General features: G+C 54.4%; 1 protein-coding gene and 1 long non-coding RNA gene across 2 annotated transcripts; both read left to right on the forward strand.

Moving 5' to 3' along the window:
• Window positions 1-20,195: 20,195 nt before the first annotated feature.
• LOC134512555 (neuronal acetylcholine receptor subunit alpha-10-like) lies at window positions 20,196-48,072 on the forward strand. The gene is made up of 6 exons (XM_063327992.1): window positions 20,196-20,207; window positions 44,138-44,289; window positions 44,653-44,911; window positions 45,424-45,519; window positions 47,254-47,431; window positions 47,588-48,072. Exons 1-6 carry the CDS (start codon window positions 20,196-20,198, stop codon window positions 48,070-48,072), a joined length of 1,182 nt encoding a protein of 393 aa, XP_063184062.1.
• A 10,442-nt stretch (window positions 48,073-58,514) lies between these two features.
• On the forward strand, window positions 58,515-59,530 carry LOC134514982 (uncharacterized). The gene is made up of 2 exons (XR_010070844.1): window positions 58,515-58,547; window positions 58,681-59,530. It is a non-coding gene; the product is annotated as an uncharacterized LOC134514982 (long non-coding RNA).
• Window positions 59,531-60,948: the final 1,418 nt, after the last annotated feature.

Below are 60,948 nucleotides of genomic sequence, written 5' to 3' on the forward strand. Positions count from 1 at the left end.
GACTGCTGCCTGTGCCACCACGATGGCCTGCTGAGGAACGTGGGCTACGTCGCCGGCTGCTTCCGGCATCACCAAGCCTCCCAGAGCCGGACCGGCGAGTGGAAGAAGGTGGCCAAGGTGATGGACCGCTTCTTCATGTGGGTCTTCTTCCTCATGGTCTTCCTCATGAGTGTGCTGGTCCTGGGCAATGCTGCCTGATGGCCCCGTGGACTCACTGCCCAGAGAAACAGTGGTGGCCACGGGTGCCCCATGAGGGTGGCTCATCATGAGCCCCCCTTGGCCCTTCATGGACCTGCAGGGTGGGTCCTCCACCAGCGCCAGGGAAGAGGAGCCTGAGAGCGGGAACCTGACTCGGCCGGGGCTGCCCCAGCTGCAGGGTTGAGGGGTCACGGCCCCCCGAGCAGTTGTCTCGGTGGTGACATATAGATATAGAATCACAAAATGGTTTGGGTGGGAAGGAACCTTAAAGATCATCTCATTCCACCCCCCTGCCCTGGGCAGGGACACCTCCCACCAGCCCAGCTTGCTCCAAGCCCCGTCCAACCTGGCCTTGAACCCCTCCAGGGATGGGGCAGCCACAGCTTCTCTGGGCAACCTGGGCCAGGGGCTCACCGCCCTCACAGCCAAGAATTTCTGCCCAAGATCTCAGCCCAGTCTCCCCTCTTGCAGTGGAAACCCCTTCCCCCTCGTCCCATGGCTCCCCTCCCTCATCCAGAGTCCCTCCCCAGCTCTGAGGCTGGACAGGCAGGGGTGGCATGGCATGTGGGAGAACAGGGGCAGGTACCTAGAGAACTTCTCGCCTCCAATGCTCTGGGACTTCACCCCTGAACAATTACAGGACCCTGAGAGAGGAGTAGAATATCTGCAGGGGAAATACCGGGGCTCTTCTAGAGAGGCACAACTCACCGCACTGTGCGGGGCCCTGGCCACTATCTACCAGGCACTGCTCAGTGTTATGCAGCACCCTCAGGGGAAAGAGATGGAGACCAGACCGACAGCACCAGTATAGGTTAGGGGCGGACATGCTGGGAAGCAGCTCTGAGGAGAAGGACCTGGGGAAGATTCTCCCCCTCTACTCTGCACTGGGGAGGCCACAACTGGAGTATTGTGTCCAGTTTTGGGCTCCCCAGTTCAAGAGGGACAGGGAACTAGCGAAGCGAGTCCAGCGAAGGGCAACCAAGATGATTATGGGACTGGAGCATCTCCCTTATGAGGGAAGGCTGAAAGAGCTGGCACTCTTTAGCCTGGAGAAGAGAAGGTTGAGGGGGGACCTGATTAATGTTTACAAGTACCTAAAGGGTGGGTTTAAGGAGGACGGAGCCAGGCTCTTTTCAATGGTTCCCAGTGACAGGACAAGGGGCAATGGGCACAAGCTAGAACATAGGAAGTTCCGTTCAAATACACGGAAAAACTTCTTTACGGTGAGGGTGAGAGAGCACTGGAACAGGCTGCCCAGGGAGGTTGTGGAGTCCCCTTCTCTGGCGATTTTCAAGACCCGCCTGGATGCAGCCCTGAGGGATGTGCTTTAGGCAATCCTGCTCTAGCAGGGGAGTTGGACTAGATGATCTCTAGAGGTCCCTTCCAACTCTGAAGATTCCGTGATTCCGTGACAGACACTGCGGCTACTGCAAGCCCTGTGGCAGACACTGCGGCTACTGCAAGCCCTGTGGCAGACACTGCCGCTGAACCAGGGAACCAACCCGTGCCAGTATCAGTTGCCCCCATACAGAAGAAGTACACGAAGAAATCAGTTCGCTTAGTAAGAGATGATGATGAACCAGGGCCATCATGAGAAGAGGAGGAAGGGGCAGAACCAGAGATAATTACCCGATCCCTATCCTTGAGTGAGCCGTGGGATATGCGAGAAGATTTTAGCCCACTTTCAGGCGAGCACATTGTCACCTGGCTGCTTCGGTGTTGGGATAACGGGGCCAGTAGCCTGGAATTAGAGGGTAGGGAAGCCAGGCAGCTGGGATCCCTCTCTAGGGAAGGCGGCATTGACAAGGCAATTGGAAAGAAGACCCAAGCCCTCAGCCTCTGGCAACGACTCCTGTCAGGCGTGAGGGAGAGGTACCCCTTCAGTGAAGATGTTGTATGTCAACCAAGCAGGAGGACTACCATGGAAAGAGGTATCCAGTACCTGAGAGAATTAGCCGTGCGGGAGATGATTTATTATGACTCGGACAATGCAGACTTACCCACAGACCCTGATGAGGTGCAATGCACAAGGCCCATGTGGCGGAAGTTTGTACGAAGCGCACCGTCGTCATATGCCAACTCACTGGCAGTAACGGAATGGAAAGGCGAAGAGGGACCAACGGTGGATGAGGTGGCTGGCCGGCTCCGGCGATATGAAGAAAGTCTCTCTTCCCGCCTTGTCCCAGCTGTGGAGAAACTGTCCCGAAAGGTCCAGCAACTTGAAGAGAATATGTCCTACTCCCCACCTGTACGGGCCAGCATCTCAGGTACACACCACGAGGCACCCTGTGGTTCTTCTACCTGCGTAGACCACGGGGAGGACATGAGGAAGTGGGATGGACAACCTACTTGGATCCTGCGGACACGGGTACAGGAGTTGCAAGGAAGGACAACCACAAAAGGGGATCCCTCCAGGAAAAGTGCCGCCCCACTTTCCAGCGGGCAGTTCCCCAGACAGAGCAGAAGGCCTGATCTTGCTTCTGATCCTCTTGAAGGAACTTCCAAGTCATTTCTGCAAGAAGTGAGTGAGTAACGGATACTATGACTGGTATTAGAGGGGCCCTGCCTCCGGCCAGGTGGAAGAAAGGGACAACCGGGTTTATTGGACGGTGTGGGCTCGATGGCCTGGCACATCAGACCCTCAGGAGTATAAGGCTCTAGCAGACACAGGTGCACAGTGCGCTCTAATACCGTCAAGCTATAGAGGGTCAGAACCCATTTGTATTTCTGGGGTCACAGGGGGATCCCAAGAGTTGACTGTACTGGAGGCGGAAGTAAGCCTAACTGGGAATCATAGAATCAGAGACTCTTCATGGCTGGAAAGGACCTTTGAGATCATCGAGTCCAACCATACACACACACAAACCCCCCCTACAATCTCTGTCACTAGAGCATGCCCTGAAGTGCCAAATCTAGGCGTTTCTTAAACACCTCTAGGGATGGTGACTCAACCACCTCCCCGGGCAGGTCATTCCAGTGCCTGACCACTCTTTCAGTGAAGTAATTCTTCCTACAATCTAATCTAAACCTCCCCTGCCGCAGCTTCAGACCCTTTCCTCTGGTCCTGTCATTATTCACCTGGGAGAAGAGGCCAACACCCACCTCTCTCCAACCTCCTTTCAGGGACTTGTGGAGGGCAATGAGGTCTCCCCTCAGCCTCCTCTTCTCCAAACTAAACATGCCCAGCTCCCTCAGCCTCTCCTCATAGGACTTGGTCTCCAGACCCCTCACCAGCCTGGTAGCTCTCCTCTGGACACGCTCCAGCACTTCAAGGTCCCTCTTGTACAGAGGGGCCCAGAACTGAACACAGCACTCGAGGTGAGGCCTCACCAGTGCCGAGTACAGAGGCACGGTCACTTCCCTACTCCTGCTGGCCACGCTATTCCTCATACAAGCCAGAATGCTGTTGGCCTTCTTGGCCACCTGGGCACACTGCTGGCTCATGTTAAGCTGGCCGGCCACCAGCACCCCCAGGTCCTTTTCTGTGGGGCAGCTTTCCAGCCACTCTTCCCCAAGCCCCTAGCGTTGCTTGGGGTTGTTGTGACCGAAATGCAGGACCCGGCCCTTGGCCTTATTAAACCTCATCCAATTGGCCTTGGCCCATCCCTCCAGCCTGTCCAGGGCCCTCTGTAGAGCCTTCCTTCCCTCAAGCAGATCAACACTCCCACCTAGTTTGGTGTCATCTGCAAACCTACCGAGGGTGCACTCAATCCCCTCATCCAGATCATTGATAAAAGATTTTAAACAAAACTGGCCCCAAAACTGAGCCCTGAGGGACACCACTGGTGACCGGCCACCAAGAGGATTTCACCCCACTAATCGCAACTCTCTGGGCACGGCCATCCAGTCAGTTTTTAACCCAGCAAAGAGTACACTTGTCTATGCCACGATTCGCCAGCTTCTCCAGGACAATGCTGTGGGGGACGGTGTCAAAGGCCTTACCAAAGTCCAGAGAGACAACGTCCACAGCCTTCCCCGCATCCAGCAGGCGGCTCACATGGTCACAGAAAGAGATCAGGTTGGTTAAGCAGGACCTCCCTTTCCTAAACCCATGCTGGCTGGCCCTGATTCTGTGGCTGCCCTGCACTTGCCGTGAGAGCTCACTCAAGATGATCCTCTCCATGATCTTCTCTGGTACCGACGTCAGGCTCACAGGCCTGTAGTTTCCCAGATCCTCCTTCCGACCCTTCTTGTAGATGGGAAAGAAACACATTCCAAAGGCTGCAGATGGGTTATGCTGACATGCCTCCTGTGGAAGGCGTTAAGCACCTGCTGGTAATCATGGATCCACCCTCAGGAGGAGTAGAAGCTTTTCCTACCAGGAAAGCTGATCCCCCAGGAATGGTCAAAGCACTTTTGTGGGAAATCATTCCCAGATACTGACCGAAATGAAACCAGACGGTCAGACAAGGGTCTCATTTTTTAGCAGGAATACTGAATAATATCTATAAAAGTTCAGCCTGGAGAAGAGAAGGCTCCGCGGAGACCTTGGAGCCCCTTCCAGTCCGTCAGGGGGCTGAAGGAAAGCTGGGGAGGGACTCTGGATGAGGGAGGGGAGCCATGGGACGAGGGGGAAGGGGTTTCCACTGCAAGAGGGGAGATTGAGCTGAGATCTCAGGCAGAAATTCTTGGCTGTGAGGGCGGTGAGCCCCTGGCCCAGGTTGCCCAGAGAAGCTGTGGCTGCCCCATCCCTGGAGGGGTTCAAGGCCAGGTTAGACAGGGCTTGGAGCAAGCTGGGCTGGTGGGAGGTGTCCCTGCCCAGGGCAGGGGGTGGCACTGGGTGGCCTTTAAGGTCGGTTCCTACCCAAACCATTCCCTGAAGGGGTGGGGCCCTTCTTCTTCTCCTTTTCTCCTCCTTCTCCCTCCCTTCTTGTTATGGTTTGAGAAACCCACCACAATTTATTGTCCTTTAGACAATTACTCTCTCACCCGATGACCCCTCCCCACCCGGGAAGGGGAATTGGGGAAAAACAAGGAAACAAGAGGGTTGCAATAGAAATCGATTTAATAGGATAAAACTAAAGAATTAACATTAATAATGCTAAAGAAGCAGTGTCAATCCCGATATAAATATAAAATACCCAAGGACTACACCCAGCCCATTCCATCAGCAGGAAGCCGTGCACTCCCAGCAGGGGACAGCCAATGGGGGACACTGCGAGCGCTGCAGCTTCACGAGGAAGGGAAGGGCTCAGGGCTCCGAGACTGTGGCAAGGAGTTCTCTGGACCACCGCCATCACGGGAGAGTCGAACTACACAGCAGACTTTATAATTTATATTGAACGTGATGTTCATGCTATGACATAGTCCTGTTGGCAGCTTGGGGCAAGTGCCCTCCTTCTCTTGCTCTGCCTCATCCCCTGCTGAGTGTCACCAAGGGGGGCTCTGACTGCCCCACGATGTCACAAAGGGGGATGTGCCCCCCTGCCACACTACAAAAGAGGGACGTGGTCCCCACTGGAGCCGTCAGCGGATGCTGGGCACCGCAGTCTGGCATTGTCTGGGCAGACTGCAGCCTCTGCCTCTGACACCCCAGCAGTCTTGCGGGTCCCGTCACTGGGGACCCAGGAGGACACTGGGGAGCCGCATCGCGGTTCTGTGCTGGTGACTCGGAGCACCGCAGCCACACCGGAGTCGGTGCCATGGGGCGCTCTGATGCCGTGTCTCCCCTAGGCCCTCTCCTCCTGATTGTGATGGGGCTCAGCGTGTTCTCATCTGTGCTGCAGAGCAAGCGGCTTCAGGTAGGTGACTGTTGCACCACACTGTGCTGCAGCGTGGGGTGGCGAGGGATGGCGTGGGGTGGTGTGGGGTGCCGTGGGGGGCTGTGGTGTGGGACTGGGAGGTGATCCCGTCTCACCCAGCTCCTAGGGACCTTGCAGAAGTGGTGGAAGAAGAACAAGAAGAAGCGTCGGAAAAGGAAGACAAGAGCCCGGCCAGAGAAGCAGAGCGGTGAGTGGCCCCAGCATCGAGCACCCTGCAAACGGCCGACACCCCACGGCAGCCCTGAGCCGGGGCTGTGCCGGGGGCTGCCGGCCGCTCACTCTGTCTCCTCCCTCTGCAGCTTCTCAGCCAGTGGATAGAGGAGTTAGGAAATCCCGGCCCAAGCAGGAGAAGCGGTGAGTGTGGGGGAGACCCCAGATGCTGCCCCAGACCCTCACCCCGTGCCCTGCCCCTGCCTGCGCTGGGCAGCCCTGCCCACCGGCCAAGGAGGGGTGCTGCCCGCGGGTCCCGCTGGGCTCTGGGGTGCAGCGGGGTCTCTTTCTCCTCCTCTGCAGGGCGAGTGTGGAGGACTCAAGCAGGAAGCCCCTCTCCCCATGGGCCCCGCTGGCCACCATGGACTCTCTGACAGACAGAGGCTCCTCTTCCTTCAGCTCCCTCTACTCCTTCCCAGAGCCCTGGCCTGGTGGGATGGTGGACCTGGCAGCGCTCAACCGCTCAAGACCCCGCTGTACCCCCAGGGCTGTCAAGGGGAGAGTGGAGGAGCCAGGGCCAGCCCTCTGCCAGGAGTCCCCAGTGGAACTGCCAACAAGGACTAAGCAAGAGCCGGTCCCCAGGGAAAGCAGGGACAGGGCGCAGAGCCCTGTGCACACGCAGCCTTCACCCTGCAGCCCCCCAGCCATGGCCACGGACCAAGGGGAGCTGATCATGGAGCTCCTCCACCCTTTTGAGTCCACCCAGGAGATGGCCAGGCAGTGCTGTGAGATGCTGAAGGTGCTGCAGGCCCGTTGGCAAGGGCGGGAGCCTGTGATTGGAACCTCCCCGGGGAGCCCTTCCATCCCCTGGGCAGGATGGTGGTGCAGGAGCAGCTGGGGGCCACAGTGAAGCCCCAGCACCTGGGGGTGGAGTGGCCGTGAGTGGATGCAAACACGGATAAGGCTGCGGATGGGGACATGGACAAGGAGAAGGACACGGGACCAGACACAAGTGTGAAGGAGAAGGAAAGGAGCAGCCCCGTGGAGCTCGGCAGGGGGAGCCTGACAGAAGTGAAGAGAAACAGCAAGATGGGGCCGGGCGAGAACAACTCCATGGGGCCAAGCACCAGCAGCCCCCCAGGCTCAGGCAGGAGCACCCCCATGGATGTGGAAGGGAGGATGGACAGGGCGCAGAGCCCCGTGAACATGCAGCAGCCCCCCAGCCAAGGCCACAGACAAGAGGGAGCTCTACTTGGAGCTCTTGGACACTGTCAAGACCTTGGAGGAGGAGGGGCATCACCACAGCGAGCCCGTGGACAGGGAGTGTGACCAGGCGTCCCCAGGGCTGTGCCCGCTAGGACGGTGCCTGTGTCACTGCTGCACCCGGCTCTGCCACCGCCTGAAGGACTGGTGGAGACACTGCTGCCGGCCGCGCCGTGTCTGCTTCAGCAATTTCCCCCAATGGCTGGGAAGTGTGGGTCCAGGAACACACATCCTCCGTGACACCAAAGGGCTCTGACATGGGCACCACTTAATTTACATCTGCTCTAGACGTTTGTGTTTTGCCAAAAGGGAGCAGAACCATGAGTGCAGGCTGACGCAGGCTACAGCTCTGCAAGCAAACAGGGTGCACGGACTCCTCTCCTCATGAGCAGATTGCCCTGCAAAAGGGTGGGGTTCAGAAAAATCAGAAAGGATAAGAAAGTTGTCAGTTACTAGAACAAGCCTAAAGCTTTTTCACAAAATTGAGGTTTTCCTGCCTGAAAAGCTCTTTTTGCTCACAGCTGACATCCCAGCACCAGTATTTTGGGCGTTTTAGCTTTTTATGAGGGCAACCTGACATCAGCCTGACAGTGAAGACTGGCATAACGGGCATCGCAACTGGACAAGGACAACAACCTCAACCAGGCTAGAGTGGAACACCGCAGTGGCTCGCTTATGAAAATGACCCTCTGGCCATAACACTGAAGTGGTCAGGAATTCCTCCTGCTGAGCGCTGCTATGCAGAAGGCCTGGAGGATCACTTTGCTTAGCTTTGTGATACCGCGGTGAGATGTCCCTCTGGGTTCCCGTACCTGCAGAACAGGCCAGGAGGCTGGGAGGAGGTTGGTGAGGGTGCGTCTCATTCTCCAGCCTGGGTCTCTGAAACTGTAGCTCCGCAGACTCTTATGCTGCTGACTGGCATCTCCGCTAGCAGGATCCTGGCTAGGTGATCGTGCTTTGTGACTCTTTCAAAGAAGAGGTTCACGCACAGTTTTGGGGCTCTCTTGGCCAAGTTGGCCCACAACATTCCCCTGACCACTTGCCCATGAGGGTCGTGGATATGACACTGGATTTTCAAGGTGCACAGGGAACGAGCGCTGTGCTCCCGCAGGGTGTGCAAGTCAGCCCACCACGTTTCCGTGACGGCGACTATGTCATAGCTGTCCTGCTGCACAATGGCTTCCAGCTCCTCCTCTTTCTTGCCCATGCTGCAGGCATGAGTGTGGAAGCACTTCAGCTGGCCTGCTGATCCTGACACCTTTTTGCTGGAAGAAGGCTTCACTCCTACCTGACCATTCCCAGGCGCAGCCGTAGCTTCTAACCCATCAACGACCCTTGCGTCTCTGCTGCCGGATTCATCCCTTTCCCCCTTCAAATCTACTTGAAAGCCCCTTTGATGAGCCCTGCCAACTCCTGTGCAAGGATCCTTTTCCCCTTTTGAGGCAGGTGTATCCCATCGGTCTCCAACAGGCCTGCTGTCCTGTCAAACCATGCTGTGATCAAAAACCCCAAAGTCCTGCCGCTGACACCAGGCTCGCAGCCAGGTATTGATCTGCGGGCTCTTCCTGTTGCTTTCCTCATCCTTCCCTGTGCCTGCAACGACAGAGGAGAGCACGACTTGCGCTCCTGAGCCCTTTCCTAGTCATCCCAAGGCCCAGAAGTCTCTCTTGATCTCCCTTGGGATTCTCGGTAACAGATCATCTCTGCCTGTCTGAAAAATGAGGAGCGGTTAATAATCGGAGGGGCTTACCAGGGAGAGAAGTTTTCTTCTGGTATCTTTAACCCGGGCCCCTTCCCTGAGCACACTTCCCTGAGAAGTGGGTCTGGTCTGCATATCGGGCCTTGCGCTCCCTTCAGGATGGAGTCGCCTACAACAGTGACCCGTCTTTTCTTCTTAACTGAAGACGTTTTGATGCGAGGTGTGGTTTGGCTTAACCTTGGCAACACCTCTGTGGACACTGCATTATCTTCCTCGTCAGCATTAGGTTCCCCTCGCAGAGCCTCGTACCTGGTTTTTCAGGGTACCTGGAAGGCCAGGGAGTTACTGGGGAGACACGCCTGCTTCGCCGGGCAGGAACATGTTCCCACAGCCCCCTGTCCTCTTCGTTACCTTCTTCAGCTAGGCAGAGGGAGGGCGGGGAATCTGCTGTGTCCCCCATCTTGTCAGCAGCCCCCCTGGGAGCTGCTGGCTCTGCTGGGCGGCCTGCGCTCTCCCGGCCTTTCCCCAGCTCCGGAAAAGCCCCTGTTTTGCCTTTTTTCGCCACCAACCCCCGCTCCCTTGCGGACGTACCTGCCCCGAAGCTGTCCCTCGGGAAGCGACCGGTGGGGGCCGTTACACCCCGTTTAAATTGAGCGCCGTTCCTGCTCGCCCCGGCCCGGCCCGTCAGCGCCCCCCCGCCAGCTGCCGGCCCTCGCGGCCGGCCTGCGCCCTCCCGGCCTTTCCCCGGCCCCGGGCAGCTCCGGAATAGCCCCTTTTTTGCCTTTTTTCGCCACCAACCCCCCGCTCCCTTGCGGACGTACCTGCCCCGAAGCTGTCCCTTGGCGAGTGAGAATTCGCGAGAAGACACAGACGGCCCTTCAGCACTAGTTCCTGATCACGTTGCAGGGATATGCGGGGGGAACACCGCCGCCTCCTGGGAGGGAACCCCCGAGCGCCGCCATCGGCCGCCGCTGTGGGCCGGGCCGGGCCGGGCCGGGCCGGGCCGGGCCGGGCCGGGGCCGGGGCCGGGGCCTGGGGCGGGGCTGCGCCCGGCTGTGGGGCGGCTGAGGGCCCGGCGCCGTGGCCTGTGCTCCAGAGCCCTCAGCAGCTCCCTTGCCCTTCTCTGGACACACAGAATGGGAAGTGGGAAAGGGAGGAAAGTCGTGGCGTGAGAGAAAGGCAGTTTAATGAGCAAAGCAAAAGCCGCGCGCACAAGCAAAGCCAAACAAGGAACCCGTTGGCTGCTTCCCATTGCAGGCGGGGGTTCAGCCGTCTCCAGGAAAGCCGGGCTCCGGCAGCGTGAGGGGGACTTGGGAAGACAAACGCCATCACTCTGAACATCAGCCCTTCCTTCTTCTTTCCCCGGCTTTATATACTGAGCGTGACGTCAAATGGCACGGAATGTCCCTTTGCTCAGTCGGGGTCAGCTGTCCTGGCTCTGTCCCCTCCCAACTCCCTGTGCCCCCCAGGCCACTGTCGGTCGGGCAGCGTGAGGAGCAGAAAAGGCCTTGAGAGCTCAGCAACAGCTAAAACCACCAGTGCGCTACCAACACTGTTTTCATCCCAAATCCAAAACACAGCGCTACACCACCTGCTCGCAAGGAAGTCATCCCCACCCCAGCCGAAAGCGTGACACCCCAGTGCCTTGGGAGGGAGCAACTGGGGCTGGGGGCAGACAGGGACATGGACGCAGATGCAGACGTGAACAAGGACAGGGACACGGACACAGGGGCAGGCAGGAGCAGCCTGGGGAAGAGCAGACACAAGAGGGAAGGCTTGCGGACAGAAAGGGAAGGGGGTGGAGGGTCAGCAAGGGATAGAAGGGGAGGTGCGGGCATCCCTGAGAAGACACACCTTTGAGTCGATCCCTTCCAGGCAAAATGCTTTCAGAGGCTCCACACATTTGCCTTCTGGGCCCACAGAAAAGTGTGGGAGCACAAGTCTGAGGCCTGTGCGCCCCAAAGGGAGAGAAGGAGATGTTCAGCAAAGGGACAGGAGGACTTGGGATTACCCCTTCACGGGTCTCACACCATCCCAAAACCTCCCATGAACTCAGCAGCGCCCCGAGCTGCTGCCACTGCTCACGGTGGTGATGACCAGCTCCAGCCTCCGTCCTCTTGGCACCCTCCCTGCAGGTATTGATGTGCGTGGAGGAGATCCCCCTGAGCCGCCTCTTCTCCAGGCTGAGCACTCCCAGCCCTGCCCAGACTGGGCACTTGAACTTCAGCAGCGGAGACCATTTCACTGTTTAGCTAGACCGAAGGCCAAAAAGTTAAAGGATGTGGCCTGTGCTTGTACCGTGATTCTTTTTCACTCATTGGGCTGGTTTTGGTTGTTTTGTTGGGGTTTTTTTAGGCGTTTAGTAACTGGGAACTTTCTTATCCTTTCCGATTTTTCTGAACCTCACCCTTTGCAGGGAAATGTGCTTATGAGGAGAGGAGTCCGTGCGGCCTGTTTGCTTGCAGAGCTGTAGCCTGCGTCAGCCTGCACTCGTGGTTCTGCTCCCTTTTGGCAATACACAAACATCTAGAGCGGATGTAAATTAACTGGTGCCCATGTCACAGTCCTTTGGTATCACGGAGGATGTGCCACCAAAGGTGTGCGACAGCCTTGACCCATGTCAATGACCATCAGGTCTTTGCACGCCTGAGGGAAGCACACGGCCTGATGGTTGCTGACAGCGCTCTTGAGGTTCTGTTGCGCTGCAGAGCTTCCAATGAACAGGCGGGATCTGCAAAGCTTTCTAGAAATTGTCTTTGGATCTACTCTCGTACCGGGGATAATTTCCAATATGTCAAATAAGATCATGGCATGAGCTGAGGGTGCAGCATCTTCTAACGGTAATAGAAGTTGTCTATCTCTTAGGGTGGGGTGCAATGCACAAGGGCCCCCCCATCTCCACGGGAGAGTGGGCATTACTGTAGCATCTACTGTTGTCGTTACCCAAAACTGATTCTCTGCTCCTGTCAAGGGACAAAACTGATCTGCTGACAGTCACAGGGATAGAGAAAATACTGACTTTTTTATTGTTTCAGAAGAGGGGCACCCCAGGGGGTTCCTGGCCCCACACTTCCCACCCATTGGGGGAAATTTCTGAAGCAGACACGGCGTGGCCGGCAGCAGCGTCTCCACCAGTCCTTCAGGCGGTGGCAGAGCCGGGTGCAGCAGTGACACAGGCACCGTCCTAGCGGGCACAGCCCTGGGGACGCCTGGTCACACTCCCTATTCACAGGCTTGCCATGCTGCTGCCTCTCCTCCTCCAAGGTCTTGACAGTGTCCAAGAGCTCCAAGAAGAGCTCCCTCTCGTCCGTGGCCTTGGCTAGGGGGCTGCTGGGCGGCGGAAGAACATTCATGGGGCTCTGCGCCCTGTCCCTCCTCCCTTCTGCATACATGGGGGTGCTCCTGCCTGAGCCTGGGGGGCTGCTGGTGCTTGGCCCCATGGAGTTGTTCTCGCCTGGCCCCACGTTGCTGTTTCTCTACACTTCTGACAGGCTCCCCCTGCCGAGCTCCACAGGGCTGCTCCTTTCCTTCTCCTTCACACTTCTGTCTGGTCCCGTGTCCTTCTCCTTCTCCATGTCCCCATCCTCAGCCTTATCCGTGTTTGCATCCACTCACGGCCACTCCACTCCCAGGTGCCGGGGCTTCACTGTGGCCCCCAGCTGCTCCTGCGCCGCCATCCTGCCCAGGGGATGGAAGGGCTCCCCGGGGAATTTCTGGTCACAGGCTCCCACTGCCCCTTGCCAACGGGCCTGCAGCACCTTCAGCATCTCACAGCACTGCCTGGCCATCTCCTGGGTGGACTCAAAAGGGTGGAGGAGCCCCATGATCAGCTCCCCTTGGTCCGTGGCCATGGCTTGGGGGCTGCAGGGTGAAGGCTGTGTGTGCACAGGGCTCTGCACCCTGTCCCTGCTTTCCCTGGGGACCGGCTCTTGCTTAGTCCTTGTAGGCATTTCCAGTGGGGACTCCTGGCAGAGGGCTGGCCCTGGCTCCTGCACCCTCCCCTTGACAGCCCTGGGGGGATGGCACGGTCCTGAGCGGTCGAGTGCTGCCAGCTCCGCCATTGCACCAGGCCAGGGCTCTGGGAAGGAGTAGAGGGAGCTGAAGGAAGAGCAGCCTCTGTCTGTCATTGGGTTCATGGTGGCCAGTGGGGCCCATGGGGAGAGGGGCTTCCTGCTTGAGTCCTCCACACTCGCCCTGCAGAGGAGGAGAAAGAGACCCCGCTGCACCCCGGAGCCCAGCGGGACCCGCGGGCAGCACCCCTCCTTGGCCGGTGGGCAGGGCTGCCCAGCGCAGGCAGGGGCAGGGCACGGGGTGAGGGTCTGGGGCAGCATCTGGGGTCTCGCCCACACTCACCGCTTCTCCTGCTTCGAATGGGATTTCTCCACTTCTCCATCCACTGCCCGAGAAGCTGCAGAGGGAGGAGACAGAGTGAGCGGCCGGCAGCCCCCGGCACAGCCCCGGCTCAGGGCTGCCATGGGGTGTCGGCCGTTTGCAGGGTGCTCGGTGCTGGGGCCACTCACCGCTCTGCTTCTCTGGCCGGGCTCCTGTCTTGCTTGTCTGACGCTTCTTCTTATTCTTCTTCCACCACTTCTGCAAGGTCCCCAGGAGCTGGGTGAGACGGGAGCACCTCCCAGTCCCACACCACAGCCCCCCACAGCACCCCACAGCACCCCATGCCATCCCTCGCCACCCCACGCCGCAGCACAGTGTGGTGCAACAGTCACCTACCTGAAGCCGCTTGCTCTGCAGCACAGATGAGAATACGCTGAGCCCCATCACGATCAGGATGAGAGGGCCCAGGGGAGACACGGCGTCGGAGCGCCCCATGGCACCGACTCCGGTGTGGCTGCGGTGCTCCCAGTCACCAGCACAGAACCGCGATGCGGCTCCCCAGTGTCCTCCTGGGTCCCCAGTGACGGGACCCGCAAGACTGCTGGGGGGTCAGAGGCCGAGGCTACAGTCTGCCCAGACAATGCCAGACTGCAGTGCCCAGCATCCGCTGACGGCTCCAGTGGGGACCGCGTCCCCCTTTTATAGTGTGGCAGGGGGGCACGTCCCCGCTTTGTGACATCATGGGGCAGTCAGAGCCGCCCTTTGTGACATCACAGGGCAGTCAGGGCCCCCCTTGGTGACATGCAGCAGGGGATGAGGAAGAGCAAGACAAGGAGGGCACTTGCCCCAGGCTGACAACAGGACTATTTCATAGCACGAACATCACATTCAGTACAAATTATAAAGTCTGCTGTGTAGTTCAACTCTCCCTTGATGGCGGCGGTGCAGAGAACTCCTTGCTGCGGTGCCGGAACCCTGAGCCCTTCCCTTCCTCGCAAAGCCACAGCGCTCACGGTGTCCCCCATTGGCTATCCCCTGCTGGGAGTGCACGGCTTCCTGCTGATGGAATGGGCTGGGTGTAGTCCTTGGGTATTTTATATCATTATCGGGATTGACACTGCTTCTTTAGCATTATTAGTGTAAATTCTTTAGTTTCATCCTAGTAAATCTATTTCTCTTTCAACCCTCCTGTTTTCTTGTTTTTCCCCCATTCCCCTTCCCGGGTGGGGAGGGGTCATCAGGTGAGAGAGTACTTGTCTAAAGGACAAGAAATTGTGGTGGGTTTCTCAAATCATAACAAGAAGGGAGGGAGAAGGAGAAGGAGAAAAGGAGAAGGAGAAGGGCCCCACCCCTTCCGGGCATGGTTTGGGTGGGAAGGGACCTTAAAGCCCACCCAGTGCCACCCCCTGCCCTGGGCAGGGACACCTCCCACCAGCCCAGCTTGCTCCAAGCCCCGGCCAACCTGGCCTTGAACCCCTCCAGGGATGGGGCAGCCACAGCTTCTCTGGGCAACCTGGGCCAGGGGCTCACCGCCCTCACAGCCAAGAATTTCTGCCCGAGATCTCAGCTCAGTCTCCCCTCTTGCAGTGGAAACCCCTTCCCCCTCGTCCCATGGCTCCCGTCCCTCATCCAGAGTCCCTCCCCAGCTTTCCTGGAGCCCCTTGAGGGACTGGAAGGGGCTCCAAGGTCTCCGTGGAGCTTTCTCTTCCCCAGGCTGAACTTTTCATGGACTCACAGAATTTCAGAGTTGGAAGGGACCTCTAGAGATCATCTATCCAACTCCCCTGCTAAAGCAGCATTGCCCACAGCACATTACTCAAGACTGCATCCAGGCACGTCTTGAAAGTCTCCAGAGAAGGAGACTCCACAACCTCCCTGGGCAGCCTCTTCCAGTGCGCTCTCACCCTCACCGTGAAGAAGTTTTTCCTCATGTTTGATCGGAACTTCCTATGTTCCACCTTGTGCCCGTTACCCCTCGTCCTCTTACTGGCAACCACTGAAAAGAGCCTGGCTCCATCCTCCTTCAGCCCACCCTTCAGATACTTGTAAACATTAAGAAGGTCCCCCCTCAGCCTTCTCTTCTCCGGGCTAAAGAGTCCCAGCTCTCTCAGCCTTTCCTCATAAGGGAGATGCTCTAATCCCTCAATCATCTTTGCTGCCCTACGCTCGACTCTCTCCAGAACTTCCCCGTCTCTCTTGATCCGGGGAGCCCAGAGCTGGACACAGTACTCCAGTTGTGGCCTCACCAGTGCAGAGCAGAGGGGGAGAATGACCTGCCTTGACCTGCTGGCCACGCTCTTCCCTGTGCAGCCCAGAATTCTGCTGGCCTTCTTGGCGACAAGGGCACATGGCTTGCTCATGGATAATTTACTGTCTACCAAGACCCCCAGATCCTTTTCTTCAGAGCTGCTTTCCAGCAGGTCCACCCCTAACCCATACTGCTGCCTGACACTCTTCCTCCCCAGCTGCAGGACCCTGCCCTTGTCCTTGTTGAACCTCATTAGGTTCTTCTCTGCCCAGCTCCCCAGCCTGTCTGGCTCACGCTGGATGGCAGCACGGCCCTCTGGGGTCTCAGCCACCCCCCCCAGTTTGGTATCAGCAGCGACCTTGCTGAGCATACACTCTCTCCCCTCGTCCAGGCTGTTGATGAATACTTTAAACAATACTGGTCCAAGTATTGACCCCTGCGGGACACCACTGGTTAGAGGCCTCCAACTCGACCCTGCTCCATTAATGACGACCCTCTGAGTCCTGTCACGCAGCCAGCTCTCCATCCACCTCACTGTCCCCTCGTCTAGTCCACACTTCCTCAGTCTCCTAAGGACGATGTTATGACAGACAGTGTCAAAAGCCTTGCTCAAGTCAAGGTAGACGACATCACAGAACTGCAGAATGGTTCGGGTTGGAAGGGACCTTAAAGATCATCCAGTTCCAACCCCCCTGCCCTGGGCAGGGACACCTCCCACTAGACCAGGCCGCCCAAAGCCTCACCCAGCCTGGCCTCGAACACCTCCAGGGATGGGCCACTGACAACTTCCCTGGGCAACCTGTGCCAGTGCCTCACCACCCTCACAGTCAAGAATTTCTTCCTGAGAGCCAATCTAAATCTACCCTCCTTCAGTTTGAGACTTTATCCCCTTCTACGGTACGTGGAAGTTCTGATTGGGCAGGACCAGCTCAATTATTAGATCCCCTGGTGTTAACTAGCCAGGTGGCCTTTGCTAACTGTGTATCCCATTGTTTTAAGGTCCCACAGCGGCACGGGGCACAGGGTACGTTTCCAGCCATCCAGTGCTTGCTTCCACCACTGTGAGCACATGGTCCTTACCTTGGTGGGTTTGTGGCAGTGTGGTATCGTCAATCTGCCAGGCCTCCCCATATTGATATTTCAGCCATCGGCCTCCATACCACAGAGGCTTTCACCACCTGACTCGCTTGATTGCAGGGTGTGGAATAAATACTAAATTGGCTAAAAATACAAAAGTACAGCATTGTTCACACATGAAGGAAAAGTAGAAAATCAAGAGGCTTCTGAGGGAGAAAACAGCCGCAGCTGGCATGAAGGATACAACACCTGTGGTTCCCTGATAAGCTACATGAGGTACGGGACGGGATGCAATTATTCCGCGGCTTTACCTTAGGATGTATAGCAGATACGGGAATGGGATGATACCAGGAAACAGGTAAGCTGCCAATTAGCTGCCCGCTCGATGCTCAGAGCCAACATTTTGTCAAATTTTGATGAAACGCTGTCCTTTGTGTGAACTTTGCTCGTTAGAATGTCATTATAATACCAAAACACACCTCCACCCCGAAGGCTACCCGCCTCCAAGGTGCGAACGCTCCTTCTTGAGCCTGCGCCCTGAGCTTCTTGTAAACTAGACCTTTAACTGTGAAGCGAGAAAAATTTACACCACTCATGGTAAAAGTATGTACGACTAAAGTCACTCAAACTCCACCTCGAAGATAACAAATAGTAGAAAAACAGCCCGAGAGAGGGGGGATACCCAGGGAAGACACCATCGCAAAGAATTCCATCACTGGCTTCTGGGAGCAGGCGACGGGCTGAGCCTCTCTTCCCCCCCATAGGGACACCTTTGGGTAAGACTTAGATTATACCGAGGGCTTCCTCGGGAAACTCAGAAATTTCTCTAGAGACTCTCTTTTCTACATGTATAGCCAGGCTGTATCGTTAGAACTTTGTCCCGCGTTTTGTAGATGTAACAATACTTTCATTTGCACGTGCTTTGCAGACAGTGTATTTATCACCGGCTGCCCTAAGAACCTATCTATCTGTTGCTTAAATAAACTGCACTTTTTGAAGTAGCTTGTCCTTTTGGTTTCTCACCGAACGCGACCAAAGACTCGAGAGTGGCCGTGCTAGTTCATGAGCACGACTAGACGGAAGGTGCAGTCCACTATTACTGTGCCCAAATCGTAACACTTTAATACACATTAAACGCCATTGGGCTGATAGTGCTGAATTGGGCATCCCTCAGGATTTAAACCCAGCCGCACCTGGCCTCCCACCTCGGTGAGGAGTGTTAGAACACAAGGGCGTTCCTTTTCTGCCAAAACCGCTTTGCCCCTTTTCACGCGACACCCCCGACCCGCCCCCTGGGCCCCAGCCTGGCGGCCTCTGCAAGGGTCCCGAGGGCTGGGCTGCCTTTGGGGGGTTGCGCTGGTCTGGGGGGGCTGGGCAGGGTTGAGCTGGACGCCAGCGGTCCCAGCTCATTTTGGGGAGGGCTGTGCTGCTTTGGGGGGGGTTGGAGAGAGCTGAGCCGGTTTCCAGTGATCCCAGCTCATCTGGGGGAGGACTGGCTCATGTTAAGCTGGCCGGCCACCAGCACCCCCAGGTCCTTTTCTGCGGGGCAGCTTTCCAGCCACTCTTCCCCAAGCCCCTGGCGTTGCTTGGGGTTGTTGTGACCGAAATGCAGGACCCGGCCCTTGGCCTTATTAAACCTCATCCAATTGGCCTTGGCCCATCCCTCCAGCCTGTCCAGGGCCCTCTGTAGAGCCTTCCTTCCCTCAAGCAGATCGACACTCCCAGCTAGTTTGGTGTCATCTGCAAACTTACTGAGGGTGCATTATTGTTACACATAAGAATAGATGATCTGATAAAGATAGTAAACGCAATAATAGACGTTGTCTCTCTCTTCGGGTGGGGTGTAATGCACAAGGGGCAAGGGCCCCCCCATCTCCACAGGAGAGTCGGCGTTACTGTAGCACATACTGCTGTCATTACACAAAACTGATTCTCTGCTCCCGTCAAGTGACAAAACTGATCTGCTGACACTCACAGGGATAGAGAAAATATTGACTTTTTTATTGGTTCAGAAGAGGGGCACCCCAGGGGGTTCCCGGCCCCACACCTCCCAGCCATTAGGGGAAATTTCTGAAGCAGATGCAGCGCGGCCGGCAGCCGGCTCTGGCCATGGGCTGTCTGGCCATGGCAGTCTGGCCATGGGCTCGCCGCGCTGCTGCCTCTCCCCCCACGACCTGACAATGCGCAAGAGGTCAAGTAGACCTCTTGCGTGGTCCTTGTTGGCAGTTCCAGTGGGGGGTCCTGGCACAGGGCTGGCCCTGGCTCCTCCACCCTCCCCTTGACAGCCCTGGGGGGATGGCGGGGTCCTGAGCGGTTGAGTGCTGCTAGTTTGGTGTCATCTGCAAACTCACTGAGGGTGCACTCAGTCCCCTCATCCAGATCATTGATAAAAGATTTTAAACAAAACTGGCCCCAAAACTGAGCCCTGAGGGACACCACTGGTGACCGGCCGCCAAGAGGATTTCACCCCACTAATCACAACTCTCTGGGCACGGCAATGTAGCCGGTTTTTTACCCAGCAAAGAGTACACTTGTCTATGCCGCGATTCGCCAGCTTCTCCAGGAGAACGCTCTGGGGGACGGTGTCAAAGGCCTTACCAAAGTCCAGAGAGACAACGTCCACAGCCTTCCCCGCATCCAGAAGGCGGCTCACATGGTCATGGTGATCTGACTGTGGGTGAGACAAGCCAATGAATCCATTTGTGTGATGTTAATTGCTATATAGCCCTGCCACTCTGTGTCATCATTATTAGAATTGCTAGATGCCATACCAATGGGACTCCAGTAAGAATCACCCAAAACAATGGCAGATGGACTTTGATGAACGTGAGTAAAGCGCAGCGGTGATGGGATCACACCTGACCTCAGCAACTGGCGCCCAGCAACTTCCTGAAGATTGACATCTTCAACCTGCGGAACCTGGGCAGGGTCCGCACCAGCTACACCAGCGGCGAGCTCTGGATACAGCATGCAGGAGTCCAGCACCACACACCATCTCCCCTGCCCTGAGAGACGGCTCTGACAGAGGGAGCCCAAAGCCATGGGTTAAATGAACTCAACCTCAACGGACATTGTCGAGGGATGGCCCAGAGACTAAGGGTCGGTCTCTTCTCTCAAGGAACAGGCGACAGGACAAGAGGAAACGGCCTCAAGTTGCACCAGGGGAGGTTTAGGGTGGATATTAGGAAAAATGTTTTCACCAACAGGGTTGTCATTGGAAGAGGCTGCCCAGGGCAGTGGTGGAGTCACCGTCCCGGGAGGGATTTACAAGCCGGGCAGACGTGGTGCTGAGGGACGTGGGTTAGCGGTGGTTTTTGTCAGTGTTGGGTTGATGGTTGCACTTGATGATCTGAAAGGTCCCTTCCAACCTCGACCGTTCTATGATAGCTGTATGTCTATAGATGTGTGTATATATCAAAGACAGGGAAAAGCGGTGGTAATTCATTGGAAAGTGTAAGATCTGGGCATGACGTTGAAGGTATAGAACTGTCCTGGTTCCGGTGGGGATAGGGTTAATTTTCCCTGGTATTCCATGCCATGTGAGCCACGCCCACCCTGAGCTGCCGGGGGAGGGGACAGGAAGTTGCTGCTTAAAAGCGGGCTGGGGCGTCCCGGGGCCGGCCGGTCGGGAGCGGCGGGGAGCGGCGGTTCCGTAATCGCGTTTGTATATTCCCCTACCCGTGTTGTTGTTGTTGTTGTTGTTTGCCTGTTCCCTCTGCTGTTCTGTTAAACTGCCTTTGTCCCAAACCAAGAGTCTTGCCTTTTCTTACGATCCTTCCTCTATTAGGAAGGCACGTGCGAGCGGCACGTGGTTCTTTGTTGCCATCTGAGGCTAAACCACGACAGTCCTTTTTGGCGCCCAACGTGGGGCACGAAGGGTTGAGATAACGACAGAATCCAACTAGAACGTGGAAAAAACGGTTTTGGTTTTTTTTTTCTTGTATGCATTTATTTTATTAGGTAAATAGTCACTGGTCATCATGTTGCTTGGTTTGTTCTCATGGCTGTGTTACATAAATTCCTATATGGCTTATGTACTCCCTGCGATGCTGTTTACCATGTCTGGAAGAGGGATGAGGATTATCATTCTGCTGTCCTGTGCGATATCTGTTTATGATATGATAACATCACTGTTCAGACGGCTGTTTTGGGGTGTTTATGTGGTTTTGTTGTCCTGTCCGTACATTGGACACTGTCTCTCAGAATTTGTTAATAGTTTCCCCAGCCCTTTTGCCTCCCTTTTCTCCTTCGGGTCAGGTATGACAGCTTTTGAGAATCTTGAATATCCTTGGGATACTCAAACCAGCGTGTTCCTAGTGTTATGTCTCCTGAATACGTTCCAGGTCTTGTTTAGGGTTAAGCAACTATTTAAGACTACCACCCGGAGATCTGCTCCGAGGCTGGATAGTCAGGGGTGGCATGGCATGTGGGAGAGCATGGGCAGGTACCTAGAGAACTACTCACCTCCAATGGTCTGGGACTTCACCCCTGAACAATTACAGGACCCTGATAAAGTGGTAGAATATTTGAAGGGAAAATGCTGTGGCTATTCTAGAGAGGCACAACTCACCGCGCTGTGCTGGGCCCTGGCCAGTATCTACCAGGCACTGCTCAGAATTATGCAGCACCCTCAAGGGGAAGAGATGGAAACCAGACTGGCGGCCCCTGCGGCGGCCCCTGCGGCTACTGCAGCCCCTGCGGCGGCCCCTGCGGCTACTGCAGCCCCTGCGGCGGCCCCTGCGGCTACTGCAGCCCCTGCGGCGGCCCCTGCGGCTACTGCAGCCCCTGCGGCGGCCCCTGCGGCTACTGCAGCCCCTGCGGCGGCCCCTGCGGCTACTGCAACCCCTGCGGCGGACACTGCGGCTACTGCAACCCCCGTGGTAGCCACTGCCACTGAACCAGGAAACCAACCCGTGCCGGTATCAGTTGCCCCCATACAGAAGAAGAAGTACACAAAGAAATCAGTTCGCTTAGTAAGAGATGATGATGAACCAGGGCCATCACGAGAGCAGGAGGAAGAGGCAGAACCAGAGATAATTACTCGATCCCTATCCTTGAGTGAGCTGCGGGATATGCGAAAAGATTTCAGCCGACTTTCAGGCGAGCACATTGTCACCTGGCTGCTCCGGTGCTGGGATAATGGGGCCAGTAGCCTGGAATTAGAGGGTAGGGAGGCCAGGCAGCTGGGATCCCTGTCTAGGGAAGGCGGCATTGACAAGGCGATTGGGAAAAAGACCCAAGCCCTCAGCCTCTGGAAACGACTCCTGTCAGGCGTGAGGGAGAGGTACCCCTTCAGTGAGGATGTTGTATGTCAGCCAAGCAAGTGGACTACCATGGAAAGAGGTATCCAGTACCTGAGAGAATTAGCCGTGCGGGAGATGATTTATTATGACTTGGACAATGCCGACTTACCCACAGACCCTGATGAGGTGCGATGCACAAGGCCCATGTGGCGGAAGTTTGTACGGAGCGCACCATCGTCATATGCCAACTCCCTGGCAGTAATGGAATGGAAAGGTGAAGAGGGACCAACAGTGGATGAGGTAGCTGGCCGGCTCCGGCGATATGAAGAAAGTCTCTCTTCCCCCCTTGTCTCAGCTGTGGAGAAATTGTCGCGGAAGGTCCAGCAACTTGAAGAGAATATGTTCTATTCCCCACCTGCACGGGCCAGCATCTCAGCTATTAGAAGCAGGCATTTCCCCACTCAAGAGAGAGAGTACAGAGGGTACACACCACGAGGCACCCTGTGGTTCTACCTGCAGGACCACGGAGAGGACATGAGGAAGTGGGATGGACGACCTACTTCGATCCTGCGGACACGGGTACAGGAGTTGCAAGGAAGGACAACCACAAAAGGGGATCCCTCCAGGAAAAGTGCCGCCCCAGTTTCCAGTGGGCCGTTCCCCAGACAAAGCAGAAGGCCTGATCTTGCTTCTGATCCTCTTGAAGGAACTTCCAAGTCATTTCTGCAAGAAGTGAGTAATGGATACTATGACGAGTATTAGGGGGGCCCTGCCTCCGGCCAGGTGGAGGAAAGGGACAACCGGGTTTATTGGACGGTGTGGATTCGATGGCCTGGCACATCAGACCCACAGGAGTATAAGGCTCTAGTGGACACGGGTGCGCAGTGTACTTTAATACCATCAAGCTATAGAGGGGCAGAACCCATTTGTATTTCTGGGGTGACAGGGGGATCCCAAGAGTTGACTGTACTGGAGGCAGAAGTGAGCCTAACTGGGAATGAGTGGCAAAAGCATCCCATTGTGACTGGCCCAGAGGCTCCATGCATCCTTGGTATAGATTACCTCAGGAGAGGGTATTTTAAGGACCCAAAAGGGTACCGCTGGGCCTTTGGCATAGCTGCTTTGGAGACAGAGGAAGTTAAACAGTTGTCTGCCTTGCCTGGTCTCTCGGAGGATTCTTCTGTTGTGGGGTTATTGAGGGTCAAAGAACAACAGGTGCCGATTGCTACCACAACGGTGCATCGGCGACAGTATCGCACTAACCGAGACTCTCTGATTCCCATCCATGAGCTGATTCGTCAACTAGAGGTTCAAGGAGTGATCAGCAAGACTCGCTCCCCCTTTAACAGTCCCATATGGCCGGTGCGAAAATCTAATGGAGAGTGGAGGCTAACTGTAGACTATCGTGGTCTGAATGAAGTCACGCCACCGCTGAGTGCTGCCGTGCCGGACATGCTAGAACTGCAGTACGAACTGGAGTCCAAGGCAGCCAAATGGTATGCCACGATTGATATAGCGAATGCATTCTTTTCAATCCCTTTGGCAGCAGAGTGCAGGCCACAGTTTGCTTTCACTTGGAGGGGCGTCCAATACACCTGGAATCGACTGCCCCAGGGGTGGAAACACAGTCCCACCATTTGCCATGGACTGATCCAGACTGCACTGGAACAGGGTGAAGCTCCAGAACATCTGCAGTACATTGATGACATCATTGTATGGGGAAACACAGCAGAAGAAGTTTTTGAGAAAGGGAGTAAAATAGTCCAAATCCTTCTGAACGCTGGTTTTGCTATAAAGCGAAGTAAGGTCAAGGGACCTGCGCAGGAGATCCAGTTTTTAGGAATAAAATGGCAAGATGGACGCCGTCAGATTCCAATGGATGTGATCAACAAAATAGCAGCTATGTCTCCACCAACTAGTAAAAAGGAAACACAGGCTTTCTTAGGTATTGTGGGTTTTTGGAGAATGCATATCCCAGATTACAGTCAAATTGTAAGCCCTCTGTATCAAGTAACCCGGAAGAAGAATGATTTTAAATGGGGTCCTGAGCAACGACAAGCTTTTGAACAAATCAAACAGGAAATAGTCCATGCAGTGGCCCTGGGGCCAGTCCGGGCAGGACAAGATGTTAAAAATGTGCTCTATACCGCAGCCGGGGAGAACGGCCCTACCTGGAGCCTCTGGCAGAAAGCACCAGGGGAGACTCGAGGTCGACCCCTAGGGTTTTGGAGTCGTGGATATAGAGGATCCGAAGCCCGCTACACTCCAACAGAAAAAGAGATATTGGCAGCATATGAAGGGGTTCGAGCTGCTTCGGAAGTAGTTGGTACAGAAGCACAACTCCTCTTAGCACCTCGACTGCCGGTGCTGGGTTGGATGTTCAAAGAAAGGGTCCCCACCACACATCATGCAACCGATGCTACATGGAGTAAGTGGATTGCACTGATCACGCAGCGAACTCGAATGGGAAACCCCAGTCGCCCAGGAATTCTGGAAGTGATCATGGACTGGCCAGAAGGCAAGGATTTCGGAATGTCACCAGAGGAGGAGGTGACGCGTGCAGAAGAGGCCCCACCATATAATAAACTGCCAGAAAATGAGAAGAAATATGCCCTGTTCACTGATGGGTCCTGCCGTATTGTGGGAAAGCATCGAAAGTGGAAGGCTGCTGTGTGGAGTCCTACACGACGGGTTGCAGAAGCCAGTGAGGGACAGGGTGAATCGAGCCAGTTTGCAGAGGTGAAGGCTATTCAGCTGGCTTTGGACATTGCTGAGCGAGAAAAATGGCCAGTACTTTATCTCTATACTGACTCATGGATGGTGGCAAATGCTCTGTGGGGGTGGTTACAGCAGTGGAAGCAGGGCAACTGGCAGCGCAGAGGCAAACCCATCTGGGCTGCTGACCTATGGCAAGATATTGCTGCCCGGATAGAGAATCTGGTTGTGAAAGTACGCCATGTAGACGCCCACGTACCGAAGAATCGGGCCACGGAGGAACATCAGAACAACCAGCAGGTGGATCGGGCCGCCAGGATTGAAGTGGCTCAGGTGGATCTGGACTGGCAACGTAAGGGTGAACTATTCATAGCTCGGTGGGCCCATGACTCCTCAGGCCATCAAGGGAGAGATGCAACATATAGATGGGCTCGTGACCGAGGGGTGGACTTGACCATGGACGCTATTGCACAAGTCATCCATGAATGTGAGACATGCGCTGCGATCAAACAAGCCAAGCGTTTGAAGCCTCTTTGGTATGGAGGGCGATGGCTGAAATACAAATATGGGGAGGCCTGGCAGATTGATTATATCACACTGCCACAAACCCGTCAAGGCAAGCGCTATGTGCTCACAATGGTGGAAGCAACCACTGGATGGCTGGAAACATACCCTGTGCCCCATGCCACTGCCCGGAACACTATCCTGGGCCTTGAAAAGCAAGTCCTGTGGCGACATGGTACCCCAGAGAGAATTGAGTCGGACAACGGGACTCATTTCCGAAACAGCCTCATAGACACCTGGGCCAAAGAGCATGGTATCGAGTGGGTGTATCACATCCCCTATCACGCACCAGCCTCTGGGAAGATAGAACGATACAATGGACTGTTAAAAACTACACTGAGAGCAATGGGTGGTGGGACTTTCAAACACTGGGATACACATTTAGCAAAAGCTACCTGGCTAGTTAACACCAGGGGATCTAACAATCGGGCTGGCCCTGCCCAATCAAAACTTCCACGTACTGTAGAAGGGGATAAAGTCCCCGTAGTGCACATGAAGAATATGCTAGGGAAGACAGTCTGGGTTAGTCCTGCCTCAGGCAAAGGCAAACCCATCCGTGGGATTGCTTTTGCCCAAGGACCTGGGTGCACTTGGTGGGTGATGCGGCAGGATGGGGAAGTCCGATGTGTACCTTATGGGGATCTGATTTTGGGCGAGAATAGCCAATGAATCAGATTGTGTGCTGTTAATTGCTAAGTAACACTGTCATTGTATGTCCTCATTGCTATAATTACTATCAGTTGTACTACAAGTAAGGCACAGGGATGATGGGATAAGAACTGATCTCAACAGCTGGCGCCCAGCAGTTTCCTCAAGATCTACATCTTCAGCCCACGGACCGCGTGCATGAGCCACACCAGGTGCACCAGTCACAAGCTCCGAAAAATACAGCATGCAACAGACCAGCACCACCCAGCATCTCACCTGCCCTGAGAGACTGTTCTAACAGATGGAGCCCAAAGCCGTGGATTAAAAGAACTCAACGGACACTTTGGAGAGATGACCCATAAACTAAGGGCATTATATGTGTGTATATATATATATATGTAACAGGGGAAAGTGGTGGCAATTCATTGGAACCTGCTGGGCATGGCATAGATGGTATGGAATAAGGGGTGGATAATGTCCTGGTTCCGGTGGGGATAGGGTTAATTTTCCCTGGTATTCCATGCCATGTGAGCCACGCCCACCCTGAGCTGCCGGGGGAGGGGACAGGAAGTTGCTGCTTAAAAGCGGGCTGGGGCGTCCCGGGGCCGGCCGGTCGGGAGCGGCGGGGAGCGGCGGTTCCGTAATCGCGTTTGTATATTCCCCTACCCGTGTTGTTGTTGTTGTTGTTTGCCTGTTCCCTCTGCTGTTCTGTTAAACTGCCTTTGTCCCAAACCAAGAGTCTTGCCTTTTCTTACGATCCTTCCTCTATTAGGAAGGCACGTGCGAGCGGCACGTGGTTCTTTGTTGCCATCTGAGGCTAAACCACGACAAGAACAAAGGGTGGATAACACCCGGTTCTGCCAGCAATAGGGTCAGTTTTCCCAAGGAGCTGGCACGGGACAGCGGTACTTCCCGGGTCCGGTCGGTGAGCAGCGGTACATTCATGGTGTTTTGTACATTCCTCTAACAGCGTTATTGTTGTGGTTTTCTGCTTTCCTTCGCTGTTCTGTTAAACTGCCTTGATCTCAACCCACAAGTTTTGCCTTTTTCTTCCCATTCTACCCCTCTCCCGTGGCAGGGGGGAAGCGAGCGAGCGGCCGCCTGTTTCTTTGTTGGTGGCTGAAGTTAAACCAGGACATCACCCCACGTCTCAGTTTCCCTCTTTGTAAATTGGAAACAGCGCGCTGGGCTTCATTGGTAAGGTGTTTGAAGCTCTACAATGAGAGGTGCTGAAGAAAGAGGGGGCCTTATTTTTCCTAGAGATGCCCGTAAGGGTGGAAAAGGGCTCGCTGCTTCCTTTGGTTCTGGCGAGGAAAAACAAAGCAAGGGTAAGAAGAAATGATGCTGGAGATGTAGGAGGCCCGTTCCCAAGTCCAACATTTTAACGCGTGGAGTGCAACCTTGTCCCTTGCCTCTGTCTTGCTGTAAAGGTCTCTCTCGTTCAGAGGCACTGCTGTCGAGATTCAAATCCCTTCCTAGAGCCCTCCAAAGGATGCATTCATTGCGTGCAGATGGCACTGGGTGTTCTTCTCGCTTCCTCTGGCTTATACCATTGGGTAGACGACAGCAAAATGATTAATCTCTGAGTCAATCAGGTATTTGAACCTCCTCTAACTAGCGTGCAAGAGCTGAGCAAGGCGTTCGACACGGTCTCCCACAGCATCCTCATAGGGAAGCTTAGGAGGTGTGGGTTAGATAAATGGACATAGATAAGGTGGACAGATAACTGGTTAAAAGACAGAGCTCAGAGGGTCGTGATTAGGGGCAAAGAGTCTAGTTGGAGGTCAGTGACGAGTGGTGTTCCCCAGGGGTCAGTACTGGGTCCAGTCCTCTTCAATATATTCATCAATGACCTGGACGAAGGGATAGAGTGCACCCTCAGCAAGTTTGCTGATGACACAAAGCTGGGGGGCGGGTGGCTGACACACCAGAAGGCTGTGCCGCCATACAGAGAGACCCGGACAGGTTGGAGAGTTGGGCAGAGAGGAACCTTATGAAATTCAATAAGGGCAAGCGTAGGGTGCGGCAGCTGGGGAGGAATAACCCCCTGCACCAGTCCAGGTTGGGGGCTGACCTGCTGGAGAGCAACTCTGTGGAAAGAGACCTGGGAGTCCTGGTGGGCAACAGGATGACCATGAGCCAGCAATGTGCCCTTGTGGCCAAGAAGGCCAATGGCATCTTGGGGGGCATCAAGAAGAGTGTGGCCAGCAGGTGGAGGGAGGTCATCCTCCCCCTCTGCTCGGCCCTGGGGAGGCCACAGCTGGAGCACTGGGTCCAGTTCTGGGCTCCCCAGTTCCAGAAGGACAGGGAACTGCTGGAGAGGGGACAGCAAAGGGCTACCAGGATGATGAGGGGACTGGAACACCTCTCTGATGAAGAAAGGCTGAGGGACTTGTGTCTCTTTGGTCTGGAAAAAAGACGACTGAGGGGGGATCTTATCAACGCTTAGAAATACTGAAAGGGGGGGTGTCAGGAGGATGGGGCCGGGCTCTTTTCAATGGTGCCCAGCAACAGGACAAGAGGTAACGGGCACAAACTTGACCATAGGAAGTTCCACCTAAACATGAGGAGGAACTTCTTTCCTGTGAGGGTGGCAGAGCCCTGGCACAGGCTGCCCAGAGAGGTGGTGGAGTCTCCGTCTCTGGAGACATTCCAAACCCACCTGGACGCGTTCCCGTGCAACCTGCTCCGGGTGACCCTGCTCTGGCAGGGGGTTGGACTGGAGGGTCTCCAGAGGTCCCTTCCAACCCGACCATTCTGTGATTCTGTGGGCCTCTTCACTAGGCTCTTATCAGGCTGTGTAAATCCCGACCTGTACGAATGAATGAGGGTCGTGTCTCTCAGATACACGGAGCACGCTCAGCCCATTAAATTTCATGACAACAAGAAGCCTCTGTGACTAATGAGGAACCCAGAGAAGCCAAATGCCTTGGCTTGGAGTAAAATCTTGAGGTGTGACTGTTTTCACTCCAAACTGACGGAAAACACCATCTCCTGCTGAAGAATCTCTGGGGAGAGCCAGGTTCCTTTTACCCCCAGAAGCGAGGCACCCCTGGGAGCTGCACACATCGGGGAGGATCCACTGAATTCAGCATCTGGCATGCAAAGCAGCATGACAGCATGGTGTACACCAGCCACAGTCGTGGTCTGGCCCAGTTCAACACAGCATCCCTAAAGAGTGAGATGTGCTTCCATCTTTTTGCAGTTTAGTGGGATTCAACCCCCCGGCCTCGACTTAAGCGTAGACGTAAGCGCCGGGGCTGGCAGGTGACTCAGAATCCCCAGCTTGAACTAGAGGAGACAGAGGGAAGCCCAGCCTAGGAAGGACTCGTGGAACTGCTGGGGCTTGTTGTTCAGCCTCTGCAGCATTCTGTACCTGGCTGAGGAGGTCGGAAAGCCCCGTTTCTGCGAGTGGTTCTCAGGCTCGTTACAATGCTAAAACGTAATCTAGGGAAGGTAGTTATGTTAGCATTTCCGTAAGCGCCCTTTCTCTGGGCCTGGGGACCTCACCTTTCTCTGGCTATTGGAGAGAGGAAGGGAATGGGAGTTTTGAAGCACAAAGTCTTACCTTTAGAGTAGCCAAACTGCATTTCCTTTCTGCCCGGTTTTGGAGCAGCCCCTCCACGGGGGTGACACTTAGAAAGGCCCACACTTCCAGAAAGAACAGCCTGTGGCATGACAAGGTGAGCTGTAGCAGCTCATCGTCCAGCAGCTCACGGTCATTGTTCCACTGAAGTGTTAATTCCTTCAAAAAAGAACAAATGTTGTTAGTGCTGCTCAACAGAACTGGTGAGCGCAGTAACTAGAATTCAATAAACAAGTTTCCCAATACTACCAACAGAAGGGACTGGCAGCAGATCAATTTTGTCCCTTGACAGGAGCAGAGAATCAGTTTTGGGTAACGACAACGGTAGACGCTACGGTAATCCCAACTCTCCCGTGGAGATGGGGGGGCCCTTGTGCATTGCACCCCACCCTAAGAGACAGACAACTTCTGTTACCATTAGAAGATGCTGCACCCTCAGCTCATGCCATGATCTTATTTGACATATTGGAAATTATCCCCGGTACGAGAGTAGATCCAAAGACAATTTCTAGAAAGCTTTGCAGATCCCGCCTGTTCATTGGAAGCTCTGCAGCGCAACAGAACCTAAAGAGCGCTGTCAGCAACCATCAGGCCGTGTGCTTCCCTCAGGCGTGCAAAGACCTGATGCTCCTTGACGCGGGTCAAGGCTGTCGCACACCTTTGGTGGCACATCCTGCGTGACACCACAGGGCTCTGACATGGCCACCAGTTAATTTACATCCGGTCTAGACGTTTGTGTGTTGCCAAAAGGGAGCAGAACCACGAGTGCAGGCCGATGCAGGCTACAGCGCCACAAGCAAACAGGGTGTACAGACTCTTCTCCTCATACGCAGATTTCCCTGCGAAAGGGTGGGGTTCAGAAACATCGGAAAGGATAAGCAAGTTACCAGTTACTAAACGTGAACATGTCTAACTAGAAGAAGCCTAAAGCGGTTTCACCAAACTGAGGTTTTCCTGCCTGAAAAACTCTTTTTGCTCACAGCTGACATCCCAGCACCAGTATTTTGGGTGTTTTAGCTTTTTATGAGGGCAACCTGACATCAGCCTGACAGTGAAGACTGGCATAACGGGCATCGCAACTGGACAAGGACAACAACCTCAACCAGGCTAGAGTGGAACACCGCAGTGGCTCGCTTATGAAAATGACCCTCTGGCCATAACACTGAAGTGGTCAGGAATTCCTCCTGCTGAGCGCTGCTATGCAGAAGGCCTGGAGGATCACTTTGCTTAGCTTTGTGATACCGCGGTGAGATGTCCCTCTGGGTTCCCGTACCTGCAGAACACGCCAGGAGGCTGGGAGGAGGTTGGTGAGGGTGCGTCTCATTCTCCAGCCTGGGTCTCTGAAACTGTAGCTCCGCAGACTCTTATGCTGCTGACTGGCATCTCCGCTAGCAGGATCCTGGCTAGGTGATCGTGCTTCGTGACTCTTTCAAAGAAGAGGTTCACGCACAGTTTTGGGGCTCTCTTGGCCAAGTTGGCCCATGACATTCCCCTGACCAGTTGCCCATGAGGGTCATGGATATGACATTGGATATTCAAGGTGCACAGGGAACGAGCGCTGTGCTCCCGCAGGGAGTGCGAGTCAGCCCACCAAGTTTCCGTGACGGCAACTACGTCATAGGTGTCCTGCTGCACAATGATTGGACTCCATGATCTCAAATGTCGTTTCCAACCATGAAGATTCTACGATTCTATGATCTCCATGGGAGAGTTTGGATTACTGTAGCATATACTGTTGTCCTTACACAAAACTGATTCTCTGCTCCTGTCAAGGGACAAAACTGATCTGCTGACAGTCACAGGGATAGAGAAAATATTGACTTTTTTATTGGTTCAGAAGAGGGGCATTCTAGGGGGTTCCCGGCCCCACCCGTCCCACCCATTGCGGGAAATTGCTGAAGCAACGCGGCGCGTCCGGCAGCAGCGTTTCCAGCAGTCCTTCAGGCGGTGCCAGAGCCGGGTGCAGCACTGACACAGGCACCGTCCTAGCGGGCACAGCCCTGGGGACGTCTGGTCACACTCCCTGTCCACGACCTCGTTGTGCTGCTGCCTCTCCTCCTCCAAGATCTTGACAGTGTCCAAGAGCTCCAAGTAGAGCAACTTGTCGTCCGTGGCCTTGGCTGGGGGGCTGCTGGGCGGCGGAAGCACATTCACGGGGCTCTGCGCCCTGTCCCTCCTCCCTTCCGCATCCATGGGGGTGCTCCTGCCTGAGCCTGGGGGGCTGCTGGTGCTTGGCCCCATGGAGTTGTTCTCACACGGCCCCGTCTTGCTGTTTCTCTTCACTTCCGCCAGGCTCCCCCTGCCGAGCTCCACAGGGCTGCTCCTTTCCTTCTCCTTTACATTTCTCTCTGGTCCTGTGTCCTTCTCCTTGACCATGTCCCCATCCTCAGCCTTATCCGTGTTTGCATCCACCCACGGCCGCTCCGCTCCCAGGTGATGGGGCTTCACTGTGGACCCCAGCTGCTCCTGCGCCTCCATCCTGCCCAGGGGATGGAAGGGCTCCCCGGGGAGGTTCTGGTCACAGGCTCCCGCTGCCCCTTGCCAACGGGCCTGCAGCACCTTCAGCATCTCACAGCACTGCCTGGCCATCTCCTGGGTGCACTCGAAACAGCGGAGGAGCTCCATGACGAGCTCCCCTTGGTCCGAGGCCATGGCTGGGGGGCTGCAGGGTGAAGGCTGCGTGTGCACAGGGCTCTGCGCCCTGTCCCTGCTTTCCCTGGGGACCGGCTCTTGCTTGGTCCTTGTAGGCAGTTCCTGTGGGGACTCCTGGCAGAGGGCTGGCCCTGGCTCCTGCACCCTCCCGTTGACAGCCCTTGGGGGATGGCGGAGTCCTGAGCGGTCGAGTGCTGCCAGCTCCACCATCGCACCAGGCCGGGGCTCCGGGAAGGAGTAGAGGGAGTTGAGGGAAGAGGAGCCTCTGTGAGTCACAGAGTCCATGGTGGCCAGCGGGGCCCGTGGGGAGCGATGCTTCCTCTTCAAGGCCTCCGCACTCGCCCTGCAGAGGAGGAGAAAGAGACCCCGCTGCACCCCAGACCCCAGCGGGACCCACGGGTAGTACCCCCCTTGGCTGGCCCTCAGGGCTGCCCAGCGCAGGCAGGGGCAGGGCACAGGGTGAGGGTCTGGGGCAGCATCTGGGGTCTCGCCCACACTCACCGCTTCTCCTGCTTCGAATGGGATTTCTCCACTTCTCCATCCACTGCCCGAGAAGCTGCAGAGGGAGGAGACAGATTGAGCGGCTGGCAGCCCCCGGCACAGCCCCGGCTCAGGGCTGCCCTGGGGTGTCAGCCGATTGCAGGGTGCTCCATGCTGGGGCCACTCACCGCTCTGCTTCTCTGGCCGGGCTCCTGTCTTGCTTGTCTGACGATTCTCCTTACTCTTCTTCTTCCACCACTTCTGCAAGGTCCCCAGGAGCTGGGTGAGACGGGAGCACTTCCCACTCCCACACCACAGCCCCCCACGGCACCCCACAGCACCCCATGCCATCCCTCGCCACCCCACGCTGCAGCACAGTGTGGTGCAACAGTCACCTACCTGAAGCCGCTTGCTCTGCAGCACAGCTGAGAACACGCTGAGTCCCATCACAATCAGGAGGAGAGGGCCCAGGGGAGACACGGCGTCAGAGCGCCCCATGGCACCGACTCCGGTGTGGCTGCGGTGCTCCCAGTCACCAGCACAGAACCGCGATGCGGCTCCCCAGTGTCCTCCTGGGTCCCCAGTGACGGGACCCGCAAGACTGCTGGGGTGTCAGAGGCCGAGGCTGCAGTCTGCCCAGACAATGCCAGACTGCGGTGCCCAGCATCCGCTGACGGCTCCAGTGGGGACCGCGTCCCCCTTTTATAGTGTGGCAGGGGGGCACGTCCCCCCTTTGTGACATCATGGGGCAGTCAGAGCCCCCCTTTGTGACATCACAGGCAGTCAGAGCCCCCCTTGGTGACATGCAGCAGGGGATGAGGAAGAGCAAGACAAGGAGGGCACTTGCCCCAGGCTGCCAACAGGACTATTTCATAGCACGAACATCACATTCAGTACAAATTATAAAGTCTGCTGTGTAGTTCGACTCTCCCTTGATGGCGGCGGTGCAGAGAACTCCTTGCTGCGGTGCCGGAGCCCTGAGCCCTTCCCTTCCTCCCATAGCCGCAGCGCTCACGGTGTCCCCCATTGGCTGTCCCCTGCTGGGAGTGCACGGCTTCCTGCTGATGGAATGGGCTGGGTGTAGTCCTTGGGTATTTTATATTGATATCGGGATTGACGCTGCTTCTTTAGCATTATTAGTGTAAATTCTTTAATTTTATCCTAGTAAATCTATTTCTATTGCAACCCTCATGTTTCCTTGTTTTTCCCCAATTCCTCTTCCCCGGTGGGGAGGGGTCATCGGGCGACAGAGTAGTTGTCTAAAGGACAAGAAATTGTGGTGGGTTTCTCAAATCATAACAAGAAGGGAGGGAGAAGGAGAAGGGCCCCACCCCTTCAGGGAATGGTTTGGGTGGGAAGGGACCTTAAAGGCCACCCAGTGCCACCCCCTGCCCTGGGCAGGGACACCTCCCACCAGCCCAGCTTGCTCCAAGCCCCGGCCAACCTGGCCTTGAACCCCTCCAGGGATGGGGCAGCCACAGCTTCTCTGGGCAACCTGGGCCAGGGGCTCACCGCCCTCACAGCCAAGAATTTCTGCCCAAGATCTTAGCTCAATCTCCCCTCTTGCAGTGGAAACCCCTTCCCCCTCGTCCCATGGCTCCCCTCCCTCATCCAGAGTCCCTCCCCAGCTTTCCTGGAGCCCCCTGACGGACTGGAAGGGGCTGGAAGGTCTCCGCGGAGCCTTCTCTTCTCCAGGCTGAACTTTTATAGATATTATTTAGTATTCCTGCTGAAAAATGAGAACCCCTGTCTGATCCTCTGGTTTCATTTCAGTCAGTATCTGGGAATGATTTCCCACAAAAGTGCTTTGACCATTCCTGGGGGATCAGCTTTCCTGGTAGGAAAAGCTTCTACTCCTCCTGAGGGTTGATCCATGATTACCAGCAGGTGCTTAACGCCTTCCACAGGAGGCACGTCAGCCTAACCCATCTGCAGCCTTTGGAATGGGAAGTATGACCATGGTTGCCCTCCAGCCTCCTGCTTGGGTTTTGCACCGGAAAACTTCCAACATGTGGGCCAAGAACTCACAATCCCCTTTACTGCCACATGTCTTCCGGGGGCTGTCCACATTTTCTCAATCTGATTAAAAATTGTCATCCCTCCATGTGTTTTATCACAAAACTGCCTAGCCAAAGCCATTGAGTATTTTCTTGGTAAGACGGGGCTTCCCCCAGTAGTCCAAATTCCAGTTTCATCTTTCGTGGAGGAGGGAGGGATCCCGAGTGCAGGGCCCCATTCCATTTTTACAGAGCAAGGCAGCGTTACATCTGTCCCTGTCGTCTGACCGATGGAAGACACGTCTCAGACAGACATCAGGTAGGTGAGCCCAGCGATTCTGCTCAGCTTCGCTGTCGTCTTCCATTGAGAAGACAGTTTTTCACTTCTCTTCTGGGTGTTGAGCCAAACCTAGAGGAAGACTCTCTCCAGCAGGCTCCTGAAAAGACCAAAGCCTGCCCTCCGGAAGTCCATGGTGGCAGTTCTGCTGACGCCCTTCCTTGCTTCTCTAAGAATCAAAAACTCTGTCATTTCATGGTCACTGTGCCCAAGACGGCCTCCAACATCACATCCCCCACAAGTCCTTCTCTGTTCACACACAGCAGGTCCAGCAGGGCTCCTTCCCTAGTGCGTTCCCTCACCAGCTGTGTCAGGAATTTATCCCCACACACCCCAGAAACCTCCAAGACTCTTCCCTCTCAGCTCTATTGTGTTCCCAGCTGATACCTGGTAGGTTGAAGTCTCCCACCAGGGCAAGGGCCAGTGATCGTGAGATTTCTCCCACCTGCTTACAGAATATTTCACCTGCCTCTCCGTCCTGGTTGGGCAGTCTATAACAGACCGTCATATCAGCCTTCTTGGCCCTCCCCCTCATTCTTACCCAGAAACACTCAACCCCAGTGTTTACCATCATTAAGGTCTCAATGTTCACAACACTCCCCAACATACAGGGCCACCCCACCTCCTCTCCTTCCTTGCCTGTCCCTTCTGAAGGGTTTGTAGCCATCTAATGCAGCACTCCAGTCGTGCGAGTCAGCCCACCACCTTTCCGTGACAGCGACTACGTCATAGCTGTCCTGCTGCACAATGGCTTCCAGCTCCTCCTCTTTCTTGCCCATGCTGCAGGCATGAGTGTGGAAGCACTTCAGCTGGCCTGCTGATCCTGACACCTTTTTGCTGGAAGAAGGCTTCACTCCTACCTGACCATTCCCAGGCGCAGCCGTAGCTTCTAACCCATCAACGACCCTTGTGTCTCTGCTGCCGGATTCATCCCTTTCCCCCTTCAAATCTACTTGAAAGCCCCTTTGAGGAGCCCTGCCAACTCCTGTGCAAGGATCCTTTTCCCCTTTTGAGGCAGGTGTATCCCATCGGTCTCCAACAGGCCTGCTGTCCTGTCAAACCATGCTGTGATCAAAAACCCCAAAGTCCTGCCGCTGACACCAGGCTCGCAGCCAGGTATTGATCTGCGGGCTCTTCCTGTTGCTTTCCTCATCCTTCCCTGTGCCTGCAACGACAGAGGAGAGCACGACTTGCGCTCCTGAGCCCTTTCCTAGTCATCCCAAGGCCCAGAAGTCTCTCTTGATCTCCCTTGGGATTCTCGGTAACAGATCATCTCTGCCTGTCTGAAAAATGAGGAGCGGTTAATAATCGGAGGGGGGGGAACACCGCCGCGTCCTGTGAGGGAACCCCCGAGCGCCGCCATCGGCCGCCACTGTGGGCCGGGCCGGGGTCGGGGCCGGGGCCGGGGCCGGGGCCTGCGGCGGGGCTGCGCCCGGCTGTGGGGCGGCTGAGGGCCCGGCGCCGTGGCCTGTGCTCCAGAGCCCTCAGCAGCTCCCTTGCCCTTCTCTGGACACACAGAATGGTGGGAGAAATAAGTTCCGGTCCGAATGAAATAGGCTCAGGCAGAATCCTCTGGGAAGCACATTTTTATTCACGCTCTTGCAAGAGCGGGTGACCTAACAAGTAGGCACACTTTCCGTTCTTGAAACACCACACCTTTTTATTTCCTAATCCCGGCCCAATTTTTCCCTCCCCTCTTTCCCGTTGGTTGGGTACTCCAGGGTTCACGGTCTGTGCGAGGCGCCTAAAATTCTTCCCGCATGTCCTGCCGCTGTTTACTTCTCTTTATGCTACACCTAAAGGGATTATCTGACTGGTTGATTTCTTTCCTTTTTGGTAACAAAAAAATTGCTCAATGTCATTAGCCCTGGTTAAATGTTTGACCACCCTTCTAGACACTAATCCAGTAGGAATCAGTCTGTCCTTTTGTCTGTGTGATAAGAGATGTTCTACAAGCCTTTGCTGGAGCCCCTTTGTCTCAGTCATTCCCTTATCATGTCACCTCTGATGGAAACGGCTTTTCTCCTTCGGGTCAGGCGTGACAGCTTTTGAGAATTTTGAATATCCTTGGGATGCTCAAACCAGCATGTTCCTAGTGTTATGTCTCCTGAATACGTTGCAGGTCTTTTTTAGGGCTAAACGACTATTTAAGACTACCGCCCAGAGATCTGCTCCGAGGCTGGCTAGGTGAGGAGAAATAACTGGCCTCCAGACGGTCCAATGTGAACCAACAGAAGCCGTTTATTAAGCACAGATCATCACCTTTTATACCCTGTGTTGTCGCCGTACACGCGACTCGCTTATTTCTGATTAGCTAGTTACGCTGTCCACGCGCTGTCCATGCAGTTCGTTCACACAGCAGATTGGTTACAAGAATTCGCATAGTAAATTGCTTAGTCATTAGCACAACATGTTTTCTGCCTTCTCAGTTCCCGTTTTTGCCATGTACTAATTCCATCTTCTACCACCTGTTTTGCTCTTACTCTAATCTCTCATAGTAGGGAGGCTGGCTCACATGACCATTTTCTCTCAGACACATTCCTACAATCCCCTCTTTTTCTTCTTGAGCCAGCCAGACCTTATGCATGGCATTTTCTATCATGTCAGTCACTTTGCGGAGAACACACAAGGCTACCATAACCAATAGTAATATAACCAACAATAGCATGAGCCCTTGCTTTAGTAAATCTGATAACCATCCCGTTATACCCCATGAGCTTAACCAATCATCGAAACCTTTTTGACCACTTTTAATTTGGACATGTTATCCTTCAGATCCCGCAACTGCTTATGAATGGATGATGAGTGGTTGGAAAGGTTCATGCAACACATACCTTCAAAATCTTCACATCCATGACCCTGAGCTAACAGCAAAAAATCAATAGCCGCTCGATTTTGCAGCGTAGCATGCTGAATGCTATCAGCATCAGTGAGCAAGCTAGATATGATTTCAGTTGTAAGGTTTATCTGTTTACTTGCCCAACACCCTATCTTATTCAACATATTCAATGCCATGGCTGTTCCCAGCGAAGGAAGAATACTTAGCCCTATTCTTTGTCCGAGATTCGGGAACGTTATATGGTCGTCACAGGATGGAGTGAAGGTACGAACTGTTCTCTTGGCTCTGTGTTTACTGTGTGCTCTGCTCACTGTGTCTTTGGCCGTACGCAGGCCTCTGCTCGTAGATCTGCCCCATCTCCCCCTTTTTTGTTTAACACCAGACCATTTATTAACAAGGTGGCCATGACTTGTGCTTCTACTCGTTGTGGCGCTCTTAGCAGGTTATATATCATACTAAACACAATTAAAAACAGAATCAAGAAGAACCCTGCTAAGGCAATAAATACCCAGATTCCTAAATTTAGCCCAGAAAGCCAATTTCTTTGGATTTACCCACGAGAAATCCTTTTGTAATATTTCAAATACATTGCGGTTCATTAAGTCTTGAATGTTTAGTATTTGAGCTTTTAGCTGGTCATGTAAAGGACGAATATTTTCTTGCAACGACATGTCAAAAGCACCTTGAAGATGGTGTTTAACCATTTCTCAGCCATGTAGCAACGTATTCCAGGGGAGAGATGTAACACAAAGTCTTCGAGAGTTGTACTCCCAATCACAATACAGAGAAAGACGTGTTTTTAATGCGTTTTGCCGATTCCCTGTCCATATTACTGCTGTTTTATACCTTACTAGCGTTAACTTTACACAACAAGATTGATTACATTCTTGTATACTTGCATTTTGAGCCGAAGCAAACAGACGGATGAGAAGTACAAATCATTACAGAATTGTCTTGCTCACAACTTCTATTTGTTGCAGTATTATCTGTGGTTAGCATGCACCCCGATTTAGGGTGCTTATAATACACCTTCGGTTGTTCAGGCCATTCAACACTTCTTACAAAATGTCGCTCTACTGCTGTGGATGACAAAGAAGACATGTTTAGAAAACTTAAAACATGAGTTGCTTTATACACTCACTCTTGAGGTGTCATACCTACGGGATTCCCCCTTTTTTGTTTAGCAAGCATGGTTTTTAAAGTATGATGCATACGCTCCACAATTGCTTGCCCAGTCGGGGAATGAGGAATACTGGTGACATGTTTAATACCTCATATCTGTAAAAAAAAAAAGACCTGTACTTTAGCGGACACATAAGCTGGTTCATTATCAGTTTTTATAGTTTTCGGTACTCCCACGACTGCGATGCATTGCAACCAATGTCGAATAACATCACAAGCCTTCTCTCCTGTATGAGCAGTAGCTACAACAAAGTGTGAAAACAAATCAACTGAAACATGTCCAAATTCCATAATGCGCGTAACATCGGATTGCCAAAGTTCATCAGGTGTAAGCCCTCGCGGGTTAACCCCCGCAAAGGATGGCAGAGGAGCCAGCTGCTGACAACCGGCACACGTTCACACAGTATCACGTGCTTCTTGTTGTGTCAAAGAAAATTGCTTCCTCAATGCCTTCGCATGTTGATGAAAAAAAATCATGCGACATTTTAGCTTGCGGCATAATGTTGGGAGTTGTTACCAACAGTGTGATAATCCGCAACTGTGTTTCCCTCAGTTAACGGGCCAAGTAAACAGCTATGAGAGCGTATGTGGACAATAAAATAAGGAAACTGTCTTTTTCATAAAAGCAACAGTAATTGCAGTAAGAGACTAAATAACCATTGGTTCTCTACTTGTTTTATAAATGCTCCTTCAAGTCTTTGAACAATACCAGTAACACATTGAGATTCTGCCTACATTTAGCAGTTCCTGTTGAAATAAGTCCAAAGCCTTTACTGTGTCCCTGAACCATCTGCAAACACCGAACAGGTGCCATCAAGAGGCTTTGGTGCTAGCAGGATGCGCGGCTGTAAAGGAATTTGTGAAAGTGACTGTAATAGTCTGTGCCAGGGGAAAGAATAATTTATTTGCCCAATATAATGTACTAAGGAGGTTAAGACTTTGTGATAACCAAGGGTCAAGGTCATCCTTTCTGGTGGGGACATGTATGTGGCTTGGATCCATTCCAGAAAGCTGCTGACAGCACAGACGACCCTGGAAAAACAATCGCGGTAACATTTCAATCATCGTAGTTACTGGTTTTGAAAAGGTATGTGGCAAAAATACCCACTCTAGTGCAGTCAGGCTCTTTGCGAGTGCATCATCCCACTGTCCTATCAGGGCATAAAGTTGAAATTCTTGTAGGAAGGTGTTCAATGCGTCTTGCAGCAGTAGTAGACTATATCTTATCTTGCAACATGCTGTAATGCCTTCGGAGCTGTTGGGGTTAATGAACATAGAACTTATGGGGGGGGGCGGGGGCAGACACAGTGCTTCAGGGCATCCCCTGTATCTTCAAAGTGCGCTCATGTCTCTCTCCCCCTCGCTCATGTCTCTCTCCCCGTCTCTGACCCGAGACAGCCCCCTTATATCCTGCACTGGATTGAGTGGAGAAGTACAGGCTCGAGCCGCTGCACGCGTGGCCAGTGCACGCAGCAAGTCCCACCAGACTCTCCTGCACTGGACTGAGTAGAAAAGTACAGGCCAGAGTCGCTGCACGCGTGGCCAGCGTATGCAGCGAGTCTCACCAAACTCATGATCCAGCTTTGCTAACAGCGGCTGTCTGATACGTGACTCCATTGTTGTAATCCCGTCTTAGCTTCTTCTGTGAAGGTCGGGTTCTCATGGATACACACATAGTTTTTAGAGCAACATATTCTACAACTCGTACGAGGGTACGATGCAAAGCGGCATTTACAACTGATCGTATGATGCTTATTAAACACGGCAAACAGCATACTAAACATAACAGACAAATTCCTTCCACACAGGCAATGAGTATAATTTGCTTCAACCAACCCCACCCCCAAGTCCATCCAGCAAAGAGATTTCACCCAGTGGTCTCCACAAGTTGCTGGTTCGGTCGGTGCAGTTCCTGCAACTGGGCATGGATGGATTTGGAGTGGTCACTTAGATTCATACAATACAGTCCTTTAAAATCTTGACAACCGTGTCTGTGAGCTGAAAGCAAAAAATCAGTAGCAGTTCTGTTTTGCAACATCGCATATCGAATACTATCTACATCCAGCAACAACTCAGAAATAGCGGTACTAGTAGCATTGTTAAACTTATCCTTGGCAGCAAGAGAGTCCTTGTTATCACGAATCCTTGGCAGCAAAAGAGTCCTCGTTAGCAAGAGCGCATGCGGACTCCCTGTTCTTGCTGGTACTGTGCTTTGATCTTCTTCCACAACAGGCCAAGATCCTCAAGCAGCTAGATGAGGTGTCTGTGAGTCCATCACAGGCTTATGTCATCCAAACGTTTTTCTTGCCAGCACCCGAGACTGAATAACGATTGGTGTGATATATGTGTTTTCCAGCACCCAGGTGCGAGTCCCTTGAGTGTATTTACAATCCTCCTCGCCGATCTGCCGTTGCTTTCCCATATTCCACCCCCTTGCTCAAGAGACCGCTTCTGCTGGGTTCATTTTAGTCTCACAGGGCATAACACAGAGCAATCTACTAAGGCATGCAATAACATACATGTCGGGGGATGCGGCGGGCCCGTAGACCCTTTGACAGAAGAGATAGAGATTGCAGTGTAGCCGTAAGAAGGCCGCGAGTTGCGTCATATAAGGGCAAAGTAACAAAAAGGAGAAAGAAGAAGATCGCTTCAGAGAACAAGGAGAGTTAGGCTGTGAGGAAGCCAGATTTTGAGCAATGCGAACAGGATTTCAATAACCAATCGTATTGTAGCTACGAGCGCGTGTGCTATGTAACCTAACCAATTGAAAGCGTAGAAAGAACACGTGAACGGAGCGTGAACAAAAGATTAGATATATAAGAAAGCCAAGTTTGTAATAAAGAGAGAGCTTAACTTAACTTTTCAAGGAGAGTCTTGTCGTTTGTCCGTCCCCGACTGAAACGACAATTGGTGACCCCGACGTGATACTGAGGAAGAAGACGACTGGAAATAGTCGTGGGGACGGAGCCCAGTGAAGCTGAAGACAGCGGGCAGAGCTGTTGACGGATCCGGATCATATTTCAGAAGACACCTGTAGTAGGTGAGCCACTGGGGACATGGGAGAGAAGTTAACTAAGGAAGAGCAGACTGTACTCTCCACATGGACGCTGCTGTTAAAGCGGCAGGGCGTAATCCTCCCTGAAGTGACCTTGCGAAAAATGCTATTGTGGGGAAAGGAAGAGGGAGGAGAAGTAACGTCGGTTACGGCATTTAGTGTAACGCAATGGACGAACCTAGGGCAGACATTATTTGAGGAAGCTACGCTAATGCGTAGAAAGAACACATGAAAAAAAGATTAGATATATAAGAAAGCCAAGTTTGTAATAAAGAGAGAGCTTAACTTAACTCTTCAAGGAGAGTCTTGTCGTTTGTCCGTCCCGACTGATTCACCCAAGAGTACTCAGGGAGCTGGCGAGAGAGCTCACCACGCCTCTCTCCATCATTTATCAACAATCCTGGTCAACAGGGCAGGTACCAGATGACTGGAGGGTGGCTAATGTGATGCCCATCTACAAGAAGGGTCGGAAGGAGGATCCGGGGAACTACGGGCCTGTGAGCCTGACGTCGGTACCAGGGAAGATCGTGGAGAGGATCATCTTGAGTGAGCTCTCACGGCAAGTGCAGGGCAGCCACGGAATCAGGGCCAGCCAGCATGGGTTTAGGAAAGGGAGGTCCTGCTTAACAACCTGATCTCTCTCTATGACCATGTGAGCCGCCTGCTGGATGCGGGGAAGGCTGTGGACGTTGTCTCTCTGGACTTTGGTAAGGCCTTTGACACCGTCCCCCACAGCATTGTCCTGGAGAAGCTGGCGAATCGTGGCATAGACAAGTGTACTCTTTGCTGGGTTAAAAACTGACTGGATGGCCATGCCCAGAGAGTTGTGATTAGTGGGGTGAAATCCTCTTGGCGGCCGGTCACCAGTGGTGTCCCTCAGGGCTCAGTTTTGGGGCCAGTTTTGTTTAATATCTTTATCAATGATCTGGATGAGCGGATTGTGTGCACCTTCAGTAAGTTCGCAGACGACACCAAACTAGGTGGGAGTGTTGATTGGCTTGAGGGAAGGAAGGCTCTACAGAAGGCCCTGGACAGGCTGGCTGGCTGCATGGATGGATACACTACTACTGGACTGCACCTTCAGTCCAGTCGTGCTCATGAACTAGCACGGCCACTCTCGAGTCTTTGGTCGCGTTCGGTGAGAAACTAAAAGGACGAGCTACTTCAAAAAGTGCAGTTTATTTAAGCAACAGATAGATAGGTTCTTAGGGCAGCCGGTGATAAATACACTGTCTGCAAAGCACGTGCAAATGAAAGTATTGTTACATCTACAAAACACGGGGCAACATTCTAATGATACAGCCTGGCTATACATGTAGAAAAGAGAGTCTCGAGAGAAATTTCTGAGTTTCCCGAGGAAGCCCTCGGTATAATCTAGGTCTTACCCAAAGGTGTCCCTATGGGGGGGAAGAGAGGCTCAGCCCGTCGCCTGCTCCCAGAAGCCAGTGATGGAATTCTTTGCGATGGTGTCTTCCCTGGGTATCCCCCCTCTCTCGGGCTGTTTTTCTACTATTTGTTATCTTCGAGGTGGAGTTTGAGTGACTTTAGTCGTACATACTTTTATCATGAGTGGTGTAAATTTTTCTCGCTTCACAGTTAAAGGTCTAGTTTACGAGAAGCTCAGGGCGCAGGCTCAAGAAGGAGCGGTCGCACCTTGGAGGCGGGTAGCCTTCGGGGTGGAGGTGTGTTTTGGTATTATAATGACATTCTAACGAGCAAAGTTCGCACAAAGGACAGCATTTCATGAAAATTTGGCAAAATGTTGGCTCCGAGTATGGAGCGGGCAGCTAATTGGCAGCTTATCTGTTTCCTGGTATCATCCCATTCCCGTATCCGCTATACATCCTAAGGTAAAGCTGCGGAATAATTGCATCCCGTCCCGTACCTCATGTAGCTTATCAGGGAACCACAGGTGTTGTATTCTTCATGCCAGCTGCAGCTGTTTTCTCCCTCAGAAGCCTCTTGATTTTCTACTTTTCCTTCCTGTGTGAACAATGCTGTACTTTTGTGTTTTTAGCCAATGTAGTATTTATTCCACAGGGGGGCAGCGAGGTCTGTCCCTGTCCCCGTCCCCGTCCCCCACCCCACCCTCTGCCCTCAGCAGGAGGAGAGGAACCAGGTCCTCACCTCCTACCTGTGGGTCCGTCAGGCCTGGCTGGATGCCCACCTCGCCTGGGACAAGGACGCTTACGGCGGCATCGACAGCATCCGCATCCCCAGCAGCTACGTCTGGCGGCCGGACATCATCATCCTCTACAACGAGTGGGTGCTGCTCGCCCTCCCCCACCCCCCGGCTGCTCCCGGAGCTGGGGGGGCTGAGGCTGCGGCTGGGGGTGTTGCCAATGGGGAGCAGGGGGGTCCTGGTGTGGGGGATGTGGGGAGACGGTCACCTCGACTGGGTGAGAAGGCGGCGGCAGGAGGTGCTGGCATCAGCCTGGTGTGCCACCCACCTGGCAGCTGGGATGTGCCACCACGGGGGTGACCAGGGGCAGCGAGCCCCCTCTTCCTGGGGGTGACGTGGGGAGGGGACACGGGGTTGGGGACAGTGCTCGGCCCCGGCCCCACAGACCCTTGCCCCACGTGGGGCTCGGGGCCATCCTGGCCCCACAGCGATCCCTCCCCCAGCGCCGACGACGGCTTTGGCGGCTCGGTGGAGACCAACGTGGTGCTGCGCTCCGACGGGCACATCACGTGGGACTCGCCCGCCATCACCAAGAGCTCCTGCAAGGTGGATGTCTCCTACTTGCCCTTCGACGGGCAGCGGTGCCGCCTCACCTTCGGCTCCTGGACCTACAATGGGAACCAGATCGACCTCCGCAACCGGCTGGACACCGGGGACCTGACGGACTTCGTGGAGAACGTGGAGTGGGAGGCGCTGGGCATGCCGGCTGTAATAAGTAGAATCATGTTTGTTAATCAAATCAGGCTTTCTTAAAGGCTGGTGAAAACTTACACTTTTTCGACTCTTCACATACTTAAATCGCAGGCATCCAGCGTGCTGTCTGGTGCACTTTGATACCTCAAGGCCTAAATCACAGGCATCTGGTGTGTTTTAACACTTCAAAGGGAAGAGGTAAGTTGTGAGATAAGCTGAAAAGAGTCTCCCCAAGGACACTGATAAAGATGAGGAGCCTTCAGCCCCACCACCATCAGGAGGCGGGACAAGACCGACCCCCTAGCAACACGTCGCTCAGACACAGAATATACCAGGATTGACACATATACGGGAACCAGAAGAGTATATAATCAACTACTTTTGGGAAGTGGGTGTGCACCGTTGGCGGAGCAAAGACTCCCCGGCCGCCCAGCGCTGTTTTGCTTGCTGCCGCTTGCTTAATAAACTAATTTGATTAATTGGACTGGTTCCTGTCAATTATTGGGCCACAATCTATAACACCGGCCACGAGGAACGTCATCACCTACGGCTGCTGCTCCGAGCCCTACCCTGACGTCACCTACACGCTGCTCCTCCGCCGCCGCGCCTCCTTCTACATAGAATCATAGAATCGCTGAGGTTGGAAGGGACCTTTAAGATCATCAAGTCCAACCTTTAACCTACCCTGACAAAAGCCACTTCTAAACATGTCCCGAAGTGCCCCATCTACCCTTTTTTTTAAACACCTCCTGGGATGGTGAATCCACCGCCTCCCTGGGCAGCCTATTCCAATGTTTAATAACCCTTTCAGTGAAAAAATGTTTCCTAATATCCAATCTAAACCTCCCCTGACATAACTTGAACCCGTTTCCTCTCATCCTATCACTTGTCACCAGGGAGAAGAGGTCAGCCCCCATCTCTCTACAACCTCCTTTCAGGGAGTTGCAGAGAGCGAGAAGGTCTCCCCTCAGCCTCCTCTTCTCCAGGCTAAACAACCCCAGCTCCCTCAGTCGTTTTTCATAAGGTTTGTCCTCCAGACCCCTCACCAGCTTTGTAGCCCTTCTCTGGACACGCTCCAACACCTCAATGTCCCTCTTGTAGCGAGGGGCCCAAAACTGAACGCAGTACTCGCGGTGGGGCCTCACCAGTGCCGAGTACAGGGGGATGATCACTTCCCTAGTCCGGCTCACCACACTATTCCTGATACAGGCTAGGATGCTGTTGGCCTTCTTGGCCACCTGGGCACACTGCTGGCTCGTATTCAACCGGCAGTCAACCAACACCCCCAGGTCCTTTTTTGACGGGCTGCTTTCGAGCCACTCTGCCCCAATCCTGTAGCGCTGCATGGGGTTGTTGTGACCCAAGTGCAGGACCCGGCACTTGGCCTTGTTGAACCTCATACCATTGGTCTCAGCCCATCGGTCCAGCCTGTCCACATCCCTCTGCAGAGCCAACCTCCCCTCAAGCAGATCAACACGCCCGCCCAGCTTAGTGTCATCTGCAAACTTACGGAGGGTGCATTCGATCCCCTCATCCAGATCATTGATAAAGATATTAAAGAGAACCGGCCCCAGCACCGAGCCCTGGGGGACACCACTTGTGACCGGACACCAACTGGATTGAACTCCATTTACCACCACTCTCTGGGCACGGCCATCCAGCCAGTTTTTTACCCAGCGCAGAGTACACCTGTCCAGGCCATGAGCAGCCAGTTTCTCCAGGAGAATGCTGTGGGAAACGGTGTCAAAAGCTTTGCAAAAGTCCAAGTAGATAACATCCACAGCTTTTCCCTCATCCACTAAGTGGGTCACCTTATCGTAGAAGGATATTAGGTTTGATAGGCATGACCTGCCCTTCACAAACCCATGCTGACTGGGCCTGATCACCCTGTTCTCCTGCATGTGCCGTGTAATGGCACTGAGGAGGATCTGTTCCATGACCTTCCCAGGCACCGAGGTCAGACTGACTGGCCTGTAGTTCCCCGGATCCTCCTTCCGGCCCTTCTTGTGGATGGGTGTCACATTTGCTAACCTCCAGTCAGCTGGGACCTCCCCGGTTGTCCAGGACTGCTCATAAATGATGCAAAGTGGCCTGGCGAGCACTTCCGCCAGCTCTTTCAATACCCTTGGGTGGATCCCATCCGGCCCCATAGATTTGTGCAGCTCCAGGTGCTGAAGCAGGTCCCTCACCGTTTCCCTTTGGATTACAGGGGCTTCATTCTCCTCCCCATCCCTGTCTTCTAGCTCAGGGGTCTGGGTACTCAGGGAACAACTGGTCCTACTGCTGAAGACTGAGGCAAAGACTGCATTAAGTACCTCAGCCTTTTCCTCATCCTTGGTCACTATGTTCACATCTTCAGCCTGCTCCTGCCCTGCATCATGGTCTCCTTCCTGGCACCCCTTGGCTTCTACCTGCCGGCCGACTCCGGGGAGAAGGTCTCACTGGGGGTGACAGTGCTGCTGGCCCTCACCGTCTTCCAGCTGCTGGTGGTGGAGAGCACGCAGCCCTCGGAGAGCGTCCCGTTCATCGGTGAGCCTTGATGGCACCCAGGACCCTCCCATGGGACCAGGGCGTTTGCACCGGGGTGGTGGGCACCCCCCCATGCCAGGGGGGGTTTCGATGGGGGGAGGTGGGCACAGGTCTCTCCCCACCCCACCGCGGCATCACCACCCATTACCCACGCAGGGAAGTACTACATCGCCACCATGACCATGATCATGGCCTCCACCGCGCTGACCATCTTCATCATGAACGTCCACCACTGCGGCCCGGGGCCCCGGCCCGTGCCCCCCTGGGCCAGGTGGCTCATCCTCCACCACATGGCCCGGCTCTGCTGTGTCTACGAGGTGGGCGAGAGCTGCAAGAGCCCCCGGCGGGTGCTGGGCAGGCAGGCATGCAGGGAGGACACTGGGGGGCTGGGGGAGAGCCCCATGGAGGGGGAGGTGGGTGCCGAGGCAGGGGGCTGTCCCCGGGACTGCTGCCTGTGCCACCACGATGGCCTGCTGAGGAACATGGGCTACGTCGCCAGCTGCTGCCGGCATCACCAAGCCTCCCAGCGCTGGACCGGCGAGTGGAAGAAGGTGGCCAAGGTGATGGACCGCTTCTTCATGTGGGTCTTCTTCCTCATGGTCTTCCTCATGAGTGTGCTGGTCCTGGGCAATGCTGCATGATGGCCCTGGGGACTCACTGCCCCCAGGGGCAGTGGTGGCCACGGGTGCCCTATGGGGGTGGCTCGTCCTGAGCCCCCCTTGGCCCTTTGTGGTCCTGCAGCATGGAAGATCCAGCAGCGCCAGGGAAGAGGAGCCTGAGAGCGGGAACCTGACTCGGCTGGGGCTGCCCCGGCTGAAGGGTTGAGAGGTCACGGCCCCCCCCTTCCCCCCTCGTCCCCTTCACCCCTCGTCCCCCCTTCACCCCTTCCCCCTCGTCCCATGGCTCCCCTCCCTCATCCAGAGTCCCTCCCCAGCTTTCCTGGAGACCCTTGAGGGACTGGAAGGGGCTCCAAGGTCTCCACGGACCTTTCTTTCTCCAGCCTGAACGCCCCCAACTCTCTCAGCCTGTCCTCACAGCAGAGGGCCTCCAGCCCTCCCAGCATCTCCGGGGCCTCCTCTGGACCATATATATATATTTATATATATATATAAAGAGACACCTTCCGCTCCTCCTGTGTCCCCACCAGTGCCTGCCACCCTGCCTGGCCAGGGGCCGGGTCTGCTGCAGCCCCCCGAGACGCCACTCCAGTGTCCGGCAGCCCTGCTGAGGGTCCCAGGGGAGTAGGGCAGCCCCCCATGGCCCCTCCGGGTGCTGGCTGGGGCCAGGATGGTGCCCAGGAGGGACGGAGGGGTCTGGCCCTCGACGCCTTTGGTGACAGAGCGCGGGGCTCGTGGAGCTCTGGGGCTGCTGCCCACCCAGGGCAGGGCAGGTCAGTGCACCACCATAGCACCCATGGCGGGTGTGGGGCAGCACTTGGGTGCCGCGGGTGGCTGGCAGGGTCCCGCAGCAGCTGCAGGGCTCTCGCCGGGTTGGAGTGGGGGAATTTGAAGGGGAAGCTGCCGTTGGAGCCGCACAAGGGGAAGCCGCCACGTTCAGGGGCGGGTGCAGGTTGTTGCGCGGGTAGGGGACAGTGAGGGGTGCACCCCTGCTGTGTGAGCGAACCGCACTTGGGTGCAGGCAGATGCTCAGCCAAACCCAAGTTAATGCTCTTGCGTGAGGCCGTCAGCGAGAGCTCAGCACCAAAACCAAAAACCAGCCCTGTTTCGGCTGGAGATCGGGCTGGTAAGTGGCTGAAACAGCCTGAACGCAGCAGAAAACCCGACTACGACTCAACCCCTCGATGCTCTAAATACCCGCAGCCATCGGGGTCTGTGGAGCTCCCCCTGCCCAGGTGGGGACTGTCCCCTGGAGCAGGGACCCCTCTCAAGGGGACCCCTCGAGGCTGAGAGACACCGTACCTTTGCATACCTGTGACATTTAAGATACATACGGGAAACCGACGCCATGACCTTTGTATCCCACCCAAACCCTGCGTGCAGTAAATAGCGGAGCATTTCCTGCCGATACATCTGGCCTTACGGAATATCTCACCCCCCTGCATTTACTGATCCGTCCTCAATAAAATAACGACTCCATCAGCTCTGGCTGAGTGACCTCTGGCTCTTCTCCTGCGACAGCGACGGCGGCTGGTCCACGCTCACCCTGCCCGACAGCCTGTGCTGGGGGGGGCTGGGCCCCTCGTCCCCATCCCTGCCCCACACCCCACAGAGTGGCTGTCGGAGGCCTCGGGGCTCATGCCATCTTGTCACCGGTGGAGGGGACCGATCAGCTGGTGGGGAGGGGGAGCGTGGCCAAACCCGGGGGGACACCCGTGGGTGATGGGGGAACTGGGGGATGAGAGCCGGAGGCGCTGGGGCAGCCGGAACAGGGTGCAGGGGACACGGAGTGCCCTCGGGCTGGCTGGGATGGCGCACAGACGCTGGCAGCAGGGATGGCCGTAGCGAGGGGAGCGCGGGGGGCCAGCAGCACCGCCCCCGGCTGAGTGCAGGGACCCGGCTGGGGGGACACGGCGAGGGGAAGGAGCCGCTGTCCCCGCGGGGAGCCCCGGGGCGAGGAGGGAGCCCGGCCAGGGCAGACCCAGGGGCCGAGGAGGAAGGCAAAGGGGCCAGGCAGCATGGAAAGCGCAGAGCAGCGCGGACGGGGGTCCCACCGAGACCCCAGCCCTGTGCCGACTCCGCTCAGGGGTGTAAGAAAGGCAGGTGTTGCTTTTGCAGAGGAGAAAAGCCGTTTCCATCAGAGGTGACACGATAAGGGAATGACTGAGACAAAGAGGCTCCAGCAAAGGCTTGTAGAACATCTCTTATCACACAGACAAAAGGACAAACTGATTCCTACTGGATTAGCGTCTGGAAGGGTAGTCATACATTTAACCAGGGCTAATGACATTGAGCAATTTTTTTGTTACCAAAAAGGAAGGAAATAAACTAGTCAGATAATCTCTTTAGGTGTAGCATAAAGAGAAGCAAACAGCGGCAGGACATGCGGGAAGAATTTTAGGCTCCTCGCACAGACCGTGAACCCTGGAGTACCCAACCAACGGGAAAGAGGGGAGGGAAAAATTGGGCCGGGATTAGGAAATAAAAAGGTGTGGTGTTTCAAGAACGGAAAGTGTGCCTACTTGCTAGGTCACCCGCTCTTGCAAGAGCGTGAATAAAAATGTGCCTCCCAGAGGATTCTGCCTGAGCCTATTTCATTCGGACCGGAACTTATTTCTCACAATTTGGGGGCTCGTCCGGGAGCAGAAGTCATCTTTTTGGGAGTCTGTGTTGCCGAAAGATGGGAAGACGCGTCCCGTTGTTTTCAACGGTCTCGTGGATCGTCGGCAGGGATTCCGGGAGGAATCGACTAAGATCTCGAGACCCAGTTGTGCAGCAGACTCTGTGAACCACAGGGGGAAAAGGGATAGGTGTATTCGGCACAGAGAGTACGAGCAGGCAACTCCGTGCATGGACCAAGGTAAGAAAAATCGGACCGTTAAAGTATTGCCTTGATGGTCGGGACATTCTAAGGGACTTGTGTGTGAGTGACTGAGACGTACTGCGGTACGAAGCGAGTGTGGAGTCGGGATCCGCGGTTCTGTAGTCCTGCGAGGGGCGCAGCCGGAGAAGGACGAAGCGAAAGGAAGGGGTGTAAGAAAAGTCTCTGTTCAGAATGGGAAATAAGGATTCTAGGCCTAGGGATGAAGAAGGGGATACTAAGAAAGACCCCGGGAACATTCCCCCAGACAGTCCTTTAGGGGAGAATGCTGAGTTTTCGGAATGATTCTTCTTGTACAAGGGATAAAGATAAAAAGAAAATGATTTGTTTTGTTCGGACCGCATCCCGGAGGGGCCGGGGGCGGACGGGGGGGCCGTGGACATCCTGGGAAGGGTCTCAGGGGTGTCCTAGGGGTCCTGTGTCTGTCTTAGAGGATCCCAGAGGTGTCCCAGGTGGGACACGTTTGCATTTGCATTTGAATTTGTTTGGACCAAAGAACCCATAAGACCTCCTAGTGTATTTTGGCCCAAATTTGGATCTGATGAACACTGGGTCTGTCAGACTTTAAACATGTATGTGAATAATAAGGACTAATAAGGAAGTCAAAGAAGGTGAATATGCTTTTTGCTGGGTCAAGATGAATAGATTCAGGAACGCCCAAATCCATTTTATATGTTCGCAGCCCAGACCGTCGGTGATGTTTCAATCGACAAAGAAATTGAATCCCCGAAGTGGGACCCCTTAGGCTGTTACTTGGGGGCGAGGGAGAGGGGTGAATAACAGGGGACGAGGACTGCCCCGACCGCTCCTACCAGCAGCTCGAGGTTCACCGGTAGGGTGTTATCATTGTGGGATTTACAGAATCCCCTAATTTGCTTGGCGAGTGTTAGAACAAGTGCTTGAACAATCCAGCCCTCCATTGGGAGTAGCCCTGCTTCAGTATGTGGATGATTATTGGTATCTGGGGAGGAAGAAGGCAGGGTAAAAGAAGCCACGAATGAGTTACTGAACTTTTTGGGACAGTAAGGTTTGAGGGTCTCAAAAAAAAAATAAAAAAAAAATTGCAATAGGTGGAAACAGAAGTGAAGTACTTGGGACATGTAGTCAGTGAAGGGAGTCGAAAAAATAAATCCTATAAACCTTGTAAGTCTGGGGATAAAAGGATGGAGAAAATGACTGTTACATTGGGAGAGAAGAAACTTGATACGTGACGGACCAGTCGACGGGCTGTGTTCTCTCCCTCCGCCCCAGGCAGGGACGCCTTTCTGGGTAAGCGCTGCGCCTTTCACCCTCTGGTGAATGTTACCCCGGGTTGCTGTACTATCATTATTTTTGCTAGCAATGTTAACCTGAAGTAATTAGCGCTATTGTAGTCAGTGAATTTATCAACGGCAATCTCAAGTCTGTTCTGTCGCTCTCAATAAAACAACTAATTTCGATTATTTGTGAATCTGATTCAGTGAAAGTCCTGTGGTGGGACTCTGATAGTAAATCAGTGAAAGTCCGGGACTCTGACAGACAAATACACCAACAAGTAAAAGCATCTGAAAAATTCCCTAGTGCATGGTCCGCTCAAATATGTGAGATGTATACCTTAAAGCAGGCACTTAAATTAACTGGAGAAAGGAGAAGGAACAATATACACAGACTCTCGCTATGCCTTTGGGGTAGTGCATACCTTTGGTAAAATTTGGGAAGAACGAGGACTAATAAACAGCAAAGGGAAAGAACTTTTACACAAAGAACTTACACAGCAGGTGTTAGCTAATATATTAATACCAAGTGAAATAGCAGCTTTACATGTTAAAGGTCACCAGAGAGACAATTCAATCACCGCAAGGGGAAACAGATTAGCGGACAAGGTGGCAAAAGAGGCAGCCTTGGGGCAGGAGAAGCAATGACAGAAGCAGGGGCAGTGGAGAAAGGTGGTAAATGGATTCTGCCTGACGGAAGGGAAATGGTCAACAAACAATGAGAGAAACAGTGACAGTGTTACAACAGGGAAGCCATTGGGGAACGTATGCAACGTGCGAATAGTTTTGTGGAAGTACAGGTGCTTTGGCATATACACAATAGCCAAACAAATTTGTGAGGGATGTGCTATTTGTAAGAAAGTAAACAAGAAAGCCTTGAGAAAGCAATCTTCGGGAGGAGGAGAGCCCGGCTTGAGACCATTCCAAAGTATACAGGTAGACTTCAGTGAACTACCACCAACAGGCAGGCGAAAAGATCTTTTAGTCCTAGTGGACCGTCTGACTGGATGGGTGGAAGCCTACCCCTTGGTGTCAGCTACTGCAGCAGGGGTAATTAAGATAATCCTCGAACAGATTATTCCCAGATACGGGTTAGTGGAGAATAGAAACTCAGATCGGGGCAGTCATTTTATCTAAAATCCTTCAAGGAATTCTGGAAAGTTTAGGGACGGTGTGGGAATTTCATATCCCCTAGCATCCCCCGTCATCAGGAAAAGTTGAGGATGAACCAGACCATTAAGAGACAATTCAGTAAGAGACAATTGTCGAAATTACCACGGACTAAATGTTTACCCATAGCATTGTTGAGGATCCACAATTCTAGAAAAGATACAGGTCTCTCGCCCTGTGAGACGCTTTTTGGACTACCTTATATGGGTAACAGAGAAGACTTGCCCACTTTTGAAACTAAAGATATGTTTCTTAAGAACCGTACACTGGGGTTGTCGTCTTCTTTCTCTCGCCTCAGAAATAAAGGATTTCTTGCTCAAACTCCGCCGTTGGAATTTGTCGTCCATCCGTATAAACCAGGGGACTGGGTACTAGTCAAATCCTGGACGGAGAGTAAGCTACAACCGGAGTGGGAAGGACCATTCCAAGTCCTCCTCACTACTGAAACCGCAGTAAGGACAGCAGAAAAAGGATGGGCTCACTACGCTCAGCAAAAAGGAGCAGTTGAACCCCCGCCAACAGATCCGGTAGAACGGTGGACTGTACATTCTACTGACAGCCCACTGCGAGTAACCCTAAAGAGACAATAAGCCGTGGGTTGGGGCGGGATGATCCAGTTGGGAGACATAAATCTGTGCATGCCATGAATTTTAAGAAGCGTTTTGCGATGATACTGGTCATAGGGGCGGTGTTGAGCTTCCCACTAGGAAGCTGGAGTGTACACCTAGATCACCTACGAAGTGCACACCCAGATTACCCGGTTAGGCTTATCATAAATATCACTAAAGGAGATACCCCACAGACTGTACGCTTTGATGCCTGTCAAGTACTGAAGTGTGGGAAGCTAGAGGCCCAAAGACGGTTGAGTGGTGAAAACAGGTACCTGTTCCCAGAAATTTGGAGGGTCGCAGAGGGATATCAGGAGGCTGCACCTTGTGACCGATGGAGTGAAGCGTGGTGGACCACCCAAATTGGAGGGTGGGCCATTGATGACAAGTGGTTCAAGTCTTCTTATTATTACCCTCTCAAAAAGAAAATACATTTTTACAAAGGATCACCTTCCCCAGAGTGTGGCCTTTTTGAATGGACTCCTCGGTTGATAACTATAACCCAGAGGGACGATACAGCTAACCTGAGGTATGGAATAGGAGCAGATGTGTCTGGAAGAGAGCCAAGGGGAAGATTTAGAATAGACCTACTGGAAAATAGCAGTTAAGCAGAAGGGACAGCTATGACTACTAAAACTCCCAGTAATACAACAGTGGGAACCACTGAATGACCCAGCTTTGGTAACGGTTGCTGAGATTACAGATCTTAGACAAACATTTGAGATTGAGACAGGGTACGGTGAGACGAATGCTTGGGTAGAATGGGTAAAATATACTGTTAATAGTTTGAACCAAAGCAATTGCTCTGCTTGTGCCTCAGGAAGGCCCACAGCACAGATTGTCCCTTTTCCCTTAGGGTGGACGAAAGATTCCCTAGGGATGTGGTGTATGATAGCATTATACCAAGAAAGGACGGCCTGGGGAAACGAGGCTTGTCATTCACTTTCCTTACTGTTTCCTGCCTTGGAATCTAGAGATGTTAAAGTGCCACCAGCATTTTCCACAGCAATTGGTAACCATCCAGCGTGCCTCTCACGGCAGGGTGTGAATGCTACCAAACCTGGGGGGGGATTTACCCTGTGCACTGAAACTCTGAATGGGACCAAGGATGTAAAAGGAAACTACTCAGCGATACGAGTGCCTTGGGTGGATCTCTGGTGGTATTGTGGAGGGAAGACCTTGCGATCTGTGTTGCCGGCTAACTGGAAAGGTACATGTGGAATGGTACAATTGGCAATACCATTCACCCTAGCATTTGAAAAAGGAACAGGAACCCTGAGCTCAGGCAGTAGCGTAAAAAGAAGTGTGGGTGTATCCTTTGATGAACGGATATATATAGATCCCATTGGAGTCCCTAGAGGAGTCCCAGATGAACACAAAGCAAGGAATCAGACAGGAGCAGGATTCGAGTCTGTCTTTTTCTGGTGGATAACTATAAGCAAAAATGTAGATTGGATAAATTATATGTACTATAACCAACAGAGGTTTATTAATTATACCAGAGATGCATTGAAAGGAATAGCTGAACGATTGGATGCAACCAGCGGATGGCATGGGAAAATAGGATTGCCCCGGACGTGATCTTAGCAGAGAAGGGAGGTGTGTGTGTAATGTTAGGGAACCGGTGCTGCACCTTCATCCCCAACAATACAGCTCCAGATGGTGCTATAACTAAAGCCCTTCGAGGGCTCACCAGTCTAGCTGATGAGTTAGCTGAGAACTCTGGAATAGACACCTCACTGACAAGTGGGCTGGATTCCCGGTTTGGGAAACGGAAAGGTATGGTGGTATCAATATTGACTTCTCTTATAATGGTAGCGGGAATGTTAGCGGCTGTCGGACGCTGTATCATTCCCTGTGTGCGAGGATTAGTTCAACGATTAATTGAAACTGCCCTAACGAAACGAATGGAAGTAGACCCTCCCCCATACCCTGGGAAAATGCTTCATCTAGAAGACAATAAAAACTGTCGAGAAGAAGAAGAACGTAACATCACGCTGTCGGCTCCAGAGGCCTCATATGGAACCATGCCCTGGGAATGCAAAAGACAATAAGATTATGAGAAAGGAAAGGGGGAAATTGTAAGAAAGGCAGGTGTTGCTTTTGCAGAGGAGAAAAGCCGTTTCCATCAGAGGTGACACGATAAGGGAATGACTGAGACAAAGAGGCTCCAGCAAAGGCTTGTAGAACATCTCTTATCACACAGACAAAAGGACAAACTGATTCCTACTGCATTAGCGTCTGGAAGGGTAGTCATACATTTAACCAGGGCTAATGACATTGAGCAATTTTTTTGTTACCAAAAAGGAAGGAAATAAACTAGTCAGATAATCTCTTTAGGTGTAGCATAAAGAGAAGCAAACAGCGGCAGGACATGCGGGAAGAATTTTAGGCGCCTCGCACAGACCGTGAACCCTGGAGTACCCAACCAACGGGAAAGAGGGGAGGGAAAAATTGGGCCGGGATTAGGAAATAAAAAGGTGTGGTGTTTCAAGAACGGAAAGTGTGCCTACTTGCTAGGTCACCCGCTCTTGCAAGAGCGTGAATGAAAATGTGCCTCCCAGAGGATTCTGCCTGAGCCTATTTCACTCGGACCGGAACTTATTTCTCACAGGGGGGTCCCAGCAGGGCCCCCAGGCACAGCCAGGTCCCGGCAGCGGCAGGGGGGTCCCCAGCCCCATCTCAGCCCCGGTCCGGCGGGGACGGGCTCAGCCACAGCTGGGGAGAGAGGGCGGGGGCTGCGGGGGCCACCAGGCAGTGCCGGGGGGGGGCGGCTCCCAGGTCTCTCCCGGCTCCCTCAGAGGCAGCATCACCCAGGCGGCTTGTGCTGAGGCCGGCACAAGCCCGGGCAGCGGCGGGGAAGCGCAGCTCGCCCGCGGGCACCCGCAGCTCGGCCGCAGCTGGCGCGAGGGCGGGGGGCGAGGCGGGGGCGGGGCCTGCAGCCGCCGCGGCCAGACCCCACCCCCGTCAAAGGCGGCCCCGGGGAGGGCGGCGAGCGGGAGCGGGAGCGGGGCGAGCAGCCAGGGTGCGGGAGGTCACGCGAGAGTGGAGCTCGCGCGGGATTTCGCGCGGGAGTTGAGCTCGCGCGGGACGCCGAGGCAGGGCGAGGCGGGGGAGCTCAGCCATGGCCTGTGCCCGAAAGGCGCAGCCTCCCGCGTGTTGCGCACTTTCCAGAGGAGACGCGGCCACGCAGACAGAGCCCCCCTGGACGCCTGCAGCCCCCCCGGGCTGTGTCTGCAGGGAGCGCCTTCACCTCTCCCGGGTAGCGGAGGGTAGAAGGGATGGCGGGTGCGTGAGGTGCGAGCAGGCGGCTGATGCGCTCGGCCTGGCGGCAGAGGTCAAAGAGGGAGCAGAAAGGCTGCGGAGCGTCAGGGAGAGGGCAGAGCAGCAGAGAGTTGGGGTTGTTCAGCCTGGAGAAGAGAAGGCTGCGGGGAGACCTTCTTAATGTTTACAAGTATCTGAAGGGTGGGCTGAAGGAGGATGGAGCCAGACTCTTTTCAGTGGCTGCCAGTAAGAGGACGAGGGGTAACGGGCACAAGGTGGAACATAGGAAGTTCCGATCAAACCTGAGGAAAAACTTCTTCACGGTGAGGGTGAGAGCGCACTGGAAGAGGCTGCCCAGGGAGGTTGTGGAGTCTCCTTCTCTGGAGACTTTCAAGACGTGCCTGGCTGCAGTCTTGAGTAATGTGCTGTGGGCAATGCTGCTTTAGCAGGGGAGTTGGATAGATGATCTCTAGAGGTCCCTTCCAACTCTGAAATTCTGTGATTCGATGAAACGTTCAGCCTGGAGAAGAGAAGAGAAGAGAAGGCTCCGCGGAGACCTTGGAGCCCCTTCCAGCCCCTCAAGGGGCTCCAGGAAAGCTGTGGAGGGACTCTGGATGAGGGAGGGGAGCCATGGGACGAGGGGGAAGGGGTTTCCACTGCAAGAGGGGAGACTGAGCTGAGATCTCGGGCAGAAATTCTTGGCTGTGAGGGCGGTGAGCCCCTGGCCCAGGTTGCCCAGAGAAGCTGTGTCTGCCCCATCCCTGGAGGGGTTCAAGGCCAGGTTGGCCGGGGCTTGGAGCAAGCTGGGCTGGTGGGAGGTGTCCCTGCCCAGGGCAAGGGGTGGCACTGGGTGGCCTTTAAGGTCCGTTCCTACCCAAACCATTCCCTGAAGGGGTGGGGCGCTTCTCCCGCTCCTCTTCTCCCGCTCCTCTTCTCCCGCTCCTGTTCTCCCCCTCCTGTTCTCCCCCTCCTGTTCTCCCCCTCCTGTTCTCCCCCTCCTGTTCTCCCCCTCCTGTTCTCCCCCTCCTGTTCTCCTTCTCCTTATGGTTTGAGAAACCCACCACAATTTCTTGTCCTTTAGAGAACTACTCTCTCACCCGATGACCCCTCCCCAACCGGGAAGGGGAACTGGGGGAAAAACAAGGACCCAGGAGGACACTGGGGAGCTAAATTGCGGTTCTGTGATGGTGACTTGGAGCACTGCAGCCACACTGGAGTCCGTGCCATGGGCGCTCTGATGCCTTGTCTCCCCTGGGCCCTCTCCTCCTGATTGTGATGGGGCTCAGCGTATTCTCATCTGTGCTGTGGAGGAAGCTGCTTCAGGTAGGTGACTTGACTGTTGCAGCACACTGTGCTGTGGCATGGGGTGGCGAGGGATGGCGTGGGGTGGTGTGGGTGGCTGTGGTGTGGGACTGGGTGGGGCTCCCGTCTCACCCAGCTCCTGGGGACCTTCCAGAAGTGAAGGAGAAGAAGAAGCGTCAGGCAAGGAAGACAAGAGCCCAGCCGGAGAAGCAGAGCTGAGCTCTGAGAAAGCTGAGAAGGCAGCCCTGAGCTGGGGCTGTGCCGGCAGCTGCTGGCCGCTCACTCTGTCTCCTCCCTCTGCAGCTTCTCAGACAGTGGCTGGAGGAGTGGAGAAATCCTGGCCCAAGCAGGAGAAGCGGTGAGTGTGGGGGAGACCCCAGATGCTGCCCCAGACCCTCACCCCGTGCCCTGCCCCTGCCTGCGCTGGGCAGCCCTGACGGCCAGCCAAGGGGGGTGCTGCCTGCGGGTCCCGCTGGGGTCTGGGGTGCAGCGGGGTCTCTTTCTCCTCCTCTGCAGGGCGAGTGCGGAGGCCTTGAGCCGGAAGCCCCTCTCCCCACGGGCCCCGCTGGCCACCATGGACTCCATGACAGACAGAGGCTACTCTTCCTCAGCTTCCTTTACCCTTCCCGGAGGCCTGTCCTGGTGGGATGGCGGAGCTGGCAGCACTCAACCGCTCAGGACCCCGCCATCCCCCCAGGGCTGTCAAGGGGAGGGTGGAGGAGCCAGGGCCAGCCCTCTGCCAGGAGCCCCCACAGGAACTGCCAACAAGGACCACGCAAGAGGTCTACTTGACCTCTTGCACATTTTCAAGGCGTGGGGGGAGAGGCAGCAGCGCGGCGAGCCCATGGCCAGACTGCCATGGCCAGACAGCCCATGGCGAGAGCCGGCTGCCGGCCGCGCTGCATCTGCTTCAGAAATTTCCCCTAATGGCTGGGAGGTGTGGGGCCGGGAACCCCCTGGGGTGCCCCACTTCTGATCCAATAAAAAAGTCAATATTTTCTCTATCCCTGTGACTGTCAGCAGATCAGTTTTGTCCCTTGACAGGAGCAGAGAATCAGTTTTGTGTAATGACAGCAGTATGTGCTACAGTAATGCCGACTCTCCTGTGGAGATGGGGGGGCCCTTGCCCCTTGTGCATTACACCCCACCCGAAGAGAGAGACAACATCTATTATTGTGTTTACTATCTTTATCTCAGATCATCTGTTATTATGTGTAACAATAATGCACCCTCAGTGAGTTTGCAGATGACACCAAGCTAGGAGGGAGTGTTGATCTGCTTGAGGGAAGGAAGGCTCTACAGAGGGCCCTGGACAGGCTGGAGGGATGGGCCAAGGCCAATTGGATGAGGTTTAATAAGGCCAAGGGCCGGGTCCTGCATTTCGGTCACAACAACCCCAAGCAACGCCAGGGGCTTGGGGCAGAGTGGCTGGAAAGCTGCCCCGCAGAAAAGGACCTGGGGGTGCTGGTGGCCGGCCAGCTTAACATGAGCCAGTCCTCCCCCAGATGAGCTGGGATCACTGGAAACCGGCTCAGCTCTCTCCAACCCCCCCCAAAGCAGCACAGCCCTCCCCAAAATGAGCTGGGACCGCTGGCGTCCAGCTCAACCCTGCCCAGCCCCCCCAGACCAGCGCAACCCCCCAAAGGCAGCCCAGCCCTCGGGACCCTTGCAGAGGCCGCCAGGCTGGGGCCCAGGGGGCGGGTCGGGGGTGTCGCGTGAAAAGGGGCAAAGCGGTTTTGGCAGAAAAGGAACCCCCTTGTGTTCTAACACTCCTCACCGAGGTGGGAGGCCAGGTGCGGCTGGGTTTAAATCCTGAGGGATGCCCAATTCAGCGCTATCAGCCCAATGGCGTTTAATGTGTATTAAAGTGTTACGATTTGGGCACAGTAATAGTGGACTGCACCTTCCGTCTAGTCGTGCTCATGAACTAGCACAGCCACTCTCGAGTCTTTGGTCGCGTTCGGTGAGAAACCAAAAGGACGAGCTACTTCAAAAAGTGCAGTTTATTTAAGCAACAGATAGATAGGTTCTTAGGGCAGCCGGTGATAAATACACTGTCTGCAAAGCACGTGCAAATGAAAGTATTGTTACATCTACAAAACGCGGGACAACGTTCTAACGATACAGCCTGGCTATACATGTAGAAAAGAGAGTCTCTAGAGAAATTTCTGAGTTTCCCGAGGGAGCCCTCGGTATAATCTATGTCTTACCCAAAGGTGTCCCTATGCGGGGGAAGAGAGGCTCAGCCCGTCGCCTGCTCCCAGAAGCCAGTGATGGAATTCTTTGCGATGGTGTCTTCCCTGGGTATCCCCCCTCTCTCGGGCTGTTTTTGTATTTATTATCTTCGAGGTGGAGTTTGAGTGACTTTAGTCGTACATACTTTTACCATGAGTGGTGTAAATTTTTCTCGCTTCACAGTTAA

The sequence above is a fragment of the Chroicocephalus ridibundus genome, chromosome 1 (genome assembly GCF_963924245.1).
Source record: "Chroicocephalus ridibundus chromosome 1, bChrRid1.1, whole genome shotgun sequence".
In the NCBI taxonomy this organism is placed as follows: Eukaryota; Metazoa; Chordata; class Aves; order Charadriiformes; family Laridae; genus Chroicocephalus; species Chroicocephalus ridibundus.

Coding starts and splice junctions, on each gene's coding strand:
- LOC134512555 (XM_063327992.1), top strand. Junction 44,912..45,423: donor AGTGGGAGGCGCTGGGCATG/CCGGCTGTAATA, acceptor CAATCTATAACA/CCGGCCACGAGGAACGTCAT. Junction 47,432..47,587: donor GGAGAGCGTCCCGTTCATCG/GTGAGCCTTGAT, acceptor TTACCCACGCAG/GGAAGTACTACATCGCCACC.